The sequence below is a fragment of the Vigna unguiculata genome, chromosome 7 (assembly GCF_004118075.2).
Source record: "Vigna unguiculata cultivar IT97K-499-35 chromosome 7, ASM411807v1, whole genome shotgun sequence".
In the NCBI taxonomy this organism is placed as follows: Eukaryota; Viridiplantae; Streptophyta; class Magnoliopsida; order Fabales; family Fabaceae; genus Vigna; species Vigna unguiculata.
The window spans coordinates 18165448-18237536 of NC_040285.1; the positions used below are offsets into that span (position 1 = coordinate 18165448).

General features: G+C 35.8%; 7 protein-coding genes and 1 long non-coding RNA gene across 12 annotated transcripts in view; 2 read left to right on the forward strand and 6 right to left on the reverse strand.

The window, feature by feature from the left end:
- Positions 1-3380: 3380 nt before the first annotated feature.
- Positions 3381-3761, forward strand: LOC114191245 (uncharacterized mitochondrial protein AtMg00810-like). Its single transcript, XM_028080418.1, has one exon. It carries the CDS (start codon positions 3381-3383, stop codon positions 3759-3761), a length of 381 nt encoding a protein of 126 aa, XP_027936219.1.
- A 14525-nt stretch (positions 3762-18286) lies between these two features.
- LOC114192336 (serine/threonine-protein kinase 19) lies at positions 18287-26341 on the reverse strand. 4 transcript variants are annotated; one of them, XR_003606096.1, is made up of 9 exons: positions 26130-26341; positions 25973-26046; positions 25771-25851; positions 25530-25622; positions 24880-24999; positions 23045-23116; positions 20756-20833; positions 18614-19162; positions 18287-18533 (listed from the first exon to the last, which is right to left on the reverse strand). XR_003606096.1 is itself a non-coding variant. In XM_028082029.1 (9 exons), exons 1-9 carry the CDS (start codon positions 26212-26214, stop codon positions 18706-18708), a joined length of 711 nt encoding a protein of 236 aa, XP_027937830.1. In that variant the 5' UTR covers positions 26215-26341; the 3' UTR covers positions 18287-18705. The 4 variants fall into 4 exon arrangements, 3 of the variants coding, with proteins under 3 accessions (XP_027937830.1, XP_027937829.1, XP_027937831.1); XM_028082029.1 differs by having other exon boundaries at positions 18287-18714; positions 19064-19162; XM_028082028.1 differs by having other exon boundaries at positions 18287-19162.
- Positions 26342-29141: 2800 nt separating this feature from the next.
- LOC114191246 (protein FAR1-RELATED SEQUENCE 5-like) lies at positions 29142-30018 on the reverse strand. Its single transcript, XM_028080419.1, has 2 exons — positions 29199-30018; positions 29142-29152 (listed from the first exon to the last, which is right to left on the reverse strand). Exons 1-2 carry the CDS (start codon positions 30016-30018, stop codon positions 29142-29144), a joined length of 831 nt encoding a protein of 276 aa, XP_027936220.1.
- A 4999-nt stretch (positions 30019-35017) lies between these two features.
- LOC114189771 lies at positions 35018-35923 on the reverse strand. Its single transcript, XM_028078457.1, has 2 exons — positions 35729-35923; positions 35018-35632 (listed from the first exon to the last, which is right to left on the reverse strand). Exons 1-2 carry the CDS (start codon positions 35837-35839, stop codon positions 35117-35119), a joined length of 627 nt encoding a protein of 208 aa, XP_027934258.1. The 5' UTR covers positions 35840-35923; the 3' UTR covers positions 35018-35116.
- A 45-nt stretch (positions 35924-35968) lies between these two features.
- Positions 35969-38218, reverse strand: LOC114189738. The gene is made up of 4 exons (XR_003605726.1): positions 37828-38218; positions 37624-37691; positions 36668-36749; positions 35969-36583 (listed from the first exon to the last, which is right to left on the reverse strand). It is a non-coding gene; the product is annotated as an uncharacterized LOC114189738 (long non-coding RNA).
- A 3266-nt stretch (positions 38219-41484) lies between these two features.
- LOC114191247 lies at positions 41485-43779 on the reverse strand. Its single transcript, XM_028080420.1, has 5 exons — positions 43628-43779; positions 43399-43534; positions 43189-43296; positions 42250-42357; positions 41485-41541 (listed from the first exon to the last, which is right to left on the reverse strand). The coding sequence occupies exons 1-5, from the start codon at positions 43777-43779 to the stop codon at positions 41485-41487; spliced, it is 561 nt and encodes a 186-aa protein (XP_027936221.1).
- Positions 43780-44207: 428 nt separating this feature from the next.
- LOC114191249 lies at positions 44208-46184 on the reverse strand. Its single transcript, XM_028080421.1, has 4 exons — positions 45939-46184; positions 45476-45893; positions 44845-45166; positions 44208-44427 (listed from the first exon to the last, which is right to left on the reverse strand). The coding sequence occupies exons 1-4, from the start codon at positions 46182-46184 to the stop codon at positions 44208-44210; spliced, it is 1206 nt and encodes a 401-aa protein (XP_027936222.1).
- Positions 46185-68362: 22178 nt separating this feature from the next.
- The window catches only part of LOC114191829 (probable methyltransferase PMT3), a 4385-nt gene continuing 658 nt past the window's right edge, over positions 68363-72089 (forward strand). The window contains exons 1-8 of one of the 2 annotated variants that reach the window (XM_028081245.1): positions 68363-68814; positions 69075-69152; positions 69272-69462; positions 69534-69698; positions 69807-69989; positions 70080-70674; positions 71098-71210; positions 71625-71845. In XM_028081245.1, the coding sequence (XP_027937046.1) occupies positions 69280-69462; positions 69534-69698; positions 69807-69989; positions 70080-70674; positions 71098-71210; positions 71625-71845 (1460 nt within the window). In that variant the 5' untranslated portion in view covers positions 68363-68814; positions 69075-69152; positions 69272-69279. The remainder of the gene's footprint in view (positions 68815-69074; positions 69153-69271; positions 69463-69533; positions 69699-69806; positions 69990-70079; positions 70675-71097; positions 71211-71624; positions 71846-72089) is intronic. The other variant, XM_028081246.1, reaches the window with a different exon arrangement.

Here is a 72089-nt window from a genome sequence, read left to right on the forward strand (position 1 = left end):
AGCAGATTTCTAACTATGTGCTCTATTGTGGCAGTCGGTGGAACCACGACTTTTGATGTCCCTCCGAGCCTTCAAAACATGCCACTCATTTTGGAAGAGAGCTCAAAATATCTATGCAAATGATATCCAGCGCCTCTATGATTCGGCGAACAAGTTGGCATCTCTAAAAATGACTAACCATGATATGATCTCGTTCATGAATAACACTCAATCTGCTGTGGAAAAAGCTTAACAGTGGAAACAAGCAGATTTCTAACTATGTGCTCTATTGTGGTAGTCGGTAGAACCACGACTTTTGATGCCCCTCCGAGCCTTCAAAACATGCCACTCATTTTGGAAGGGAGCTCAAAATATCTATGCAAATGATATCCAGCGCCTCTATGATTCAGCAAACAAGTTGGCATCTCTAAAAATGACTAACCATGATATGATCTCGTTCATGAATAACGCTCAATCTGCTGTGGAAGAACTTCGAATGTTCTTGGAAGTCGATTCTCTAGATGAAATGAAGAAAAAGCTTGACAAGTACTATATGGTGATGATCCTCTGCATTATACATCTAGACTTTAATCATATCAGAGATCAACTTTTGACCTCTCACGAGGTTCCTTCAATGGACACTTTGATCTCCCGCATGATACGTGTTCCAACTCCTCAAATTCTAGAAACTTTTACTGTAGTGGAACCATCTGTCATGGTCGCCACCCGAGGAAGAGGAGGATGTGGAACTAGAGGAGGTGGACGTGGAAGTCGCGGGCGTCCTTAGTGCACATATTGTAAAAGGATGGGTCATACGCAGGAAAACTACTACACCTTACATGATTTTCCTGCCAAAACAGCCAATGTCTCCCAGGCAGATACTACTGACTCCAAGTTCACTGAGGACGAGTATCAAGAGTACCTACGACTCAAGTCCAACAGCTTGGCACAGTCATCTTAAGCTCCAAGTACATCAACTGCTTGCATCTCTCAATCCATGGAAGGTCACAATTCATGGGTAATTGACTCTAGTGCTTTTGACCACATTTTTGGTAATACCTCCTTGTTCCCAACCATTTCATTTCAAGAAAAATCTCATTTTATAACCCTTGCAAATGGTTCTAAAACATCCTCAAAGGGAGTCGGTCAAGCCATCCTATGTCCCTCCTTAAATCTAAAATTTGTCATTTTTGTCCCTAATTGTCCTTTCAATTTAATTTCCTTAAGTCAGTTAACCAAAACATTGAATTGCTTTGTAACCTTCAATAACAAATCTTTTGTTATACAGGAACGTGGCTCGGGGAGACAAATTGGAGAAGGATATGAAGCGGGCAGATTATACCATTTTGGATCTCGTCCACGAGTGTCATGTGTTGCAGCTCCCAATCCTAAAATGTTACATGATCGGCTTGGCCACCCTCACCTGTCCCAGCTAAAGAAAATGTTTCCTGATGGGCAACTAGGAAAACATGTTAGATCTACCTTTCCTAAAAGGTCTTAATCAACGTGTAATTCTAGTTTTTTTGTCATCCATTCCGATATCTAGGGATCTAGTCGTGTCTCATCTTTTGGCTTTAGGTATTTTGTTACTTTCATTGATGAATATTCGAGATGTACTTGGGTTTATCTTATGAAATAACGTTTTAAATTGTTATCCATCTTCACATCCTTTTTGAATGAAATCAAGAATCAATTTGGTCAAGTAATCAAAATCATAAGAAGTGACAATGCCAAAGAGTACTTTTCATCTACTTTTTCTAACGTTTTGAGTTCCCATGGTATCCTACATCAGTCTACTTGTCCTCATATGCCACAACAAAATGGTATAGCAGAAAGAAAAAATAGACACTTGGTTGAAATTGTTCGTACCCTTTTGCTTAGTACCAATGTTCATGTCCATCACTGGGGAGATGACATCTTAACTGCAGGTTTTCTCATTAATCGGATGTCATCTTCCTCTCTCAATCATAAGGTCCTTTTCTCCATTTTGTTTCCAGATAATCTTCTCTTTCACACTTCTCCTAGAATTTTTGGTTGTGTATGTTTTGTTCATGACACATCTCCAAGATTAGACAAGCTTTATGCTCGTTCTCTCAAATGTGTTTTCTTGGGCTATTCACTACTTCAAAAAGGGTATCGATGTTACTCTCCCGAAACCAAGAAATATTACATGCTTGCCAATATTACATTCTTTGAACAGACCCCTTACTTCTCTCCATCTATTCAAGATGTTCATGTCATACAGCAGGTCCTTCCTATTCCCGTGGCTGAGTACAATATTTCCAATGTCTATGTCAATCCAAGTCTTGATCAAAGTCCTCCTAAGCCATCATCTCCACATATTGATTCTCTCCAACATAGGACGCTAACGAATAGTCCAGTTTTCCAGGAACATGGTGAATCCCCTACTTCAGATTCTTCTCCCTCGTCTCTTGATACCACGATCCTGGTGAAGGTGATTCAGGTTGGCCCATTGCTCTCAGAAAAGGTACTCGTTCCTCTCGAAATCCACATCCCATTTATAATTTTCTTAGCTATCACAAATTATCGCCTTCTTATTGTTCACTTTTATCCTCAGTGTCCTCTGTTGTTATTCCCAAAAATGTGAATGAAGCACTTGATCATCTTGGATGACGACAAGCCATGATTGCAAAGATGCAGGCTCTTGAAAGCAGTCATACTTGGGAGCTCGTGCCCCTTCCATCGGGCAAGAAGGTTGTTGGTTGTCGATGGGTGTATGTAATTAAAGTTGGCCTGATGGTCATGTTGATCGGCTCAAAGCCTGATTAGTTGCAAAAGGGTACACTCAAGTTTATGGCCTTGATTATTGTGACACTTTCTCTCTCGTGGCCAAGATGACTACTATTCGCCTCTTCTTTGCAATGACAGCAATTTGTCATTGGCCGCTTCATCAATTGCATATCAAAAATGCATTCCTTCATGGTGATCTTGAGGACGAAGTTTACATTGAGCAACCTCCTGGTTTGTTCTCAGGGGGAGTCGGGGTACGCTATGCAAATTGCATCGCTCTTTATATGGCCTCAAACAATCACCACGAGCTTGGTTTGGAAAATTCAGCTCCATTGTTCAGAAATTTGGGTTAAGACGTAGTGAGGCAGATCACTCAGTCTTTTACAAACATACCTCTCTTGGGAAATGTCTTTACCAAATAGTATATGTTGATGATATTGTCATTACAGGAAATGATACTGCTAGAATATCTCAACTTAAGAAGCACTTATGTAGACATTTTCAAACCAAGGATCTTGGAAGCCTCAAATACTTCTTGGACATTGAAGTAGCTCAGTCAAAAGATGAAGTTGTAATCTCTCAAAGGAATATGCTCTTGATATATTACAAGAAACAGGCATGATTGACTGCAGACCAGTAGACAATCCTATATGGGCCCAAATCAGAAGTTAACAACAGAAGAAGGCGAATTATTCTCTAATCCAGAGAGATATAAGAGGCTTGTTGGAAAGTTAATTTATCTCACTATTATGAGGCCTGATCTATCTTTTGCAGTTGGAGTTGTTAGTCAGTTTATGCAGACTCCATGTCTTGGACATTGGAATGCCATCATCCGTATTTTAAGGTACCTCAAGAAGGCTCCAGGACAAGGTTTGCTATATGAAGATAAAGGAAATGTTCAAATCTCTGGGTACTATGATGCTGATTGGGCAGGCTCCCCTATTGACAGACGCTCTACTATGGGATATTGTGTCCTCCTTGGAGGAAATGTTATCTCTTGGAAAAGTAAAAAGCAAAATGTAGTGGCCTGATCCACCACTAAAGTTGAATATCGGGCAATGGCGTCTCTCACGTGTGAACTCATATGGGTAAAACAATTTCTTCGAGAGCGTAACTTCTGTGAAATTCAAACCATAAAGATGTACTGTGACAACCAGGCTGCTCTCGACATTGTATCAAATCCAGTGTTTCATGAGAGGACTAAACACATAGAAATTGACTGCCACTTTGTTCGAGAAAAATTGATGACCAAGGAAATTTGTACTGAGTTTGTTGGGTCAAATGACCAACTTGCAAATGTGTTGACCAAGTCATTAAGGGGACCTCGGATTAAGTTCATTTGTTCCAAGCTTGGTTCATACAATTTGTATGCTCCAGCTTGATGGGGAGTGTTAGAATTATTACTTCTATTTTATATCATTAACCCTATGTATAAGGTGTAGTGTGGGAAACCTCTACTGTTGTATCTAATTATGCACCTAGGGTCCTAGTGCAGTATCTTAGTCTTCCATGTACTTGTATAAGTTTTCATTATAAATAGAAGAAAGTGAAAGTAGTCCTATAAGCCCGCTACTCATATATTTTCAGTCTCAATCTCAAATGTATCAAAAGGTATCCTAATGCTCAGCTGTGTCAAAAAGATAATGCACAAGTTCTAAAATGATGCTAGCCTACATGCAATCACACACAACAAAAGATTGAAAGCTCAAGACTCACTATGCAAAAATTTTGACAAAACTGGTTCTAGAAATTATTCATCAAAAAATCTAAGCATTTCAACCTACTCTACCTCATTGTAGCAAGTTAACAATTCCTTTTCTCAGCTTTAGACTTCAAACTCAACCGAACAAAAAAAAATTCTAGCATTTTTATTTACAAACTGAAAATTTTCAAAAAATGGGACAGAAGATAGTAAACAACAGCAAAAATAGAGACAGATAAACAAGAACAGAAATACATAAACATAAAAGCATAAAATCAGACAAACAGGAACAAACTAGGAGAACAAAAACACAAGTGCAAATAAGGTGTTGCCTAACTAAATCTCCTAATAAAAGAGATTTAATAAAATGGCGTCATTCCAAAGAAATGGCGACTTGAGCTTTAGTTTGCATAATTGAGTCTTGCATCCTTATGTATAAGTTCATGTTTTTCTCTTTTTTAGAATCCTTCAAACTTGAGAACACTACCTTGTGTCCAAAGAGTTTATCATTCATAGTGACTATGAGTCGCTTAAATACTTGAAGGACCAACACAAGTTGAATAAAAGGCATGTTAAGTGGATGGAAATTTTGAAACAATTTTCCAATGTGATTAAGTACAAGAAGGGCAAAAGTAATGTGCTGGTTGACACCTTATCTAGAAGGCACACCTTATTTTCAAAATTAGGAGCCCAAATTCTTGGATTTGATCATATTCCAAAAATGTATGTTGAAGATTCTGAGTTTTCCTCTACTTATGTTGAGTGTATGAAAGAACCTCAAGGAAGTTTCTATATGAATGAGGGGTATTTGTTGTTTAAAAAAGGAAATATTTGTATTCCTCGAATTTCACAAAGAAAACTTCTTGTGCAAGAAACACATGAAGGAGGATTGATGGGTCACTTTGGGGTAGAAAAAACCCTGAGTCTTTTGACAGAAAAATTCTTTTGGCCCCATATTAGGAAGGTTGTTCAAAGGCATTGAAATAGATGTGTCTCATTTTTGCAATCCAAGTCTAAGACAATGCCTTAAGGATTATATACACTCTTTCCTATTGCTTCAACCCCATAGGAAGATATAAGTATGGATTTTATCTTAGGACTCCCAAGAACACAAAGGGGTTTTGATTTCATTTTCGTGGTAGTGGATCGTTTTAGTAAGATGGCACATTTTATACCCTACCACAAAGTGGATAATGTTAGCAACATTGCTAGGCTTTTCTTTAAAGATGTGGTCAAGCTTCATGGTTTACCCCACACCACAGTATGATAAAGACACTAAGTTCCACTTTATGTCACCCACAAACTGATGGGCAAACTGAAGTTGTTAATAGGTATTTGTCTACTATGATAACGACAATTTTAAAAGGTAACCACAAATCTTGGGATGATATGTCTTCCCCATAGTGAGTTTGCCTATGATAGAGTAGTTCATAGAACTACTAAGACCTATCCATTTTAGGTTGTTTATGACTTTAATCCTCCCATTCCTATATATTTGCTACCACTTCTTACATCTTTTGATTTTATTCATAAAGAAGGGGTGGAAAAAATTCATTTTGTCAAGAAAATGCATGAGAGAATTAAAAGACAAATCCAACAACAAACAGAGAGGTATGTTAAGTACAATAATAAGGGGAAGAGTGAAATGATTTTTGGAGAAGGGGATTGGGTATGGCTACACCTTAGAAAATATAGATTTCCTAAGCAAAGGAAGTCTAAACTTAGCCCTCAAGGTGATAGCCCCTTTAAAGTGTTGAAAAGAGTTAATGGCAATGCTTATAGGATAAAGTTGTCTGAGGAATATGATGTGCATGCCACCTTTAATATTGCTGATTTAATACATTTTGCAAGTGGTACTGATGATGAGGTAAAGACTACAGATTTGAGGACAAATCCTTCTCGAGAAGGAGGGGATGATGAGATACCTTTAGCCAGGGGACCTACAACAAGAGCTATGACGAGGAAGATACAAAAAGAATAGGTCTTAATTGAACATGCAAGGCCCAAGATGAACTTCACATGGCCCAAGGAAGATGTGAAAACCTAGCCTGACTCTTTACTTGTAAATGGTAAATTAGGATTTATTTTTTGGCTTTGTATTTTGGGCCCAATAGAATAGAGTTTTCTTTGGGCCATGTACTGGACCTCAAAAGAAATTGGGTTTATAAGTAATTTGGACTGAAAAGGGAATTGGGCCTTAAAATGGGCTTTAATTGAAGCACATAAGCTAGAGAGATCTAGAAGCTTCAAAGCTTACTCTCCAAGGCTCCAAGTTAGCGCCCCATGACAAGGCGAGTGTGATTGCTTAGGTGTCAAGTCACACCTCCCAATACTCCTTTTTGGCTCCAAAATTCAACTTTCTAGACTCATTTTTCTCTCATCTTTTTGGAGACTCCTTGGTCACATTTTAGCCCATAAATAGAATACTTATGACATGTATTTTTAACTTGAAATTTAGTAAAGAATTGCTGCCAAAATGTGTGCACATTTTCTCTCCCTTGAGCTCATTTTAGAGTAGCCTCCTTACTAGTCTACTCTAGCTTCTTTCTTGAGAGTTGATCTCACCTCTCTTAAGAAACCTTTGACCTACACCAAACCAAACACTTCAAGCCTCTTTCCTTCATGCTTTCGCGTCCAACATCATCCATGGAGCCTCCCTTCTTCACGCATGCTTCCATGGAACCAAGAAGAAGTCATCATTACCAGGACGTAGAATAGCACATTCTAAATTCAAAATTTCAATCCCCACACTAGAGCACTCGGTTTGCAGCACAACAATATTGACTAGCAGAATTGAAAAAGTTGATGAAATCGATGAATATGTCTTGGCCTTGATACCCAGCATGACTACATGCATTATTAATATATTATACCTATACACGGTACATTTTACTAATAACCCATCCAATATCATACCAACTATACCTATACATGCCAAATCATAGTATTAAGCTAATGTTTGGAACACCAATTGTGCTTTTAAGAAATTTGGACCAAGCATAGGATTTGTCTAACGGAAGTAGGTAAAAAGTAAGAACATACAAATCATATTACATAGGATTAATGAAACATGTTCATATATGCATAACTTGATTACAAGATTAATAAGCTGCATATATTCCAATCAATTTTCAAATTCTATGACAAGTTCAAGCTTTGCTATCATAATGCACTATTACATTTCTCTTTTATATAGTTAATTGTAATGTATTGTAATTTTTATAATATAAGAGAATAATAAAGATATAATTTTCAAATGATCAACCAGGTCGTCAACAATGAACAAAGGAGAATTTTTCTTTTGTATGGTTATAAAGGAACAAGGAAAACATTTATGTGGAAGACATTTTTTTTAGCTATACAATCTCAAGGTAAAATTTTGTTCACACTACATCAAGTGGGGAAACATCTCTCTTGTAACTCGGGCGTAGAATAACACATTCTAAATTCAAGATTCCAATTCCATCTTAGAGCACTCAATTTGCAACAGAACAATATTGACCAGCAAAACTAAAACAGTTGGTTAAATCGATGAATACATCTTGGCCTCGATAACCAAAAACATTACATGCATTATTAATATATTATACTTATCCTCACTCAATTTTATTAGTAACCCACGCAAAATCAAAGTAATTATACCGATATATGCTAAATCATAATATTAAGCTAAAGATTAGGGCACCAATTATTCTTTTAAGAAATTTGAATCAAGCATAGGATTTGTGTAATGGAAGTAGATAAATATTAAAAACCTGCAAATCATATCACACACCATTCTTAAAACATGCTCATATATACATAACTTAATTACATCATTAATGAGTCGTATATTCCGATCAATTTTCAAATTCTATGACAAGTTCAAGCTTTTGCTATCATAATGCATTGTTACATTATTCTTTTATAGAGTTAATTATAATGAATTCTAAATTTTATAATATTAGAGAATAATAAAGATATAATTTTCAAAAGATTAACTAGACCGTCCACAGTGAAGAAAGGAGTATATTCCTTTTGTATGGATATGAAGAAACAAGGAAAACATTTATGTGGAAGACACTATTCTTAACTATACGATCTCAAGATAAAATTTTACTCATACTACATCAAATGGGACAACATCTCTCTTGTAACCGGGACGTAGAATAACACATTCTAAATTAAAGACTACAATCCCCACACTAAAGCACTAAGTTTGCAACAAAACAATATTGACCAGTAAAATTGAAATAGTTGATGAAATCGATGAATGTCTCTTAGCCTCGATTCCTGACAAGACTACATGCATTATTAATATATTATACCTATACACGCTCAATTTTATTAGTAACCCAAGCAAAATCAAACCAATTATACTTATACATTGAAATCATAATATTAAGATTAAGACGCCAATTATGCTTTTAAAAAATTTGGATCAAGCATATGATTTGTGTAACAGAAGTAGATATATATTAAGAACATGCGAATCATATCACACGGGATTCTAAAAACATGTTTATATATGCATAACTTGATTACAAGATTATTGAGCTACATATATTCCAATCAATTTTCAAATTCTATGACAAGTTCAAGCTTTTGCTATCATAATGCATTGTTATATTTCTCTTTTATATAGTTAATTGTAATTTAATCTAATTCTTATAATATAAGAGAATAATAAAGATATATTTTTCGAAAGATCAACTGGACTATCAACAATGAACAAAGGGAGTATATTTCGTTATATGGTTATGAAGGAATAAGGAAACCATTTATGTGGAAGACAATATTTTCTGCTATATCATCTCAAGGAAAAAATTCACACTTACATTAATTGGAAAACCACCTCTCTTATTACTAGGACGTAGAATAACACCTTCTAAATTACAAATGCCAACCTGACACTAAAGCATTCATTTTGCAACATCAAAGATGGAAGTTACCATGCATATCTATTAAAATTGGCTTACCTAATCATCTGGGATAAAGCACCAATGACCACAAATATTTTCTTGATACATTAAATATAACTTTGAATGATATAATGAATGGCAAAAAAAAACTTATTCAACATTTTTGTGGCACAGAGATAGTCTTCGAGGTTATTTCAAACAGATTATTCGTGTTATTCCTCAAGGTAGCATATATGATACTTTCCATAGAACAATAAAAGCATATTGCTTATAGGATCATTGTCAAGTATTGTCTTTGACAACAAACATGCATTTGTTTTATCATGGATTACAAAGTTCTACTATTGTAAACACTCAGAAAGTTTCAAACTTGATAATTAGAATTTGCGATCGTACACTAAGTGAATCTAACGATGGTTTATTTGAGATAGAAATTCCACCAAAATATTTAATCCTGAATTTAGCGATCTTATCACAGCCATATTCAAAAGGACATATTTCGCTTTAATGGAAAACTAAAAATATGGAATGTTTTTGCAAACCAAAAAAATATTGCTAAACAAAATTGAAACAGTTGATGAAATTGATGAATACATATTGGCCTCGATTTCTAGCAAGACTACATGCACTATTACTATATTATACTTATACACATTCAATTTTACCAACAACCCATGCCAAATCATACCAATTATACCTATACATGCCAAATCATAGTATTAAGCTAATGATTGGGGCACCAATTGTGCTTTTAAGAAATTTTTATCAAGCACAGAATTTGTGTAACAAAAGTAGATAAATAGTAAAAACCTAAAAATTCATATTATTAGGATTCTTGAAACCTAAAATATCATCGTCAGAGCAACCATTTTGATTGTTGACTACACGGTTTTGATAGCCTCTTCCAGGCGACCACAGTGTCAGTGTCATTGACGACACCTTCGTCGGAGCTTCCACACACCCATAAGCGCCTCCACAACATCTCAAATTTGTTGTTGTTTCAGTTGTGCGTGGTGGTGCATCCAGCCTCTTCTCCGGTGCGATCACCGTCGATGACCTCACCTCGATCTCGTCTACCGGGATTTGTTCTTGGTTCCTTAATCGGAGCACTTCTAATTTTGAGGGTTTCTCTCTCTTTTCCTCCATGGCGTCTTCCGCTTCTTTTTTCGCTTCTTCCGCTTTTGTCGCTTCTACCTCCAATATGTATGACTCATTAGCTTTTACCACCAATGTCAATGTGCATTTGCCCATTGATAAGTTAGATGACAAGAATTATGCCACTTGGGCATCTGACGTTAAACTTTGGCTTGAGAGTAATGGATATCTTGATCATCTTACTTTTCAAGTAACTGATATTGCTCCCTGTGATTTTCCCCATTGAAAGAGAATTAATGTTCACTTATGCATGATTCTCAAGAATACCATTCAATCTTATTTTAAACCAATCTTTCATGCCTACGACACATGTTATGAAGTCTGGAAACATGTCAAATTATTATACACCAATGACACTCAACGTCTATGTGGTGTTTGTCACGACCTTTTTAAAGTTGTTGCTCCTCGCACGCAAGACTTATTATTTGGGTAAGAAGAATTCACTTTTTCATGAATTTAATGAAGTATTACCTCCTACCTCTACCCGTACTGAAGAAATCGAGAAATGGTTAAGGTTCTTCATGGTTTTGACTTTACACGAACTTGCTAACAAATATTCTCATGTCCGTGATCAGATTTTGGGTTCTCCTATTACACCCAATTTTACTTCTACTTGTTCTACCCTTTAGTGTGTGCCTTGTCAACCTTCCAATGATACACCTGTCATTGCCAATGATTCCTCTACTTTAGCATCTCAACATGATGACCGCAACCGCTCTCGCAAACAAGAAAAATGGCGTCACAAGTGTGATCATTATGGTAAGTTTGGCCACAAAATTGATTGGTGTTATGCCTTACATGGTCGTCCTCCTCAATCTGCTATTATTGCTCAAACTTATCCTCCTTCAAAACCATCTATTATTGAAACAACTCGCACTCTTTTAATTCATGTGAGGTTCCTTAATCTTTTTGGAGTGATGTTATTCTTACTGCATGTTATCTTATTAATCATATGTCTTCTTCAGTTTTAGATAATAAAATACATCATTCCATTTTATTTCTTTATGAACCTTTTCATCCCATACCTTTAAAGGTTTTTGAGTCTACATGCTTTCTGCATAATTTTAGTCTTGGTCTTGATAAATTGTCTTCTTAATAACACAAATGTGTCTTTTTAAGGTTCACAAGATCAGAAAAAGGATACAAGTGTTTCTCTCCTTCTCTTAACTGTTATTTTGTTTCTGCAAATGTCGCCTTCAAGGAGTATTCTTTTTACTTTAAAAGTCATTCTCATTCCACTAAGTTTCCTTCTAATACCATCAATATTCCTAGTACTATCAATATTATTGTGACCTGTGATCTTTCCAAGTGTGCCTTTTACATCGTTAGTTTCTTCTCCACCACCACTTCAGGTTTATATTTTATGTCATCATCCTTAACAACCATCGAGTGACTCAACTCAAGTGTCAACTACTGTGTCTCCTTTGGATATGACAACTAAGTCTCCCCTTCCACCACATGGCATTCCAATTGTTCTCAGAAAAGGTATTTGTTCTACATGTAATCTCTCTCCTCGTTATATTGCTTTAAGTTACCATACATTGTCTTCACTTTTTTATACATGTCTTTGGTCTATTTCTTTTATGACCATTTCAAAATTTGTTCGTGATGCCTTAGCCCATCCTGGTTGGCATCAAGTCATGCTCGATGAACAAAGTGTTCTTCATAATAGTGAAACTTGGGAGCTTATCCCATTATCATCTAGAAAATTTGTTGTTGGTTGCATGTGAATTTTTGCTATCAAAGTTGAACCGGATGGTACTTTTGGTCGTCTCAAAACATGTCATGTGGCCAAAGATTACACCCAAATCTTTGGGTTGGAATATGGTGATACTTTTTCTCCCGTGACAAAGGTGGCTTATATTCGTTTATTTATTGTCATGGTAACTCTTCAACAATGGTCTCTTAATCAACTAGATGTTAAAAATGCATTCCTTAATGGTGATTTGCAAGAAGAGATTTATATGGAGCAACCTCCTTGATTTGTTGTTCAAGAGGAGTCTTCTAAGTTAGTATGTCATCTTTGCAAATCTTTATAAATCTTTATATAGCCTAAAACAATCTTTTAGGGTCTGGTTTGAAAATTTTAGCAATGTTATTCAACAATTTGGTATGACTCAATGTAAGGCAGATTATTCAATCTTTTATCGTCACTCAAGTGTTGGATGTGTCTACTTAATAGTATATGTTGATGACATAGTTCTTATAGATAGTGATAATCATGACATCTCTCAAATGAAACAACATCTTTATGATCATTTTCAAACCAAAGATCTTGGAAAACTCATATATTTCTTAGGTATTTAGGTGACACAGTCCAACAAAGATGGTATTGTTATTTCTCAAATATTTATATGGCCTAAAATAGTCTCTTAGGGCCTAGTTTGGAAAATTTAACAATATTGTTCAACAATTTGGTATGACTCGGTGTGAAACAGATCATTCAGTCTTTTATCGTCACTCAAGTGTTGAATTTGTCTACTTGATAGTATATGTTGATGACAGTTCTCACAAATAGTGATAATCATGGCATCTCTCAAATGAAACATCTTTATTAACATTTTTAGACCAAAGATCTTGAAAAACTCATATATTTCTTATGTATTTGAGGTGGCATAGTCCAACAAAGATGGTATTGTTATTTCTCAAATCTTTATATGGCCTAAAATAGTCTCTTAGGACATGGTTTGGAAAATTTAGCAATGTTGTTCAACAATTTGGTATGACTTGGTGTGAGGCAGGTCATTTAGTCTTTTATTGTCACTCAAGTGTTGAATGTGTCTACTTGATAATATATGTTGATGACATAGTTCTTAGAGACAGTGATAACTATGGCATCTCTTATATGAAACAACATTTTTGTGATCATTTTCAAACCAAAGTTCTTGGAAAACTTAAATATTTCTTAGGTATTAAGGTGACACAGTCCAACAAAGATGGTATTATTATTTCTCAAAGAAAGTATGCACTGGATATTTTGAAGGAAACCGGGTTGATGAATTCAAAATCTGTTGACAGACTTGGGGATCTCAATACTAAACTTCTACCAAATCAAGGGAGCCTATGTTAGATCCCAAACAATATAAAGGATTAGATGGAAAATTGAATTATTTTACAGTTACTCGTCCTAACATTTCCTTTGCAATTAGTGTTGTAAGCCAATTTCTTAATTCCCCATGCGAAGATCAATGGAGTGCAGTCATTCGTATATTAAAGTACATTAAAGGATATGCTAGAAAAGGTTGTTATATGGTTCTAATAACCATAAAAGAGTTGTTTATTATTCAGTTGCTGATTGGATAAGATCTCCTTTCGATAGAAGATCCACATCTGGAGATTGTGTCTTCATTGGTGGTAACTTGATCTCTTCAAAAAGCAAAAAACAAAGTGGTGTGGTAAGATCTAGTGCAGAAGCAAAATATAGAACTATGGCTTCAACCACTTTTGAGTTTGTTTGGCTTAAGCAATTGCTTAAAGAGTTACAATTTGGAGATGTTCACCAAATGACACTTATATGTAACAATCAAGCTACTCTTCATGTCAGTTCTAATTTTGTCTTTCATGACAAGACTAAACACATTGAGAATGACTATCATTTCATTCAAGAAAAGATTGTATCTCGAGATATCAAGTTTGAGTTTGTTAACTTAACTGGTTGGTTACCAGATATTTTCACTAAATCTTTACAAAGACCAATAATTGACTATATTTCTAACAAACTTAGTACATACAATTCTAACTTTAGGGTAAGTGTTAATATATCATAAGATATCTTATCTTTATCTTATTTTCAGTTTTTATTGTTATTATTCTTTATTCTTCATGTGTATTTAGAGCTTAACTCATTTTTTGTAATAATACAATCCTAATGTGTATATTCTACACAAGGGAGATTAATCTCATACCTGAATTCACTTTTTTAATAGCTATCATATTGCATTGTTACATTTCTCTTTTATATAGTTAATTGTAGTGTATTCTAATTCTAATGAGAGAATAATAAATATATATTTTTCAAAAGGTCAACCAGACTGTCAATAATGAATAACTTATGAGTATGAAGGAACACAAAAAACATTTATGTGGAAGACACTATTTTTAGATATACGATCTCAAGGTAAAATTTTGTTCACACTACATCAAGTAGGACAACACGGACAACATCTCTCTTGCTACCAGGACAAAGAATAGCACATTTTAAATTCAAGATTCCAATCCCTGAACACTCAACAAAACAATATTGACCAGCAAAACTGAAACTGAAACAGTTGATGAAAACGAAGAATATGTCTTGGCCTCGATACCTAGCAAGACTAAACGCATTATTATTATATTATACCAATACACAACTCAATGTTTCTAACCCATGCAAAATCATACCAATTATACTTATACATGCAAAATCATAGTAGTAAGCTAACGATTAAGGCACTAATTGTTCTTTTAAGAAATATGGATCAAGCACAGGATTTGCATAACAAAAGCAGATGAATAGTAATATATGATTCTTGAAACATGTTCATATATGCATAACTTGATTACAAGATTAATGAGTTGCACATATTCCAATCAATTTTCAAAATCTAGGACAAGTTCAAACTTTTGCTATCATATTACATTCTTACATTTCTCTTTTAAATAGATAATTGTAATGTATTTTAATTCTTATAGTATAAGATAATAATAATGATATATTTTTTAAAAGACCAACCAGGCTGTCAACATTGAACGATGGAGTATATTCCTTTTGTATGGTTAAGAAGGAACAAGGAAAACATTTATGTGCAAAACATTATTTTCAGCTATACAATATCAACGTAAAATTTTGTTCACACTACATCAAGTGGGACAACATCTTTCTTGTTACCAGGACGTAAAATAACACATTCTAAATTCAAGATTCCAATCCCCAAAATAGAACACTCAATTTGCAACAAAACAATATTGACCAATAGAATAGAAAGAGTTGATGAAATCGAGGAATACATCTTAGCCTCAATACCCAGCAAGACTACATGCATTATTAATATATTATACTTATACACGCTCTATTTTACTAATAGCCCATGCAAAATGATACCAATTATACCTACACATACCAAATCATTGTATTAAGCTAATGATTGGGGCATCAATTATGCTTTTAAGAAATTTGCATCAACATAGGATTTGTGTAATGGAACTAGATAAATAGTAAGAACCTGCAAATCATATCACAACATTCTTGAAACATGTTCATATGAGCATAACTTGATCACAAGATTAATAATTCACATGACAACTTCAACCTTTTGCTATCATAATGCATTGTTATATTTCTCTTTTATATAATAATTGTAATGTATTCTAATTCTTATAATATAAGAGAATAATAAAGATATATTTCAAAAGATCAACTACACTCTTAACAATCAACAAGGGGGTATATTCCTTTATATGGTTATATTAACAATCAACAAGAGAGTATATTCCTTTATATGGTCATAGAGGAATAGGTAAACATTTATGTGCAAGACAATATTTTCAACTATATGATCTCAAGGTAAAATTTTGTTCACCATTACATTAAGTGGAATAGCACCTCTCTTAATCCCAGAACGTAGAATAGCTCATTCTAAATTCAAAATGTCAATCCTCACACTAGAGCGCTCAATTTGCAGCATCGAGCAAAGAAGTGACCATGCATGTTTATTAAAATTGGCTTACCTAATCAAATGGGATAAAGGATCAATGATCACAAATATTGTATTGATACATTAGATTTAACTTTAAATGACAATGACTAGCAACAAAAAATATAATTCAACTTTTTTGTGGCATATTGATAGAGTTAGAAGGTTATTTCAAACATATTATTCATGTTATTCCTCAAGGTAGCATTTGTGATACTTTTCATAAAACAATAAATGCATCATGCTTATATTCCAATCAATTTTCAAATTCTATGACAACTTAAGGCTTTTGTTATCATAATGCAATATTACATTTTTCTTTTATATAGTTAATTGTAATGTATTATAATTCATATAAGAGCATAATACAAATATTTTTCAAAAGATCAACCAAACTATAAACAATGAACAAAGGAGTATATTCCGCTTGAATGGTTATGAAGAAACAAGGAAAACATTCATCTGGAAGACACTATTTTCTACTATACGATCTCAAGGTAAAATTTTGATCACAGTACATCAAATGGGACACCATCTCTCTTTTTACCAGGACGTAGAATAACACATTCTAAATTTAAGATTTAAATACCCAAACTAGAGCACTGATTTTGCAACAGAATAACATTGACCAACAAATTGAAACAATTGATGAAATCAATGAATACGTCTACACATTGATACCCAACAAGACGACATGCATTATTAATATAGTATACCATACCTATATACACTCAATTTTACTAATAACCCATGCTAAATCATACCAATTATACCTACACATGCCAAATCATAGATTTAATTTGGGACACCAATTATGTTTTTAAGAAATTTGGATCAAGCACAAGGCTTGTGTAATGAAAATAGATCAATAGTAACAAAACTTGTAAATCATATTATCAATGCAAAAGACTATTAATGGGAGCACAAATGGAATTGAAATTTATATACCATTTATGACTTTGTCACTGTGACAATCCCATCACCATTTAAACTAATCAAAAGACAATTTTCCTTTATGTTATCTTATGCTATAATGATAAAAAAATCTTAGGAACAATCTTTAACATCAGTGGGTGTGCATTTACCAACACCAATTTTTAGTCATGGTCAATTGTATATTCAAGTTTCTATAGTCTAGAGTATGTCTAGATTAAAAATCTTAATTCATGATCGTGAAAAAACACCTCTAAAGTTTACATATACAATGTAGTTTTCAAAGAAGTTTTGCAAAATGTATAGGTTTTATGCATCTAAACAAATTTGTCCTCATTATAGGAATTAATATTTCATAACCCTTAATAATGTATTTAATTAAGTACTTGATTTAAGTATTGCGGTTACACCATTCCACATTTGAATGAGTTTGGTACTTTACTCAGGTAGAGATTGTAAGGGACAACAAAACAATTATCAAATGGAATATCATTATCTTCAAAACGGTTGTAGTATGGAATTTTTTAGGATAAAACTTGGAACATGATCCTTTTTCATCCAAGAAGATGATTTGTTTCTTAATCCAAATGCCCCATGAATCATATGTTCCTTTACACAATGATACAATTGTGGTTGTTTTCTAGGACATGATTTTTCAGTTGAGATAACCCTACCAATGTCATCTAGGTTTAGGTGTTTGCTAGAAAGATGCAAAAATATTAGGACATGCACATGTTGTAGACCACATTTTTCATTTTTGGAAATCAATAGTATACATGTCCACAAGGGAAAAGAATTTCAATATTAGAATAAGAAATCATCTTCATTATTTCCATATATTCAATTATAACGACAAGATGTACATGCAATAACTCTGCCTAGTAGATTGTTTCTTTGACAAGTCTATTAGAAGTTCATCAAGTTTGATTCTGAAAACCTAGGCAAGTATATTTGGACAGTTTGAAGGAGTTAATTTGAGATTAATCAATAATCTTGTTATTTCTGACCATTTAGGATTTCAAGTGAAAGTTAGGAAAAGATCTAGGAATCCAACATGGCCACAAATAATCATTCCATCAAAGTATAGTTTGTCCATTTTGTATAATGTTACTTGCTTGAGGAAGGTTATTGTACTTATCAATCCTGAGCTTGGACTAATTGTTTCAAATGAAGGATAGCCTCTTGGATTGATAAAAATGAAAATTTGCACCTATTGGATTTAAAATAACAAACAGGTAAGTTTCCCACTTGTAATTTAGAAATTGTATAGCTTATGCTACGTACAAAATATGATAGGAGTCTTTTCTTCTTTGAAAAGAGTGAATCATACCAATTAACAATGGCAAAAAATTCAAAATAGAAAGAAACTATGAAAAAACCAAACCTAGTCACTTAGTACCAACAAGGAGTTCCCTGAAATGTACATGAACATGTGTTCTTCTGTTCATCATGAGGTAAACAGTTAAGGGAAGAACCACATCATAGATGGAAATATTAAGACAAGGAGAAAGGAGACTTACACCAACATCAATTGGTCCGAGTTCGTAGTTGATAGAAGTAATTTCCAAGTGACTAAGCTAGCTTTCTTGATTAAATAGGATAAAACAGCTGGTCATGTCACCTATATAGTTGTCTCACTATTAAAAGCATTTGAAGTGATATAAGCCACTACATGTTCAAAGCACCACTTCTCGAAATGAACAAAACGAGTAGATAAATAATTTGAAGTTTGTTTGCAACAAACAAACTTGGTTTGGAAGGTAAATCACAAATTCTAAGACTTCTCAAACGTGATTTTCTAAAAGGAGAAAATGTCTTGGACAATAAAAGTGATGATGAAAGCAAACAAATGCATGCATGTAGGACTTCCTGGATCTCTAATCTTTTGAGACTCTAATGATTAAACCAGTTGGAGTCTGGTCAGTTCTGAGATGACCTGAACCAATCAAATCACGAAGATGAAATCTCACATCAAGTGGAGACATTCGAAGACGCTTCTTTTCCAAAGAGGACAACATCATCTCCTTATACCTACGACGGCTGAGAAGAGAAATAATTTCCTTTCTTCCCTAGACAACAAAGTAAAAACAATTTCATTATTACCTCTAAAAATGTTTACTAATTATCAAAATATATGTAAATATTATTAAACTGTCAAGAATCCTTTGGTGGTCAAAATAAGATTGGATACAAAGTAGCGCAAGAGCATTATATGACAAAAGCAAGATAAATGCTAATTTTATCCGATGCTTGATGTACATCATGATGAAAGTCAAATAATAATAATAATGTTATATTAGTGATAGCACTGATAATTTTGAAAAGAATAATATTAACAAAATGATAATAAATAACGGTGACAGCGACGAGGACAAGGAAATGACAATAACAGTAGCAATGAAGCTCATGATTGTTGTAACAATGATGGTAGTAAAGACGATAATAAAAACATAAGTGGTGGCATTAATAATGGCTGCATACTATGAAGATGGTATTAATGGTAAAGCCACGTTAATGATGGTTGCTATGATGACGATAGTAGTGATAATTGTAGAGGCGATGATGACAACAACTCTGGTAGGAGTGATGGTGGCAAGTGATGTTGGCAATAGCAACAAACAGTAATGAGTTGACACAAAACAATAATGACAGGCGATGATGATGATCTTAATGTTTGTAATGGATCCAGGTGGTGGGAGAGGACGAGGGAGGTCAACTTTTGTATCTTGTAGTCTTCTAACCTAGCTTCGCCCTCATAATAATAAGAAATATATTACACTAATTAAGATATAATAGACAATAGAAAAGAACACCATCGTATACCAAACCTTTGTTTACAAGTAGATAGAATGGTTATTCTATCATATCCAGACCAGAAAAATGAAATCTCAAGGATTTAGACATCTCTTGTTTTATTAAAGATGAAATATTAGCAGTTCCAAAGGACTACAACCCAAAGAAAAGACTCAACCCACACAAAATTATCCCTCAACTCGACATCACTTGTTTTATTAAAGATGAAATATTTGCAGTTCCTGAGGGCTACCCAAATCACACTCCAAGACAAAGAAATTACTCAATCCACACAGAATTATCCCTCAACTGCTCTAGAATAAATATCTGATGCAATAAACTTCAAAGCTGCACTTAGCCATGCCTAAAACGGTGCTTAACAGCTCGAGTTCAACCTAATGGATCATTTACTTGATAACCTTTCAAATGCATGTCCTATGAAAATTTTAGTTTAGTGGGAAGGGCGGTCAATTTAGGGAGAGGCTAGGTAATCTCGAGATATGTGGTGAGGTTTATCTAGCAATGTTACGATGTGTCTAATACAAATATGTCTTCCAGTCAAGAGTGATCGTAAACCTAGCACATGATATGCGCTAAAAATCACATTATGCATCCACTGCACTTTAAAAGTTGATAAAAAGTTACAAAAATCCGTTAACTTGCTATTTGGTATATACGTTATAACTTGCCAAGCCAAATGCAAGCCTTCAACCCAAAACCCAGCCCTCAAATTTAGTGGATTAACCTCAAATAGCAGTAATACCTCAGTTGAAGTACCCATATTATGCCCTAAATCAAACATGAACATACATCACGCAAAAGTTTCAAGCAGCCAGGGATTGCACATGGAAAAGATTAAATGCATATACCTGAACAATACCCTTGAGAAGTGAGCCAATGTTTGGAATTGCAAACCAATACATGTTTGGATCAATAAGTTGCCTAGTCTGAAAAGATTGCAGCAGAATTATTATGCATAAATATTCAACCAAAAGACTGTATACTATGTGACATTAGGAAGAAGTTTTAGGAGGTTATCTTATCATGTAAGCACACAAGATGAAAATGGAGAGTATTTGATTATGCCTATAAATATCAAGAAAAGCACTGAAATATTATTTCCAGTGTAACACCAGGTCTATATGCAACCTTGGTCATCAAATACTATGCCAGATTTATGGTATCAAATCAAGTCCAATTACAATTTATTTATAAAGAAATAAGTAAATCTTGACTAATCAATTCTTATAACGAGAAAGGAAGGAAGATGATTAAGAACATGTTGCACATGTAACAATACCTGTGACAGTGGTTTATAACCCTCCACAAGCCTTTTTTAGCTTATTTTAGGTTTGATTTTTCATTTGGCCCTTGTTTTCGTCCAAAAATTTCAAATTGGTCCTCTAGTTTTTTATTAATCTCAATTTAGTCCCGATTTGTGAAAATTGATACAATTTAGTCCTGATTTCTTAAAAATTGATATAATTTAGTTCTTTTGGTTAAATTTCTTGAAACGGATCAAGAATTTTTCATCAAAATTGACACTAGAATTATATTAATTACACCAACAAAACAATCCTTATTAACAGCTTCACTTTTGATAAAAAATCGTTGATTCGTTTCAAGAAATTTAATAGAAAGTACCAACTTGCATCAATTTTTACAAATTGAGACCAAATTGAGACTAAAAAAACATGAGGACCAACTTGATATTTTTGAACGAAAACAGGGACCAAATGAGTAATTAAACCCTTATTTTAATAAGCTTCTAGATAAAGTTTTTTAAAATAATCTTATTAAATTAAGCCCCTAAAACGTAAAAGCTCTCTTGTGTTTAGCTCTTATTATATACATGAATTAAGTTGTTTTGTTTTCCCCAAAGACACTCAATTGGTACATGCATTCTAGATAAAATCAGATATATAAAGGGAATAATTAACACGGGAATAATTAACACAAAACTACTAGAAAATCACATAAAGTATATTCATATAATCAAGAGTTTGTATACAACCAAAATTAGCAGGATAAAACCGTGATTTGTTTAATCTAAGGGGTGTTTGTCATGTCTTTTCACATATTAAAGTTATAGAAAGGCTACGAGATTCTCAATGATCAACAAATCTCGGAAAACACAGAACATAACATATTTAAAAGATTTTCAATGATATCTACCTAAATAAAAAATCATGCAGGAAAAGGGCCAGGGTTTTAGAATATGTAATAAAAGATGAAACAGGTAGCTGAGAAGTCAATACAATCTTCTTTTCTTGTCCTTATGAAAGACAATATGAAAATAAATAAGCATATTATTAGGCAAAAGAAGTTGCAAAGATTACTATTTTAATTGGCAAGTAAAGAAATAGGTTGGATGAAAATATGTTTGTAAAGTGAAAACAGATGAAAAATAAACTGGAAAATAGAAGTATTTGGTTGAAGAGAAATAAAAAATAGATGGGGAAAGAGATAGAGAAATGAGTAGAAATAGGTGAGAAATAGAACAGTGGGTCCACCATATTTTTTAAACTGCTTCTCTTCTCTTTCACCCGCATCGAATATGACATCTTACTATCCACATTCATCCTTTCCATCCTTAAAACCAAACATTTACAAGATAACCGTTGCTTCATACTTTTCAGAAATCTGAATGCTATTTGATGTTGCTTTTGTCAGCCAAGTCAACAAAAATATTATGAAGTTTAACCATTGACAGCAAGCTTTGTTGCAAAAGTATACTACAATCACAAACCCAACTGTTAATCATGGCAACTCAGTGCACAAAGCTACCACTTAATGGGATTCCTGGAGGGTAGTAGATGTATGCAGTCTTACCCACATATGCAAGGACACCATTTTCAGGATTTGACTTTGCTACTTTGGGTAACAAAGTTGCAACCCTAGGACTGAACTGAGACTCTTAAAATCTCAAATGTTAATCCCTAAGAAAAAAACCCAAGCATTCACATTTTATATTTTCACAAGCTATGATAAGAAAAGACACAAGTATTAATTTATAAAATATAACAATACTGTGATTGCCTCTTTTAGTTGTCATTAAAGGTTTAATGCTCTGTTTATAATCATTAACTTTTTGTGATGATTATAAACACAAAAATGCCTGAATAATAAAGCAATGCTTTATACTCCACTTTACTCACAAGGACGCCTGCGTTAATTAGAACAGAGATGTGACTCTCCTTCACCTTTCCCCCGAGTGACAAGAGTGAGCACTGCATCAAAAAAACCATCCTCAGCACAGAAAACCATTTAGTGTGTCCTGGGATAATATAAATATTGACCAACATTTTTGTTTTAAATAAAATTATCAGACCACAAGATTACAGCTAGTAAAAAGGAATAATATGTTCCAATATTAGTATTTAATATTAATCACTATAAATGTGGGCATGCCAATGATAGATTTGGAATAGTTAATAAAAGGACTGAAAGGAGGAATAACTAAAATAAAAGTTATAACCTCTGCATCTGTATTCTTTTCTTTTATAACTGTCATGTAACTGACTATTTTAAAATAGTTGAGGATTAGGAGGAAAAAGGGGTTGTTAGTATTCTAGGACCTAAGTGGTTGTAGGAGAGCGAGGATCTCTCGAAGTCCCTCAATTGTATTCTAGAACATTGTCTTCTACTCTTTGGCAGAAAGAGTGTTGTGTGAGTAATATCAGGCATATTTTGTTCTTATTTGTTCGATATTAGTATTACTAGTTGAACCTATCAATCAGGTTCTCAAATTATGCATTTGTATTCTCCATATTGAAAGTCTCACATTCACTAGAGATAAGGCGAGTTTATAATATATAATGGGTACAAACCTCATGTTATAAGCCGATTTTGTAGAATTGAATTAGGCTTAAAGTCTACTTCTTAATATGGTATCATAGTCATTATTAGATCATATTCTATCCCAGCAAGATTTGTTGTTTGTTGGGCATATTGTTCAACCCGCTCTTAAACCGCTATCAGACCACTCATTAATGTCAAGTCTCACGCACGAGATATATATACCACGACGTGAGGGGGAGTGTTGGAAATCCCACAACAACTAGATATAAGGTGAGTTGATAGTATATAAAGTGGGTGCAAACATCACCTTACAAACCAGTTTTGTTGGGTTGAGTTAGGGTTAAAGTTCAATTCTAAAAGGTTTCTTATATGATTCCAATAACCATACAAGAGTTGTTTGCTATTCAAATGTTGATAGACAGAATCTCCTTCTGATAGAATATCTACTTTCGGGTATTGTGTCTCCATTGGTGGTAACTTAATTTCTTGGAAGAGCAAGAAACAAAGTGTTGTGGCAAGATCTAGTGAACTTGTTTAACTTAAGCAATTGCTTAAAGAGTTACAGTTTGGAGGTGTCACTCAAATTATATATATGACAATCAGACTGCTTTTATATCAGTTCTTATCCCGTCTTTCACGAGAGAACCAAATACATTGAGATTGATTGCCATTTCATTCAAGAGAAGATTGTATCTGGAGACATCAAGACTGAGTTCGTTAGCTCAAATGATTAGTTAGCAGATATTTTCACTAAGTCTTCAAGGGGACCAAAAATTGATTATATTTGTAACAAACTTGGTACATACAATTATATGTACCAGCTTGAAGGGGGAGTGTTAGATATATTGTCTTTTACGTTAATTAGGGAAACATATCGTCTATGTTTATTAGGAAAACATAAGCATTGTTTGATATAGCTAGATATTGTTGATATTATTTGTAACAATATCTTTTATTTACCGTATTTATGTTTGGTTGCCATATATACTTGGATCACTCTTTATTATAAATATATTCACCCTATGTGATTTTTTACACAAGGGAGAATAATCCTAAACCTACTTTTCATTATATTCAATACTCCCAAATAAGGGCATTTTGTCAAGTTATAAACTTCTTTGTTGAGTAGACGGTTAAATAGTAGAAATTGAAAGGATTAATCAAAATATGTTGATTTGAGTATTTCACTCACAAGCTCATGATGTTCAATACCCGTTTCAAGCTTTGAATCTAGAACATGAGTCTTCAACCACCCAAAAACTTCATATTCCTCTACTTTCTTTCCTTCCATTCTTTTCACAACACGATCTATCTATGCATCAATAGTTAGACAAGGTAAAGAAATCAGTTTATCAACAATTAAGCATAATTCAGTCAGTAGATACACATTGGTCGTTGATAAGAAAAAGCACCAACGAAATTTAATCTTTTTACTTGGAAAGGGAAAAAAACTTTCTAAAATAAGGAAACGTCTCTCATTATAGAACAGTTTGCCATTATGGCCAAATAAAACATCCCTGAGACTAAATTATACACATAAATTTACATATATACAAAGACGGATTAGTTTACACTTCACACAAATGTAAGTTGTAACCACACATCATCACTAAATATCACTTTATTGGATAGTTTGTCCCAGGACCTGTTGTTAATACCATATATGCTTTTCAAAAAAATAAAAATAAGCACACATGACATATTTTATCAAGAAATGGTTATAACTCAACAATAGGATACATAAAAACCACATTCTCAATATAAAGTTGTTGAATGACATAAAAGTGCCAACTCTCACAACAGTGTAAACTGGGGGAAGAGGGTTTCAAACAGGAAACCAACCTGGTTCAGGTAGTCATCCAAAAACATTACGGCATGATCATCCTGTCCTGTATTTAATTTGAAAAGACGCAAAACTTTGTCCCTCCTCAGAGACTGCACCACAAGTAAATTAATTAGTATTATCACATTAATCCAACAGAAATCCTTCGCATAAATTAGCAATAACGTAAGAGAGGAGGAAACAGTATTGAGTTGCGAATTACATTTACCAAACTAAGTCTAAATTCCTCAACAAACAGACCTCTAATTCCCTATCCACTTGCGTTCTGTCCTTCACACTGCTATACAATTGTGACTTCAATATAAAAGGCTCAACCGAACCCTAGAAACAAGTACACCATACCACTATTAAAATCCAGATTGAATAACTAATTCGTTAAACGATCGGAGAATGCAATTAAAATTAAAATTCTGAACTCGCAAGTAGTTAACGGTAACCTAACCTTGTGAATGTGGGGAAACTGCGCTCGCATGATTCGAAGAGCAACCAAGGTATCGTTGAACGTAAGATCGTCCTCTGCTAATTGTGGTTAAGATTAGTCCAATCTACAAAGCGATTCAAAAAACATAACATATAGATAGGAGAGGGGCATTGCGTACCGAGTGAGGATGTATTTCCGGCGTCGGAATCTTCATCTCGACGGCGTTTCGTACCTTTCGATGAAGATTCTGGAAAGTTCTCCATGGACTGCGCGTGCTTGCAAATTCCTATTTGCACACCACTCGTAATCGGTGTCAGATTGATTTCAAAAAAATATATTACACTCCGTTAATAATATAACTTTCTAACTTATTTTATACTTCAGATGTTCTGTTAGAAAAGTGATATAGTGCCAACAAATTTTTGACATCTCTTACATGGCAGGCTGTGACATATGTTTTTAATTTTCTATTTTAAATTGTGTGAATGCACGCCACCTATTTATTTTATTTTGTATTAGGGAAAATGATTGTTTAACAAAGTGAATGTTACAAATTTTTTGACAAAGTGAAGTGGCATGTATTAAAATGATTTTTTTTGAGTTAAAAAATGGAAACCGCACGTGTGAGAGAGAATTGAAGAATAGGGACGTGGGTTCAAAAAATAGATTGTCTTTCACATAACTGTTCCCGCGCATTGGAGTTCATTTTTTGCCCTTCTTAAACCTTTTCTTCCCCTTCCCCATGGTGATACAGAACCATTCTCCTGCACATTTCCATTGCTTAAAATTTCCGCTACATTCACCCAAACCCATTATCGTTGCACATCGAATCCCACCTACACGAAAACAGTTCGTCCACCTACACGAAAGCAGTTCGTCCCGACGGTGGTAGACGAAATCACAGCGGAACGTTCCCGATGGTGGTTGACGGAGAGCATTGAAGTTGCAGGTTAGCATTTTCGATTATAAATCAATTTGGGGTTTAGGGTTTTGATTGGAAACCATTTCTGCTTGGAGTGGAATGTATTTTTGGGGTTTAGGGTTTTCATCCGAAACTGACGTGCTCCTTGTGATATCTATGACAGCTTCGTGCCATTGCCGGAGGTGAGACGAAAATTGAAGTGTCGACGGTGTCATCCCACAAGTGTTTTGTTATCATCATGATCAATAGCATTGTTATTACATTAAGGTCTTTGTTTTGCTTTCCCTTGCGACGTTGATTTTTGGTTTTGCTTGATTCTCTTCGTCTCCTTAACTTTTCGATTCGGTAGAAAAATGAAAATGGGATTCTTAGGATTTTTCTTTCTTGAGAGAATTGTAGTTTCAGGGTTTTCTCAGTTTGCAAGGGATTGTGAGTGTGGTTGATCGATGTGTTGATGTTGAGGACCTATGAAATTGGAAGAGGGACAATAGTTAGTCTTAACAGAAAATCTTCATTTCAAATTAATTTTGGAAGATTACATTGCAAATAGTGGAGACAAACATGTGTTGGCCAATGTATATTTGGTTTAGCTTATTTTGAAGTAATTACTTCAGCAAATTTGCGTTGAAACAAACACACCATAAGTCTTGGCATAAACATATGATTATTACTCGAGAATACGAATGAAGTGGCATTGGGGTCAAATACAAAAGGCCCTTAATCACGGGGAGCATCCTTAAGGTATCCGTTTTCAGTTAATTAGATAGATAGTTTGTTGTTTATAGTGCAATGGTTCATGAATGTGCTAGTCATAATCCTTTTAATGGAATATTGAAAGTAGTTTTGCTATTAAGGTTTGAATATTGAATGTTTAGTTGATTCGGGACAGTATAAAACTATGATACAGGAAGCTAATGTTATTGCTGTGGAAATGCTTTTACAGTTAGTTAATGAACTTTTGTACCAGTAAGGGATTTTGCATGGAGGATCTCACACCCAAATCTGGACTATTATAGTGTTTTTAAGGTACTTGAAAGAAGTAGTTGGATTCTTTATTTTAGTGCAACAGTTGTTACTTTTGAAAATACATGTTCCCTCTCAGGTGTAGGAATCCTACAATGGTATACTAGAACCTGAAGAATGTGTAAGATAAAAAACTACGTACATTACTGGAAGAACAATGCTATTTTTTATGGGTTTTATTAAGGAAAAAACTTCAATGCAATTTCTTACGTGTTTATGGTACTGTTGTCCAATCAGAGTTGGAGTTTGACATTGCAATATCCATAATAGAGGTTTGTATTAAAGATCTGTTGAAGCTAGGAGGTGAAACTTTAATTTTAATTGGAGAAAAACAAAAAGTGTACCTCAGGAAATTCATCTTAGTTTTGCCCTTTTCATAACTCCTCAATCCGACATGCATGAGTTTTATCCTTTTGGTTATGATGAAAGTTTAGTAAGCTGCAATTGATGTTGCTGGCTAGCAGCATGGAAATTGACCTTGACTCTGTGTGTTCTTCTTAAGTCTCATTTAATTAATGAAGTAATAAATAAATTCATAATTAGTAGAGTGACACAGTAATGGTTTTCTTGCACCATTAACCATGGTTTTCTGAAATAATTTGTGTGGGTTGTTGATGTTGTTACAGGTAGAATTTTGGTTCATTCATCATCAGTTCAGAAGAATTTAAGTAGGTGTGCACATTTCTTTGTTACGTCGCAATGGTTAAGCGAAAGCTGCCAAACCAGGATGAAAAGAAGGTAAGTTTGATATTCTTACGAAATTTTTGTTAACAAATATTTGAATTCAAAATAATATTTTGTTTTATTATATGTTTCTTAATAGATTCGGGTTCGTGATTTTGTTAAAACACAATATATTGTTCACCTGAACTGTGTACTAAAAGATATACATCGTTCAAAGGTAGAAGGTACACCTTTCAAATGGTGTTTGCAAATGGATAGACCTCTGAATATCTCAAAACCTCTGCTGATGGAGATGCTAAGGAGATGGGTTCCAGAATTTAAAGGTTTTCGTGTAATACAACACATAGTCCCACTTAGGTGTGTTGATGTTTGCATGTGCTTAGGATTGAGTATAGTAGGTGATGAAGTCAAACAATCGACAGCTGCATCTTATATCATGACTCCCAGTATCAAAATAAACTTCATAAAACTTGTTAGCACAATGACCATTCCACATAACCTCCTCCAATATTTTGTACTTTGATTGCACAACATTATTGTTCACATCTTTCACAAAACAATTCATCCTACATCTGAATTCATTTTGAACTTCATCAAATTTAGCATGGGTATACTCACTTTGGAATTGTCTTTCTATGGGTGATTGAGAACCACAAGGTATTGTTGTATTCAAGGATGCAAAGTCAGCTTCGTACTCTTTTTCGGCCTTTTGTCGTAAGGCATTGTCGTATTGCATGACAAATTGTTCAAGTGTGGTACTTGAATTAATGAAGCCATCAAAAAATGCATTCATCCCCTCACTTCGTTGTGTTGAGGACATTCCAGCCCAAAAATCATTCTTCAAGTAACATGGTACCCATCTTTCTCTCTCTTCGAACAACGAGGATAACCAATCACTTTTTTCTAATGCATGTGTGTTGATAAATTCAGCCCACCTAGACTCAAATGCTTCACCATCAATGGAGTCGTACACCAACTGCTTAAATGCTTCTTTTATGGCATTGTAGTTGCCATACCCAACCAACTTCTCTGGTATTTTTTTCATGATGTGCCAAAGGCACCACCGATGTCGAGTACTTGGAAACACACATTGTACTGCATTTTGCATTGCCTTACATTGGTCAGTAACTATACCATTTGGTGCCTTATTTGACATGCACTTCAGCCACACATTAAAGAGCCAAACAAAAGTACTTGTGTCTTCCTTAGACAGTAATCCACATCCTAATAAAATTGATTGACCGTGGTGGTTAATCCCCACAAACGGTGCAAAGGGCATGTCATATTTGTTTGTTAGGTAAGTTGTATCGAAGGACATAACGTCTCCAAAATCATGACATGCGGAGTGACTCCTTGCATCTGTCCAAAAAATGTTACGGATATGATCTTCGGAGTCCAAGTCAATCTCATAAAAGAAATTACTATTTAGTTCTCTCATGCGGGAAAAGTGATTTAGCAATGCTTGGCCGTCCCCATTTTTTCCAAGAGCACGCCTCTTCCTAAGTAGTTTCTAACGTCACGCTCAACAAAGTCCAGGTTCTCATAACCGCCTGCATAAAAAACCAACGATCGAAAACTCTTGTTGATGCGCACTCCCGCCTCGTCATTTATGTCAAGGGTTCTCTTTGCATGCATATTGATGATTCTATTACCTCTAATTAGCCTTGACTTTCTTGGGCTAATATCATGACTGTGTTCGTCCACCAAAGTTTTAATGCACCATTTTCCTTCTCTTTTAAGTGCAGTCATTTGAGCAGGACAATTCTTCCTTTAGGTATGTAGTGTCTTCTTTTCTAGAGGGATTGCGAACACATATTTTCCTTCCCGCGAGCACACTAACTTCAAATACGAAATGTTCCCATCCAGATCCTTTTGTGAAGTTCTTATCCTCACCCCAAAACCTTTTCGAATAGCATAGTCCTTGTAAATTTTTTTGACCTCGTCCTCTGTTTCGAACCACATCCCAATAGTGGGGTCCCTATGTTGGTCTAAGTCAGCACCTTCATTATTACAACTATTGGGTACCAACGTCATAGTGGTTGCTTGACTTTGGTCGTCCCCGTACAAGGAAATGTCATTTAGTCCCAACGTATGGGTGGCTTCCACATTTTCCATGGTCATACTTATTGAAAATGTCGTTGGTCACACATAAATTTCCTGTGCATTAAAAAATAATGAAAAAATAATAATAAAAATAAGCTTGTTACTGGACATTTATTGTTACCACAACTATATAGGCCAATACCCACACATTGGAAACTAGAAGAACCATATCTTAACGGGTGTCTTTATGAATCAACTTTACATCTTTCGCAAAACCCTATGGTTGTTGAACTGTAGATTAAAGACTATATTTTTAGGTATGTTGTCCAACTATCACAGATGGACTGCATTGTATTAAATGCTTCATTTAATATAGCAATGAATGGTGTACTTACCTCCTCTATGAAGCACCTCGGAGGTTAAAGAATGTTGGGTGAGATAATGAATGAAGTAAGCGCGAACTCACTGTTGCATAATAACTGGGAGAAGAAATGCTATGTTGGTTGCATCCGTGCACATTCAATGACCCAATGAACCACCACGGAGGTTGAAGAAAGTTGGGTAAGGTAATGATGAAAGTTGGCGCCAACTCACTGTTCCGTAATAAATGGGAGATGAAATGCTATGTTGGTTGCATCCGTTTGCATTCAATGACCCAGCTGGGTGGATGGGACATGAATAGTTATTACAATGCAATAGTACGTTTCAGTCATATGAAAGCTTGATGAGAAAGTAAGTATTAGGGTAAATTGGGAATTTTGTCCATAGGCAATTAAAGTGATTTAAATAGAGTTCCCCTTCATCAAATCTTAAAGTGAAGAAAAGTATATGACTTAAGTAATCTTTCACCGTCAAAGAGGTAGGAACTTCTGCCTTCAAATCTTGCTATTGCGATGTCGGTATAACATTGCAACAAAAAATCAAGCTTTTTATTATCTTATTCTACGTAACATTTTATTAACATAATGACTTTTTTTTTCATTTAAATCCAGGTGCGCAATTGGAACCTTGGGAGGGATTGGATATTGATGACTCCAACATGGAAACAATTTTCAAAAAGTGCAACTCAAATATAGATCTTATTCCTGGTCCAGCTGGTAATGTGCAAGCAGTTTTATTAAACAGGGAATCAAGTGAAGCCAAAAACACACAAGAATTTGTGAAGGACAGGTGGAAATGAGCGAAAATGTTTATCAAGCGTCACGGTATAAACATCATACGAGTTTGTTTGACTTTATAATTGAAATGAAATTATTTTTTAAACTCCGATGCAGGTTTGGGTGGTGATGGTGACATGCAATTCTTAAGCAAACTAGATGCCAAACTACATACCCGAAAGTCGTTGGATGAGGATAGGTTGGCTTTTCTGGCATGCATTATCAAAGACTGCAAGCACAACAGATTGGGTGATATGACAATCACAATCAAGGTTAGTGGTTATGCCTTCGTACTTGAAATGCAAAAGTATTTCAAATATAAATACTGAAGTAGTCTAATTTTTATGTAGGATCAATTTGGAACCGCGAAGGCTAGTGTCCATAAGAAAGTTGTACAAGATGGACAATTTGGTCCAAACATTGGTATTGGCTCAGTGATGCTATTACAAGATGTACTTTCCTATTTCTAAGTCCTTTATAACAAAAGAGAAATTGAAATATTTATTGTCTATCAAAACTTAACTTGTTCAAATTCAACTTAAATAGGTTGTATTTTTTCGGGCAAGTTCCACAACTCATTACCTTAACATAACAATAAGGAACATGGTGAAGGTAATACGAAATGTATAAAATAAGTCATATCTTATTATGTACTAAATAAATTCACTAACATATTATTTCATACATGAATAGGTATTCAAGTTCGACATATGCCCCCCAACTGAGGATCTAGTGAAGGCATTTGTTACCCTACTAAGCAACAGGCATGGAGAAGAAGTGAACGTCGAAGCGATCTTGAAAAAACTAAAACCTTCATTACATGAAGTACCTTCAACTGATCTTGGGCAAACATCAAATGCAAAATCATCGAACGATGACAATTGATAACTTATGTTTGTTTTCGTGTCTGAATGTTTTAACATAATACCATGTTTGTTTAATGTATACATGTTTAGGATTTCAACTTTTAATTAAATGGCAAACACTAAGTACTTATATGGCAAACTCAGTTAGTCATATTGAACAACATGTTTTCGTTATTTCAGTGCGTTATTGGATCTATGCATGTTGTGGGCTGCAAATAAATAACTGGATTTTGTTTTGTCTTATGACGTTCTGGCATGCTCATAATGTTTAAAAATAAGTTCCTCAAAAAAATGGAAGGATGTTTCAATGCCTAACAATGAAAACAAGGATGCAAGTTTAAATGTCAATCACTGAATTTATATATGGCAAACGCAGTGAACTGTTTTGCACAACAGGTTTTGATTGACTGGTGGGAACTTCATTTGCATTTTCTTTTCACTAAACTTTTTTATTCAAAAATCAGTATAACTTTCTTGGTGTCACCAATATATGGCAAACACAAAAAGTTCTAAAATAATTTGGTTGGACCAAAGCTGCAACTTTAAATGACAATCCCTAACTACCTATATGGGAAAACTCTGTAAAGAGGTTTGCACAACAAGTTTTGACGGACAGGTTGGAACTTTATTTGTATTTTCTTTTCACTAAACTCTCTTAATAAAAAACCACTAAAACTTTTTTGGTGTGACCTACATAAATGGAAAGCACATAAAGTTCGAAAATAGTTTGGTGTCATAAAGGATGCAGTTTTAAATGGCAATCAGGAACTACTTAAATGGCAAACGCTGTTAAATGTTTTGCACAACAGGTTTTCACGGATAGGTGAGAACTTCATTTGCATTTTCTTTTCACTAAACTCTCTTAATAAAAAACCAGTAAAACATTTTTTTTGTGACCTACCTAAATGGAAAGCACAAAAAGTTCCAAAATAGTTTGGTGTCATAAAGGATGCAGCTTTAAATGGCAATCAGGAACTACTTAAATGGCAAACGCTGTTAAATGTTTTGCACAACAGGTTTTCACGGACAGGTGGGAACTTTATTTGCATTTTCTTTTCACTAAACTCTCTTAATAAAAAACCAGTAAAACTTTTTTGGTGTGACCTACATAAATGGAAAGTACATAAAGTTCGAAAATAGTTTGGTGTCATAAAGGATGCAACTTTAAATGGCAATCAGGAACTACTTAAATGGCAAATGCTGTTAAATATTTTGCACAACAGGTTTTCACGGACAGGTGGGAACTTCATTTGCATTTTCTTTTCACTAAACTCTCTTAATAAAAAACCAGTAAAACTTTTTTGGTGTGACCTACATAAATGGAAAGCACATAAAATTCCAAAATAGTTCGGCGTCATAAAGGATGCAGCTTTAAATGGCAATCAGGAACTACTTAAATGGGAAACGCTATTAAATGTTTTGCACAACAGGTTTTCACAGATAGGTGGAAACTTTATTTGCATTTTCTTTTCAGTAAACTCTCTTAATAAAAAAATAGTAAAACTTTTTTGGTGTGACCTACATAAATGGAAAACACATAAACTTCCAAAATAGTTTGGTGTCATAAAGGATGCAGCTTTAAATGGCAATCAGGAACTACTTAAATGGCAAACGCTGTTAAATGTTTTGCACAACAGATTTTCACAGACGGGTGGGAACTTTATTTGCATTTTCTTTTCAGTTAACTCTCTTAATAAAAAAACAGTAAAACTTTTTTGGTGTGACCTACATAAATGGAAAACACATAAACTTCCAAAATAGTTTGGTGTCAGAAAGGATGCAGCTTTAAATGGCAATCAGGAACTACTTAAATGGCAAACGCTGTTAAATGTTTTGCACTACAGGTTTTCACGGACAGGTGGGAACTTTATTTGCATTTTCTATTCACTAAACTCTCTTAATAAAAAACCAGTAAAAATTTTTTGGTGTGACCTACATAAATGGAAAGCACATAAAGTTCGAAAATAATTTGCGAAGACCAAGGCTGCAACTTTAAATGGCAATGACAAAGTACTTAAATGGCAAACGCTGTAAAGGGTTTTGCACAAATTGTCCTTAGACAGGTGCCCATTTGAATTGGAACAAAATTTAACCACGGATACATGCCTAACTTTCTTATCCAAATATTAGTGCATAATTTAAGTGCCTGGGTATGTCCTTTACACATTTTGGAAAAAAAAAATTCAAATTTTAATTGGAGATTAAAGTGGTAGACATTGACAACTTAAATGGCAAATACAGTTACTGTTTATGGACCAATACAGATGTACATATTTGTGACACATCAAACCTGATAAATGACACTAATTTGGTCAACACAAAGTATCTATCTTATACATAGTAAGCACTTCAACATAATATTGTAGCAAAAGCTCTAAATGATGTCCGATAACAAGGTCTTGCAATGTCATAATAACATAAATACATCAACTATTTTCTCCACAAATTTCAAAAAAACAAGTACACACATCTATTTACGAAACTTTCGTCTCTGATATGTGGCAAATAGGGTTCGAATTCTTGCACTCTTCAAACGTAATCGTGGTTGATGCTTCATTCGATCATACATATTGCTTTCTTCATATTCATTTGTGTCTTCATTATCAAACTCTGCTGCTTTTTGAACTTCCTCATCATGGTCCATGTCTTTACCAAAAACGGAATAACTGTGTTGAGCACTGCAACAACCGTTGACATCCGCAACACCATCGCCAATTATGTCATCAAAATACTCATGACTTGGATGGGAACACCCTCCAGATCCCTCATTAAATTCACCTGTCCTATCGATAATATGCCTTTTCAATTCCTTCAATTGAGCTTCTAGTTCATCAATGAGCTGTTCTTGTTGATCTACCGCAAGTTCTAACCCATCGTTGTTTGTCACGTCTGTCTTCTCAGAAAAACCACGACCAAAGGCTTCAAAAGCTTCTCTAACAATTACATAACCAAACTCTTCTGGTGAGGCAACTACATCAAAAACAACCTGCATACCATTCCAAAATGAAGCCATAAATCAGTGCATGCAATAAATAAACCATGTAATAATTACAAAAATAAAAATAACTAAATTGAAAATTACCAAATTCTTATTGAAACTTCGACTGATGACAAAATCGCCCACTTTCACATTCATCCAATGCAAAACACGTGGGAATTTGGTTGACAAACATCGACCCTTTTGGGACCACATAAGCAGATGGTCATAAGCCCATAACTACAAAACATATGAATGAAGAACATTTGTCGATCAACAACAAATACTACAACATCATTCAAGTCAAGTAAACACTAAATCAAAAATTCATACCTGTAGCAAATAAACACATCTATCTACATGGAAGTGTCTTTTAGTTCCACCTCTCTTAAACAAGAAAGAAGCACGACATATGCTCCCAACCAAGTATTCATACACAACAACACCCCAATTCAAATTTCCAAGACCTTCAATATCATCTACCCGCTTAAACAGAATTGGGAAAACCCTACCAATACGATTTGGCAACAAAAATTCACAAATGCCCAACAATATATAAACTCTACAAAAGTCAGGTATAGAAATTTCTTTCCTATTTCGCATTAGGAAGTCATACAACATGCTTAAGTCGACGTTCTTACTTTGAAACATTTTCCTACAATTACTCTCCACTTCGATTTCGTTTAAATTGAATTTTGGACCAACCACCCTAAGACCAAGACCTACACAAACATCCAATAAAGTAAATCGAACTGATTGGGATCTAATTTGAAAACATCCACTCTTGTCATCCCATCTAGAACATAATTTACTAAGAAGGTTTCTAGACAATTTCGTAGGCTCCTTCAACATTGTTAACCATCCGAAACATGTCCCTTCAATAAATAATTTTTGCTCTGCTGTTAACTGGTTGTTAATAGATGCAAGATATTTTGTTCCACAAGAATGCCTCAAATGTATCTGCAAAGAAAATTAAACAACTACACTAATGGGACTTATTAAAATGTCAAACACAAATCAAATGTATGGTAACGTTATTCATACCTTATTTTCAATGGAGTCATTACCTTGTTGCATATCCATACTTAGTAGAGTTATCAACAAACACTCACCAACGCCCTAAAACCTAAAAATGACCACACAGAAAATCAATCATAAAAACCAAAAAAGCACATCACCAAAACGGATAAAACACATAACACCACATGATCAAATAAAGTAATCAAACTAATAAAACAAGGAACAAAGTATTAAACAACAAATTGGAACTGTTTATGTGGCAAACACATTGCAACTTTTAGAATTCAAATAATATAAAAAATATGAAAAATTTTAACCAAATTATTATCACAATAGAATGTGCTTGGAAATAGAGTTCCAATCTAAATTCTTAAATGGTGTTAACTAGGTTCATGTTATTCACCATTGACACTAGTAGCGAAGTGATACAAAATTTGCAAGGGGAGTTTTCAAAAGTTCCAATATTCTTACAGAATCATAACTACAGAATTTAATCTCATTTTTTGTCATAAAACATATGTAGCATATATGATTCAGGTAAAACTTTGATTCATAGGTTCATTCAACAAAATAATATGAAATCAATTACTAACATACAAATTAACATGAGTTGAGAATAAAAAGAAACAACGTCACAATGTAAAGATATAATAACAACTGTAACCAAATCAAAATGAAAAGATGAAGAATATGACAAATGGATAATACATCACGTAAACATGGACCAAAATATTAAACACCAAATTGTAACTGTTTATGTGGCAAATGCATTGCAACTTTTAGTATGCAAATAATATAAAGCTTCCAACTAATAGAATTCATTCAACGAGTGTGTAAGACTAAGCCATCCAATCATACTTTCATCAAACACCACAACACAACAAACCATTTCAAATCAAATAGGGGATTCACAAAGAACAAAACTCAAAATAAAGGAGGCTAGATTCAAATGACACTCACAAAAGCAAAATTGAAATAACCTGCAAATAAGTCAGCTCCGTAAACACCACACTTCAATTTTCATCTCACCTCCAGCAATGGCACGAAGCTGTCATAGATATCATAAGGAGCACGTCAGTTTCGGATGAAAACCCTAAACCCCAAAAATACATTCCACTCCAAGCAGAAATGGTTTCCAATCAAAACCCTAAACCCCAAATTGATTTATAATCGAAAATGCTAACCTGCAACTTCAATGCTCTCCGTCAACCACCGTCGGGAACGTTCCACTGTGATTTCGTCTACCACCGTCGGGACGAACTGCTTTCGTGTAGGTGGGATTCGATGTGCAACGATAATGGGTTTGGGTGAATGCAGCGGAAATTTTAAGCAATGGAAATGTGCAGGAGAATGGTTCTGTATCACCGTGGAGAAGGGGAAGAAAAGGTTTAAGAGGGGCCAAAAATGAACTCCAACGCGCGAGAACAGTTATGTGAAAGACAATCTATTTTTTGAACCCACGTCCCTATTCTTCAATTCTCTCTCACACGTGCAGTTTCCATTTTTTAACTCAAAAAAATCATTTTAATACATGCCACGTCACTTTGTCAAAAAGTTTGTAACATTCACTTTGTTAAACAATCGTTTTCCTTTGTATTAGCGTACAGATGTCGTCGTGCACTTATTTTTTAAATATGAATGATAATAGTATTTAATATATTAAGTTAATATATAAAATAAATTTATATTTATTAAAAATAAAGTGAAATAAATGGAGAAATTAATTGTTAATGAATAAAAAAAAGATAAACAGTTTTATAGAAAATAAGTAAAAATAACCATTAATTTTGAAAAAATTTAATAAATAATTATATTGTAAATGGTAGAATTGGTATTATGAAATGTGAACACAAAAGAGGGAATCATCTTTATATATTGTTATAAATATTAAAATAGTGAACGTATCTATCTATCTATATATATAAAGGAATTCCCTCTTTTGTGTCCACATTTCATAATTCCAACTTTACCCTTTATAATTTAATTATTTATTAAATTTTAAAAAATTCATGGTTACTTTTACAAGTTTTTATAAAATTATTTATTTATCTCCTTTTTCTTTTTTTCACTTACTATTCATCAACAGTTATTTTTCTCTTATTTTCTCCGTACATTTTATTTTATTTTTTATAAATATACTTTTATTTTGTTTATTAACTTAATAACATTACAATATCATCAATTATTAATATAATTCAAAAAATGCATACACACATGCGCGATAGCGCTTGTGTTTACAAATATTGTTATATTAAGTTATATTATTGCAAATATTGTTATTAATATAATTAGTAAATTTAAGTGATGCAATAATAATTTTAATTTTAAATATAATAAATAGAACTGATATCATAATATAATATAGTTAATTGATTTTATGAAATAATTATAATATAATTGTTATTATTTTAAATTTTTTTAGAATAATAATATAATTGTTATTATATTTATTTAATAATTAAAAATACTAATAATATTATTAATATAAATTATAAAAATTTTAAAAGATTAAAACTCTATTTAGCAAAAATATTTAGTATAACAACATTTTCTATAATTAAAAAAGTGTAAGGCCCAATATTGTTTTTCTCATATTGTCTTTGTATGCTTACTATATTTTGGATGAGCTGATATGTTAAAGGCATGAAATGCATAATGTGCATGTATGGGATTGGTTCATGGATTGAATATGATAAGTTGGTATGGAACTGATATGAGATATGGAATAATTCATGGGTGAGACATGATAAATTTTGGTATGGTATTGGCATGAGATATAATTCTATATTCATGAATTTGGGAAGGATGTGTTGTTATTGATTCAACATGGAATATGAATGAAGAATGGTTAATAAGGTTGGCATGGGATCTATATTTGTATTAAATATTACTTGATTGATTGAGTATGATTGGTATGTGGTCAGCACATAATTCCATGAGCCTCTAAGTGAGACCTCATGGTGGTGCTTTAGTGGTCGGGATGTAATTCCATGACCCCTATTAGTGGGAGTTCATGGTGGTGCCCCATCTATGTAATTTAGTAAGGATTCAAGGTAAGATTGCATCCTAACGCTTTAAGGAGTCAGTTAGTCTCACATAGAGCAGACTAACTCTTGTGGTGAGAGTAGCAGGAGGCCTGAAATTTATTAAGGGTTAATCTTGTGTGGGGGGATTGAGACATTGTAACACTTAGCTCGGAGGTGAGCAGCTCGGGGGTGAGCAGAGAAATCCACCACAGGTGCAAGCATCCGCTGAATCCGACTAAATTATACGTATCCGGATGAGTCAAGTCTGAGTCTTAGTGTATTGTTTGAGAAGTCATAACATGTTTGGATGACATATACTGCTTGGGCTGTGAAATAACATGTGACTGCATGATAGACTGTTTTATACTCTAACTTACCTTTCTATTGTTTGTTGTATGTTCTGTGTGTGTGGTTTTCTCTTTTTACGGTGATCATCAACTTATTGATGTGAGCATATGCGAGAAACACCCCTGGTCCACAGGGAGGTGATGGTTTCGCTGTGTAGCCCACATGGGCTGGATTCTATTGTTTTGGGCCTTATTTTAGGGCTATGGCCCATGTATTGGCTGTCCTTTAAATGTCCATTTTATTACTGTTGAATTTTTGTATCTGGTTTAGTTTGGCATCGTTGTGTGCCTTGGATAATGGTAAGGAGTTATGTTTAAACTCCAAGACTGCGCTACTATATTATTTTGGTGTGACGCTTCCTTTAATTACGTTTATTAATTAAATGGAGTGTTACAAAAAGCACACTTATAATAATAACACCATTATGAATAGTAATAATAATAATAATAATGATACCAATAATAATAATAATATTTATGCTATAAATATTAATATTAATTGTAACGTGAAGGCTAATGTCAACTATAATAATCTATAATTATATATAACGATATACATTAACAACAAAACAAATAAAAATGACAAATAATTAAATTACGATCTTGTAGTAAATTAATTTAAGATGTGTGTCTAACTATAAAAAAAAAAATAATAATAATAACACCATTATAATAATATCTCGTAGTGATAATTGTAAGGCCTAGTTATTTTCCGTTTGGTTTATTTTATGGGTTGTCCAATTCTTGGGCCTAAGGGGAGTTGGCCCAATTCATTTTCTGACCTAAAGCGCTCAAAACCCTAAGTTAAGCTCACTTTCGTAAAAACAGATTTTCCTTCTCTTAGAGCTGCTGCCACCTCTGCTAGGGTTCCAGAGCGCACCTTCCGTTCGCATTCTGCTTGACTCCGTTCTTGACCCACGTAAGTGTTTCCAATCCATGCTCCTAAAATCCCTGGTCCCCTCATTATGTCGACCTTTAAAGACGTTACCTTTCACATTTCCAGATCCAACCCATTCCAACTCATCATAATCCATCCATGGACATAGAATCCAACACATCTCATTATCATGCCTCTTTAATAAAAACCGCCTCATTTATTTCACATGCCAAGTCCATACCAAACCCGTCATCCACATTTCATGAATCATGCCAAGCATACATAACATTCCATTATATACATGTTTCTCATCATACCATTCATTTCCAAACCAATACTAATCATCTAAGAACAACCGAGCATCCAAACAGCACACTGTCTCGCCTAGCCCCTCGCTTAGGCTGAAGGGTCTTGCTCAGGCGAGTCCCTCTTCGCCTAGGCGAGGGCTCAAGAAAGGGGCAGGAGCACACGCGGGATCTCGCTTAGGCGAGACCCCTCTCGCCTTGGCGAGGTACTCGCTCGCTCAAAAATCGAGTTGGTCGCCTGGGCGACCTTTCGCGCAAAAAGGTTCTAGGCGAGTCCCTGTTCATCTCACCTAGGCGAGACTGGCTCGCTTGGGCGAGAGTAACAGGCCTCGCCACTGTTCTCCTGCAACAGTCGTACTCAGCAAACCAAAACAACATACCAAACGCATTTTAAGCACACAGAGCCACAAATCAGTCAAAGACCCTCAGTACAACAGTGAAATAGCAGTAAAAGAATGAAATACACGAGTGGGTTCTAGCTTCCCTACCTGGAACGAGCTAGTTTAAAGTGTCCTGACACCGAACAGCGGAGTACCACAGCTCTAGGAGGAGATCACAGAGCTGGAAAAACGAACAAGGAGTGTTTACTATTGAAGCTCTAACACTACACACGAAAAATAGGACCAGAGATTTTAGGAGCATGGATTGGAAACACTTACGTGGGTCAAGAACGGAGTCAAGCGGAATGCGAACGGAAGGTGCGCTCTAGAACCCTAGCAGAGGCGGCAGCAGGTCTAAGAGAAGGGAAATCTGTTTTTACGAAAGTGAGCTCAACTTAGGGTTTTGGGCGCTTTAGGTCAGAAAATGAATTGGGCCAGCTCCCCTTAGGCCCAAGAATTGGACAACCCATAAAATAAACCAAACGGAAAATAACTGGGCCTTACATTCCCTCCAACAACAAAAATTTTTGACCCCGAAAATGAAACTTATCAGGTAAAAAGATGTGGATGTGATTTTCTCATGTCCTCCTTTAACTCCCAAGTCGAGTCACCCGTCCTCCGATCCCAGATGACTTTAACAAGACTAATGTCTTTCCTCGACGTTCCTCAACCTTGCTATCCTCAAGAGCTATGGGTAGTACTTCCACGGTGAGGTCTTCCCTGATCTGTATATCCTCCGCTTCCAACACATGGGCCAAATCGAATACATACTTCCTCAGCTGTGACACATGGAACACCGGATGAAGGTTCGCCAACTGCGGGGGTAAAGCTATCTCATAAGCCACCAGTCCAATCCTTCTCGTGATTTGATATGGGCCAAGGAATTTAGGGGAGAGTTTCCTTGAGCGGAGAGCCCTTCCCACACCAGTGGTTCGGGTCACCCTCAAGAATACATGATCATCGGCTGTGAACTCCAAGGGCCTCCTCCTACGGTCTGCATAGGCCTTCTGCCTACTCTGAGAGGCATGCATCCTATCTCTCACCATCCTCACCTTCTCGGTGGTCTGCTCTAACAATTCTGGTCCAACCAACACCGCTTCCCCATCCTGATACCAGCAAAGAGGAGTCCTACACCTCTTGCCATAAAGAGCCTCGTATGGCGCCATGCCAATGCTCGCATGAAAACTGTTGTTGTAGGTGAACTCTATCAAAGGAAATACCTCATCCCAAGCACCCAGATGATCCAATATGCAAGTCCTCAACAAATCCTCTAACGACTGGATCGTCCTCTCAGACTGGCCATCGGTCTGAGGGTGATAAGCTGAACTCATGGTGAGCTTGCTACCCATCGCACCCTATAGTGTCTGCCAAAACCGAGACGTGAACCGTGGGTCTCTGTCGGAAACTATGCTCGAAGGCACTCCATGAAGCCTCACTATCTCTTTAATGTATAGTTGGGCCAACTTGGCCATTGACATTCTCAAGTTCATCGCCAATAAGTGGGCACTCTTGGTCAACCGATCCACTATCACCCAGATGGTGTCATGTCCCCTAAAAGTCCGTGGCAAATGGGTCACAAAATCCATGGAGATGCTGTCCCATTTCCACACTAGTATTTCCAAAGGCTGTAGGATTCCCCCGGGTCTCTGGTGTTCCACCTTCGCCTTCTGACAAGTCAGACAAGCTGATACAAACTGTGCCACATCCTTCTTCATTCCCTGCCACCAAAAGTTTTCCTTGAGATCCTGGTACATCTTAGTCATGCCAGGCTGCAGACTAAGACGACTCTTATGTCCTTCCTCAAGAATTAACCGTTTTACCTCCGCATCATCGGGTATACATACTCTGCCCCGAAACCTCAGTATGCCATCATCACTCAAAGCAAAGTCTCTAGCTTCCTCTGATCCAAGTTGTTCTCTAACCCTGTCCAGACTAGCATCCAACAACTGCCTCTCCCTGATCGAGTCCAAGAAGTTACTAGATATAGTAAGGGTACTACACCTAATGGACTCGAACCCCAACTCCACCTGTATCCTCATGTCTCTGAACTCCTCTAGTAGTTCTACCTCTTTTATCATTAGATGTGCCGTATGTACCGTCTTCCTACTCAAAGCATCTGCCACCACATTTGCCTTCCCCGAGTGATATAAGAGCTCGAAGTCGTAATCCTTCAGGAACTCCATCCACCTCCTCTGCCTCATGTTCAACTCCTTATGGTCAAACAAGTACTTGAGGCTCTTATGATCGCTGAACACACGGAACTGAGCACCATAGAGATAGTGCCTCAAGATCTTCAAGGCAAATACTATCGCCGCCAACTCTAGATCATGAGTGGGGTAGTTACGCTCATGCACCTTAAGCTGTCGTGAAGCATACGCCACTGCCTTCTTTTCTTGCATCAAGACACAACCAAGCCCGAGATGAGACGCGTCGCAATAGACTTCAAACAGTTTCCCCACATTCGGTATTACCAATATAGGAGCACTCGTCAATCTTCTCTTTAGCTCTTGAAAGCTCTCCTCACACTTGTCCGTCCAAGTGAAAGGTTGGTCCTTTCGGGTAAGCAAAGTAAGAGGCGCCACTATCTTGGAAAATCCCTCTATGAATCTCCTATAGTAGCCCGCTAACCCTACAAAGCTCCTGATCTCTGTGGCCAACTAGGACTCTCCCACTTTACCACTGCCTCGACCTTTGCTGGGTCTACTGCAATCCCCTGGGCGGATATCACATGTCCCAAAAACTGAACTTCCCCCATCCAAAACTCGCACTTGGATAACTTGGCGTACAATTGTTTCTCTCTCAAAACACCAAGCACCAACCTCAGGTGTTCCGCATGCTCCTCTTGAGTCCTGGAATAGATAAGGATGTCGTCTATGAAGACTACGACAAACTTATCTAGGAAAGGCCGGAAGATCCTGTTCATGTAATCCATGAACACCGCCGGAGCGTTGGTCACACCAAAAGGCATAACCACATACTCGTAGTGGCCATACCTGGACCTGAAGGCCGTCTTCTGTACATCATCAGCCTTTACTAAAATCTGGTGGTACCCCGATCGTAGATCTATCTTCGAGAACACTGACGACCCATGCAACTGATCCATCAAGTCATTAATCCTCGGGAGCGGATACTTGTTCTTGATCGTCATCTTGTTTAATTGCCTGTAGTCCACACACAGACATGAACTTCCATCCTTCTTCTTCATCAATAACACTGGCGCTTCCCAAGGCGAGGTGTTGGGTCGGATGAACTGTTTCTCCATCAACTCTTCTATCTGTTTCTTGAGTTCCACTAATTCTGCCGGAGCCATACGATATGGAGCCATCGAGACTGGACCTGTTCTTAGGACTAGGTCAATAGAGAACTCCACCTCTCTACTGGGAGGTAACCCAGGCACTTCATCCGGGAACACGTCCTCAAACTCCTGTACCACAGGTATAACTGATGGTCCTTCTCTCTCCTCTACCTCCATACGAGCGAAGATTATGAAGCATTGCGCGCCACTCTGAATCTCTCTCGCCACCCCCTCAGGAGACACCAACTCCAACTCCTCTGAGTCAGGAAACAACAACCTCTTCTCACGACAGTCTATTAGAATGCGATTGGCAGAGAGCCAATCCATCCCTAAGATCACCTCCAACTCCTGCAGGGGCAGGCAAATTAGATTTACTTTGTACCTGCGTCCCTCTACCTCTACTGGAAGCCTAGCACACAAGGATGACGTCCTGACCAAACCCGACGTCGGGGTAGATACTGCAAGTTCACACTGCAGCTCGCGCACCGGCAGACCCAGACGCTCCACACAAGCAATTGACACAAAAGAGTGTGTCGCTCCAGAATCAAACAGTACACACAAGGATTAACCCGCTATTATGCATCAACCCATAACAAGATTACCTGAGCCTGCGGCCTCTGCTCCGGTCATGGCATACACTATGCCCGTCGCCTGAGGCCTGTTGCCTCTATCTCTCCGTTGGTGCTGATGAGAAGCCTGAACTGGAGGGCGTGCTGCTGCCTTAGCAAGGGTGGGACAATCCTTCCCAAAGTGGCCCTCCTTACCACAGTTTTTGCATCTGCGGTAGCCCTCCATGCGTGGGCAAGCGCTCCTCAGGTGAGGACCTTCACATATATAGCACTGGACTCGACCTTGCTGAGGGGGAAGAGCCCTAGACCCCTGATGCTGATGGTGAGGTCTGTCGTACGGTCTCCTCCTCTCGTCATGTCTGGGCTTGGACCCAGATGGCCCACCAATCCTCTGAGGCTGTTGAGGCCGCTGACCCTCTACCTCATTCTTCATATTCTTCATTACTCTGGCCTTCTCTACCAGAGCAGCAAAATCCTTGATGGACAAGGGTGCCACCATCAAGCGAATGTCGCCGCGGAGTCCATTCTCAAACTTGCGGCATCTCCACTCCTCATCGAGTGGCAAGGTGTAGAAACGGCTGAGATGCATAAACTTCTCAGTATAATCAGCTACTGACTTCTCTCCCTGTGTGAGCTGGAGGAATTCCACCTCCTTGGCGTATCTGACACTGTCGGGGAAATATTCTGAGAGGAACTTCCCCCGGAAGGCCTCCCAAGTCACAGGCTTTCCTCTCTCCTCCATGATGGACTTCATGCTCATCCACTAGTGTTCAGCTTCTCCGGCCAGCATGTAGACGACAAAGGCCAACCTGTTATCTGCTGGGCACATCTTCGCATCAAAGATTCTCTGTAGATCCTTCAGCCATTGATCGGCTGCATCTGGACTGGTCTTTCCGTTGAACTTCACGAGATGGTGCTTCAGGAAGTCTTCCAGACTCCACTCCCTGACTGGTGGTCGTGGCTCAGGGCCAAACACAGGGACAGCCGCCCTGTTCTCCTCCAGCTGGTGGAGGGCCTCCATATGCTGCCGATGAGCATCCTCGGCAGCCACCCTTGCAACTTCCATCTGCTGCATCACCAATTGCTGCTGCTCGAGCGACGCTGCCTGTCGCTGCATAGATGCCTCGTGCTGCTGCATCATGGCGGTACTCTACTGCGTCATAGCAGCTACCATCGCCTCTATTGCTCTGGCGATATCCAGTGCGTCTCCCTGGAATGATTGCGGAGTCCTACGAGGAGGTGTCATAGTCCACTGGCACACAGAAAATCACTTGGTTAGGCTCGATAAAGGCAAAAATTTAACTAAGAACACTTAGAAGACACAAAGAAAGCTAAGCGGACATCCAAGTCCACAGACCTAAGGAATGACTGCTCTGATACCATAAATGTAACGCCCCATTTAATTTAAAGCGCAAAATTAAAGGAAACGTCACACAGAGATAACATTATAGCGTAGTCCTAGGGTTCTTAACACAACCCCTACAAAACCGGGCACACCACGATGCCAAAGGAAAATTAAATACAAGACTAACAAAGAGTGTAGGGTAGAAAGACATAAAGCGATACACGGGCCATAGCCTTAAAGAAAACATGAAGAAAATAACTCTAGCCCAGATGGCTAAGCAGCGAAATCACCATTCCCTTGTTGGCCACGTGAACCTCGCCCATATGCTCCCATCAATCAAATTGATGATCATCGCAAAAGAAAAAGCTACACCACAGAACATACAACAGACAACAAAAAGGGTAAGCTAGAGCCAATAACATATTCATCATACAGTCAATTATATTTTCACCATCCCATACTCATACAACAACCAAGCATGTCATAACTCTTCATCCAATACACTACGACTCGACTCGACTCATCTGGATTCGTATAACCTGGTCAGATTCAGCGGATGCTTGCACTTGTGGTGGATACCTCTGCTCACCCCCGAGCTGCTCACCCCCGAGCTATGTGTTACAATTGTTACAATGAATCAAATTTCCCTCACCACAAGGTTAGCCCTTAATGAATTTCGGGCCTCCTGCTACTCTCACCACAGGAGTCAGTCCGCTCTAGGTGAGACTAACTGACTCCTCAAAGTGTTAGGATGCAACCTTACCTTGAATCCTTACCTAGCTATACAGATGGGGCACCACCATGAACACCCACTAACAGGGGCCATGGAATTACATCCCGACCACTGAAGCGCGACCCTGACAGTCTCACCTAGAGACCCCAAGGATTTATGCACTGACACAGACCAAATACGAACATAAAAGCAAACAATATTCACGATACAAAGATCCCCTCATTATGTCGACCTTTAAAGCCGTTACCTTTCACATTTCCATATCCAACCCATTCCAACTCATCATAATCCATCCATGGACATAGAATCCAACACATCTCATTATCATGCCTCTTTAATAAAAATCGCCTCATTTATTTCACATGCCAAGTCCATACCAAACCCGTCATCCACATTTCATGAATCATGCCAAGCATACATAACATTTCATTATATACATGTTTATCATCATACCATTCATTTCCAAACCAATACTAATTATCCAAGAACAACCGAGCATCCAAACAGCACATTGTCTCGCCCAGCCCCTCACTCAGGTTGAAGGGTCTCGCTCAGGCGAGACGTGCTCGCTCAGGCGAGACGTGCTCGCTCAGGCGAGTCCCTCTTCGCCTAGGCGAGCGCTCAAGAAAGGGGCAGGAGCACACGCGGGAGCTCGCTTAGGTGAGACCCCTCTCGCTTAGGCGAGGTACTCGCTTGCTCAAAAGTCGAGCTGGTCGCCTGGGCGACCTTTCGCGCAAAAAGGTTCCAGGCGAGTCCCTATTCATCTCGCCTAGGCGAGACTGGCTCGCTTGGGCGAGAGTAACAAGGCTCGCCACTGTTCTCCTGCAATAGTCGTACTCACCAAACCAAAACAACATACCAAACGCATTTTAAGCACACAGAGCCACATATCAGTCAAAGACCCTCAGTAAAATAGTGAAACAGCAGTAAAAGAATGAAATACACGAGTGGGTTCTACCTTCCCTACCTGGAACGAGCTAGTTTAAAGTGTCCCGACACTGAATAGCGGAGTACCACAGCTCTAGGAGGAGATCACATAGTTGGAAAAACGAACAGGGAGTGTTTACTACTGAAGCTCTAACACTACACACAAAAAATAGGACCAGAGATTTTAGGAGCATGGATTGGAAACACTTACGTGGGTCAAGAACGGAGTCAAGCGGAATGCGAACGGAAGGTGCGCTCTGGAACCCTAGCAGAGGCGGCAGCAGCTCTAAGAGAAGGGAAATCTGTTTTTACGAAAGTGAGCTCAACTTAGGTTTTTGGGCGCTTTAGGTCAGAAAATGAATTGGGCCAGCTCCCCTTAGGCCCAAGAATTGGACAACCTATAAAATAAACCAAACGAAAAATAACTGGGCCTTACAATAATAATAATAATAATAATAACTACATATATAAAAAGATATACATTTGTTGTGTCCTCTTTTGTTTATAAAATTTTATCTTCTTAATTATTATTTGTTAAATTAAAATAATTATTCATACAAAAAAATATTTGTCCATTTTATCATTTTAATAATTTTAGTAACTATTTTTTAATTCAAATAATTATGCAGATATAAAAATAAATCTAACAACAAAACAAATAAAAAGTGTAAGTAATTGATATATGATCCCATAGTAAATAAATGTAAAATGTGAGTTTAACTATAATAATAATAATAATAGATAATAATAATAAAACTAAAATAATATTGTAACATCTCATTTAAATAATAACGTAATTAAATAAAATCTTACACCGGATAATATAAAGAGCAAGTTACGGAGTATAAAGTCATCCCTTACAGTTATCCAAGGTACTTAAAAGGAAATACTAAAGCTCACTACAAGGCCTACAACCCAAAAGGTGTAAGAGATAACCACTATTCAAAATAAAGCCTTAAGGGCAATACAATACACGGGCCTTCGCCCTAAAGAAAAGCCCAAAGAGACAGCACGGGTAGACTGTGCAGCAGAACCATCCCTTCTTTGTTGACCTCGAGTACCTCTCGCATATGCTCCCATCAATAAATTGATGATCATCGCAACAGTAGAAGAACAACATACAAAGGCAATCAAACAAGCAAAAAGGTAAGCTAGAGCAAAAAATATTTTACCATGCAATCATATATACTTTCACAGTCCAATATACATACATCATCCAACCTCCCAATCAATACACTAAGACTCGACTCGACTCATCCGGATACATATAATTTGGTCAGATTCAGCGGATGCTCGCACTTGTGATGGATACCTCTGCTCACCCTCGAGCTGCTCACCCCCGAGCTATGTGTTACAAGTGTTACAATGAATCAATTCCCTCACACACAAGGTTAACCCTTAATGAATTTCAGGCCTCCTGCTACTCTCACCATAGGAGTCAGTCCGCTCTAAGTGAGACTAACTGACTCCTTAGAGTGTCAAGATGCAATCCTTACCTTGAATCCTTACCAAATTATATAGATGGGGCATCACCATGGACACCCACTAATAGGGGCCATGGAATTACGTCCCAACCACTGAAGCAAGACCATGAAATCCCACCTAGAGATTTCAAGGAATTACGCATTGACCACAGACCAATCATGTTCAATCAATCAAGTAATGTTTACCATACACAATATCTCATGCCAACCTTTACAACCCATTCTCATTCATAACCAAATATTGAATCCATACCAACTCATCCTTCCCAAACAGTGAATATATATTTGTATTTCATATCAATACCATGTCTCCTTAATACCAATCATCTCATTTAAATCACATGCCAAGTTCATACCAAACCTATCATCCACAATCCATGAATCACATCACTCATGCATAATCATTTATCACATGCTTTTAATATAACAATTAGATTCAAGCGAGTAATAACCATTCAAGATCAGAGAAACAACTAGGGATGGCAATTAGGGCCTGGATAGTGAGCCTGTAGGCCCACTTGGGCTTGGCCCGCGGCCCGCACGGGCTAGCTCGCGACCCACGCGGGCCGGCCCGCAAGCCCGTATAAAATTAAAAAAAAAACTTGCACTTGTGTATATTAATTACTTCTTTTATGGACTCTTGCATTAACATTTCAAATTCTTGTATAACTGGAAAAGACAAGTATTATGTAATTTTTGATGTTGTAAAATTTAAAGAATATATTGTGTATGTCATAGTATGAATACGATGAAAATGTTGAATTATCAATTTATCATCTAATTTCCCAAAGTCTTTACTTAATTTTGTGAACTTTTTAAAGTTTCCCAATTTTTAAACATTGAAAGTTTTACCATAAAAATTAAAAAAAAAATTAAAAAAAAAAAAAAAAAAAAAAAACGGGTCAGCCCGCGGGCCAAGGAGTATGCGGGGCGGGCCAGCCCGTGTTGTGCGGGCCTTATGCGGGCCGGGCCTAAACGGGTCGGGCCAGCCCGCATTGCACCCCTAGAAACAACCAAACTATAACGATCTTGCGATAAAAACTGCTTTCACTACTGAACTTTGATTCAAGATCGAACCGGTCAAAGTCAAAAGCTATGTGTTAAGGATCAGCTGTTAAAATATCAGCTCGATCCAACGGTTAACGAAGTAGTAACTTTTATTTTATGAAAAGTGTGCAGTGTTGTCAACAACACAAATTCAGTGACCTTGAGATAAAAACTGCTCTCACTACAGAGCTCCGATTAAAGATTCGACTGGTCAAAGTCAAGAATTATGTGTTAAGGATCAGCTGTTAAAATTTCAACTCTATCCAACGGTTAACTTAATAGAAATCTTCATTTTACGAAAAGTGTGCAGTGTAGAAAAAGAGTAGCGCCACATCAATCAAACATACTTACACACCATACATTTTTATTCGACCAACAACCTCATTCAAGCATCACAACCATACAACAGACCAAAAATCGGCAAAATAACTTTAAAAACATAAACCCTAGCTTCCCTTACCTGGAAAGAGCTAGTCAAAACGACCCCGACCCTTAAACGAATGAGCAAGACAACTCCAAGAGCATATTTAAGAGCTGAAAATCTCAATACAGAGGAAGCACGAGATTATTACGAGGAACCCTAACGACAAGCATGAAGATTAAACTAAAAGAGAAGAGTATGCATCGGAAGTAACTTACGTGAGTGAAAGAAATGGGTTGAACTCAGTTAAACTTGGATGAACCCCAAACCCTATCAAAGGAACGTTACTGTTCTAAGAGAAAGTAGACTATTTTTCTGAAAGTGAGAAGAATGAAAGTGTTTCAGCTGGTTTAGGGGCTTTGGTTCCTTATGGGCCAGCCCTAGGCCCAACTTATTTGGAGCAGTCCTTTAAAATAAAGGTAGTAAAGTAAGTGGGCCTTACATTCTCCCCAACAACAAAAATTTTCGTCCTCGAAAATTCATCGATGAGATATGAAGGAGCTATGTTCTCCTTATCTCCTCTGAGAACCACCACTCAAACACGACTGATATAACGACTCCAACACCTATAGTCACTGGAAATTTTGCCTTTGTGCTAAGCGATATATGTTCAACAATGTAGATTGGTTTAGTCACTACACTTAAAATGACTTCCAACTTGCAACCTTAACACTTGAATGCTCCTTCATACTTGTCCAACTAACTTGTATCTGATATACTGACTCACCTCCCATATACTCCCCATTACCTCTTGTAGGTTGTATCAAAGTCTCAGATGACTTTACATCTCAAACTGAAGCATGTTCATTATCACTTCCCATCACCTTGTTCACTCCTTGATGCATCACTCCACTGTCTTGATCACTCATGAAAGTGCCCCTACTAAAGTTATTGAAGAAAGAAAAATTCATATGCAAAACATTGCACCTGGGTTAACACTTATTAAGTCACAAGTTGGCACGTAGTTAAGGGATCTAGTGATATGATGTTATGGATTAAATTAAGAAAATTGCATTCCTTGACTCACCAACATATATTCCCCACTAGTAATGAAGAGAATGAAGATTTAAAGAGGTTCTGTACATCTTTTCACACATGTTCAAAACGTATACCACGGGTTAACACTTATGTAGTCATGGGTAAGCCATAATACTGCATAGTGGAAGTGAAGAAGAAATATAGACACCTTTATTTTCCTTTTCCAAAACACAAAAAGAAGCAAATTAGACTCACTTGAAGGAATATGAGTATGAAGATTTAACTTTATCACATGAACTCAAGGCATGAAAGTGTTACTATTGAAGTTATCAGAGAAAGAAAAATTCATGTGCAATGCATTGCACCTAGGTTAGCATTTATTAAGTCACGGGTTGACATGTAGTAAGGGAAAAAATCCAATAATATGACTTCAACATTTTATAATTAATTCTTACTTAACATCATAAAAGACAAGTACTAATGTATCATACTCTTCAAACATTCACAATATATATATATATATATATATATATATATATATATATATATATATATATATATATATATATATTTCCAACATGACTACATTCACAAACATAGGACTGCAAAATTTAGTAATTTAAGTTTCTTCTAATTATTGGTGCTTTCTCCTCGCGTAAATAAAAAATAAAGTTCGTATGACTTGGCTCTTGAAACATCCTTGGTTAATCCTTCAATCGGTGATACAAATTATTGTTTTACGATTGGTTGATGTCTTCATGTTCAGCAAGGAAGCCACCAAGATGGCCAAACAAGTTGAGAATTCCCATAACACATCCTTTTTGCCAACTCAGTACCAAATAGTTTTTGTTGGAGCCAAATTAGATTCCACCTTGAGAACATGACTACAATTTCTATGGATTGAGATCATGAACTTGCCTTTAAGTTGAGCCTTGTTGTCAGCCATCCTCCAATTTTTTTTTTTCTTGTTTACAGGGTAGCCTCACATTCCACGACAAAAATGCCTTCGACCCCTTTTCCTTCCTCTTTCTTACTTCCAACTATAAAATCTATAAGACATTAACAAAGTATGAATAATAAACAAATTTTCCTCTCCCTTACTTCCAACTATAAAATCTATAAGACATTAACAAAGTATGAATAATAAAAAAAATTTTAGGAAAAGAATTTAACACCATATTTTATGTTTTATTGGAGAAATAACTGCAGAAAGTTGAATGAGTTCCTTTTGTCACAATTTATTTGTAATCCTATCACCTGTGGTACAAAACGCACAAACGCACAAATACAACATGGTTTTCTTCTCTATTGGGAAGCAAAACAACATCGAAAGAGATCCAAAAATAAACAACAAAAAATGTTAGGAAAAATCGTAAACCTTCACTTTGCATGGATTTCTAATCACTCACCTCGTACCCACGAAGAAAACGAACTACGAATGGCCCAAAGGCCACTTTCGAGAAGGGAGGTGGAGATGAAACAGACAACAACACCTTTCTCCCACTTTCGTCAGTAATTGAGCAACAACGTCGATGGAGATGAAACTGTAAATTTCAAACTATGGTGAACCTTCTTGCACAATCACTAGTGTAGGGAAGGGATTTGACCGCGGTTATTTTGACCTTTTGGCTCCGGTTTTACACCCGAGGCATATACTGACGAGGTAAAAAAGATCTATTTATGCCTCGGTTACGAACCGAGGCATATGCAAGGGTTACTGCCTCGGTTCTAGAGGGAACCGAGGCCTAATGGGTATCACGAATTTAAAAAAAAAAAAACTTTCTAACCCACCGTCTCTAAAGTTAGGGTTTCCTCTCACCGACTCCGGCGCCGCACACCACTTCGGCAGTCTCAGCACCATCCTCACCGCTTCAATTTAAGACGCCAAGGACCGCATCGCGTAAATCGAGTACGTCTTCTGCTCCCAGCTCTATCCTCAACTTAAATCCGACACGGCATCGAAACGGCACTGCACTGCCCAGCTCCAACGCGAGGTCGACGAGAACATGGCACTGCACAAGAACCTCGTGGAGTTGGTGCAGTCCAAGGTGTCCACTCTGAGAAATGCCAAAGAGAAACGAAACACTGCGTTTTCGAAATTGGAGGACTGCGAGAGGGAGAAGGTGAAGTTGCTCGTAAGAATCAAGGAGTTGGATGAGAAACTGAGGAGGAAGACGCGAGAAGTTGAAGAGGAAGGGGCACGAAAAACTTGGTTCTGCAACGAGACTTGCGTTCGAAAATGGAAGAGAGAAAAAAATGTTGCTACTAACGCGAAGAAGATGAACAGTGGCGCGATTTCTTTTTAACCCTAAGAAGACTTATTGTCTCGGTTGATTTTAAACCGAGGCATAAACATCTATATGCCTCGGTTACATTTCACCCGAGGCATATTCCACTCAAATATGCCTCGGTTATAGGAGACCCGAGGCATAAACATCTATCTGTCTCGGTTAGATTTGACCCGAGACATAAAAGTCTGTCACCTGTTTAAAAATATCAAAGCAGCGGAAAAAATAAAAATTTTGGGGGGGTTTATGCCTCGGTTCTATGTTCAACCGAGGCATAAAAGTTCGAAAAACTTACAAAAGTGCCACCGCATCTTCATATACCTCGTTTGCGCATGAATCGGTGCATATTGGACGCTGTAAAAAGTTTATTCTGCACTAGTGAATGAACGACACAATAGAGGATCGAAAACAAAAGCTTAGGGTGCGAACAATGAAATCTCCTTTTTGTCGTAAGCGGTTCAAGGGATTGTAGAGAAGGAATATGCAAATCGAACTCTTGCTTAGTCTCGATCCCTAATCATAAAGAATCGGCAACAAAGGCAGATAAGATAGTCTTCGACAGATAAAGAAGAAGGGTCTGGAAAAGATGAGTCTAGAATAGGTTTTTCCAGAAACCTAAAATGCCCTGATTTTGAAACTAATGTGCTTTTTTCACTCCGAAACTTGTTAGCGTGAAATTTAAAGTAAAAACTTAAAAACATATGTCACAACCTGCCACGTCAATATGTAAGAGAAGTTGTGAAAAATTTGTTGGCACTATATATTTCCTTATATAAAAAATGCAATCAGAATATATGAAGGAATTCACCAAATTAATAAACTCAAATTTAATTGTATAACTGTATTTAATCAATTTTACTGTTCATTGTAATGCTATTCGGATTTTGACCCTACATGGATTTGTTAAAATTAAATTTTATTAAATATTTATAAATGTTTATTTTATTTTATAAAAAATAATAATTGGAATTCCATAATTACTGTAATTAAAAAATTATTATTGAGTTGTTTGAAATTTAAAAGTATTATCTATGTTATTTATTATCTATAATTGTAATTTAACATTTAGTGTAATTCAATAATTATTATTAATTATTCGAAAATTTAAAAATTTATCTATATTATCTATTATCATTTATCTATAATTAGAATTTAATAACTATTGTAATTAAAAAATTATTATTAAGAGATGTTATTCTGAGCCACAACTCAAGAAATACCACGTGCTTAAACCCCTATCCTGAGCCACAACTCAACGGATACCTTCCGAGCCCAACTCAAGGAACACCAGCACCAGCAATCCTGATAACGCTGTCGTTGACGCGATCAAATTAATACTTCTAAACTATAACAACTTTAGTATTGCTAAGATAGTAGTTAAGAAAATAGAAAGGGTAAAGTAACCCAAAGTCGTCTTCCAACGAATACGGAATTGATTTTTAACAAATTAGTTCTTATAAAACTATACAAATGAGTTAGTCAAATAAAATAAAAAATATAGGGGATTAAGATAAACAAAGATAGAAATAAAATTTAAAAGATAAAAAGAAATAAAAAAAATAGTAAAGAAAATAGATTAATTCCATTGCTTTTTCAAAATAGATTCATCATCGATTATCTAAAGATTATTGCACAATTAATTATTGTTGTAGATTTCAAATTAATCAATGTAAAGTCTCAATTAATTTGTTGGTGTTCTCACTTTTAACCAAAGTACAGTCTCAATTAAAAGTGAGAACTTTTAGATTATCCACAGTAAATTCAACCAAAGTACAGTCTCAATCAAATTTTACTATGCCTAATCATGTCTATTCTTTTATCTCCTCACCAAATAAAAAGCTTAATTAATCAAAGTAAAGTCTCAATTAATTTTGGTTAGAGTAAATACCTTTAATCAAAGTAAAGTCTCAATTATTAGTAAAAACTCATTTAATCACATGAAAGTTTCTAAATAAAATCAAAGTAAAGTCTCAATTAGATTTAAAAACCCTTGTACTCATATGATCAACATGCATATAGATTTAAAATTATTACTTTTTATGTGATTCAAAGATAAAAGACATAGATGAATGAAAACCTCAACAATAATAAAAAGAACAAAGAATTATTTCATTCTAACCTCAAAATCCATAATGAAATAACAATGGAATCAACCCAAGAAGTTTAGCACTCCATGAAACACAAAATAAAATAAAGACAGAAGAATGGAGAGAGAGAGAGAGAGAGAAAGAAAACGAAATTAGGCCCCCCTAAGGGTTCCAAAACTTCGAAGTCCCGAACTTGCTTTTCTGCTTCTCCCTTAGTCTCTTTATATAGGACTTGGATCGGACTTGGACTTTATCTGTTCGGTTGCTAAAATATTTTATCTTTATTTAATTAATTAGCAACTTAATTACTGTCCAATATCCAATTCTGCCCCTCTTGTTTAACCATTTTTGCAGTTTTGACCTTGACTGCTGGCTTTGACCATTTGACCAATGTTGACCAGTTGACCAGTTTGACTGTCCAATAGCAGCCTGACACGTGACACATAGACTCTCTCCAAAATTAGGGTTTGCTCCTCCTTCCTCCTTCCTCCCTTGGTTGCGTAGCTGACGGCAAAGGCGCGATGGTGCGAGGTTCTGGTGCTGTTCCGGCGAGCGTGGTGGTTGCCATTGTTCGTTCTCGCTCACGGCTGCAGTGGTGATGATGGCGCGCTGTTGCAGATCTGTGTGGTGGTTCTGGTTTGGCAGGTGGCTGAAACAGATGCGTGATGGTTCGCGGAGGCGTAGATTCGCGAGGTTGGTGATGCGAAGGTGTTGATCGTGGATGTGTGAAGCATTGCGGAGAATGCTGGTTCGCTGCTGCAATGGAGAAGATGGACGCGCAAATGACACGCTGTTGCAGTGTGCGTTAGTGAAATGATGAAGGTGTGTTGCATGTTTGTGTGGAGATGGAGAGCGGTGCAGATCTCGCTCATGATGGCGCGGTGGTGCGGTGGCTGCTACTGCGCGGAACCTCGAAGTGCAGGTGTGATGGAGGTGTTGGTGATGGTGCTGCGACGGTGGTTGTTCACGGCGTTTGCGTGGTGGTGTCCGCAAGGTTGGATGCGTGAATGGTGCGCGATTTCCAGCATGGTGGAGCGCAACTCACGGTGCTTTGATGGTGAACGGCAGTGGCTGCCGTGGAGGGTGGTCATAGTGGCTGAAATTAAGGTTAGGGTTTCATGTGTGAGATGGAGGAGATGATGACATGGCAATGTTTAATTGGTGCATATGTTTTTGCAAGGATTAATGCCACATGTCAGCATATGGTTGGCCTGATTTCAAAGCTGGGGATTGCCACATGGCAACATCTGGTTGAATGGAGTTTAAGTGGTAGGAGGGGGTGTAAATAGACATATTAAGGAGTGCATAATAGGTTTTTGGTGAGACCCATTTAGAAAGAGGGGAGTGTATAAGTAAAAACTGGGGTGCATAAGTGATTTTTCCAAAACTTGCTAATTTCAGCCTTATTTAAAGGTGGTTTGTAACTTCAATCAATTTATATTCCCACCTTGAATGAGCTTAATCTTAATTTCAGCTGCATCAACAAACGTTAAAATATCCAAGAAATAATTTATGCAACTAAAAATCACTTTTTAAGACATTTTTATCACACAAGCTCAAACAGCCTAATTATCATAATTATCAATTAAATCACTCTTTAAGCACATAAATTCAATTAAATACCCAGAATTAAACACTGAATGAAGGCAAAAATACGCACTCATCAAATCCCACCTTTGAAGCATCACTAAAATCCATGTAGATCACGCATGTAGAAATCCAACGACCTAAGGCTGCAGTAGCAAAATTGCCTGGCGGGGGACACGTACTGCCACGCGTTGCCAGCTTCCAAACCGCTTGGCGGGTGACGCGTACCGCTAGGCGCGTAGCGCCTCTAATTCAGCCTCACTACATTTATCGCCTGACAGGAAGACCCCTACCGCCAGGTGCCCCAGTACCCGTGGCCTCTCTGTTGTAATGTTTTCGCCTGGCGGAACCTAGCTCGCTACAATGCGACGTACCAGTATTTGCACACTACTGGTTTTCCTCAGACCCTTACCCAATGTTTTCACTCATGGCGTTCATACCTCATCTTCAAAATAGTCACTTCCATCATACCATGTGTCTCATAAATTACAATTTCGTTATTTCTTAGTAAATCCATGGTACACATTTTGGCTATCCCTCTCAAATCCCTTTTTGTCCAAACTTCCTCCAACATGTTTAGCTACCTTCAACCCACAATTAATTCATCACTACACCTTATATACTTATCGATTAGCTAGCAAATTAAGGTTGGGCATACCTCTCCTACGTGCGTACAATCTTATTAACTTGTGCAACTAGTTACCTACCATAGCTTTCATAATGTTACTGCTATCCCACACCCTAGCCCCATTTTCTTTTCATAATAGCAAGTATTTTCCCAAGTAGGTTCAAGAAATCAATTTCATTTGCTCATTCATTCATCTCTATCATTTTTTTTTCAATATTACCTCAACTTCAATCCACTCCTATCTATCACCATTGACCTTGATAATATTAGTACCACATTTTCTCATCGACAAATCCCCTATAATATTCCAAACTCCTAAAATTTCTACTCCATATAATGTAGATTAATTCCCCAATCTCCACTATGCACTAAAACCCAAGAACCCAATATTCCGGTATAACTCTTGGCGGCAATCCTAGTGCCGCTAGGCGGCTAATAGCAGTTCTGGAAAATCTCCAGCATTTTCTGCACCAAGAAACCCGAAGCTCACCCTCACCTTCACTTAACCAAGTTCATCAAATCTCGCACGTTAAACAGTTCTTAGTATCATTTAACATGTAACTCGTAATCCAATTCACAATGCAATGCAATTGATTTCTAACCAAAAAATCCCATATTCGTAAGCCCTACCCCATGTTCATGCAATTTCATTCAACTTAATCATCCAATCACGCATGATTTCAACAAGACATTTTTCTCTGATTAGAATCACCCCAGCGACCCAAAATACCATAAATGAGTCGGATTGTATCACGTCGCCTGGCGGTTATTCCTTCACTCAATAAAGTACTCTCAACCACTTGAGCTAGTACTCTTCCACGTCATACAATTTAGAATTTAATGTCATAAAGGCTTACACTACCCGCATTTATTAATTAATTATTTATTTAATTAATTAAATTCTATGGGTCTTACAAAAATAATGACTCATCAGATGCACTTATGTATGATCCAAAGAGAGAGTTTTCCACAGAATTCACCATAATTTGGTGCTCAAAATGGTATGTCTTACCTCTCTCTTTGGAAAAACATAATATATAGTCAATCTGTTAACAAATTCAACATGTTGATTTTTCATTCAATCTGTTGATTTCAGTTAGCTTAAGTGAAATCATTTGATTAAAAAATAAATCAATGATTGAATACGTAACAAATAAAACTACTACAACAAATCATTCAACTTGTTGAAAATCCATTCAACAGATTAAAAGACACCAACTAGACCCTATACATTTATACAATGCGAAATGGTATATGTGACGCCCCAACTACTATATTGAATAATTATTATTTGATAAAAAGATGGAATTACTTTTTTTTTTGCACAATAAGATTTTCGTCAAGAGGATACCAACAATAACATAGCTTCATATCCAACTATATATCAATAGTTTACATCTTTGTAATTGTTCATGAAATATTACAAAAATATGTATTTGTATAATATTAAGAGTTCTACATCATAATATAAGATTATCTATATTTTAAATATCTCCTCGAGATATTAATATAAATTATCCACGAGTCAATCTTCAGAAGATCCACCAATAATATCTCGTACAACTCTCACTGAGCAGGTTCCCCTTCTACTCATGCAACATGTACATATAAAAGAAAAAATATGAAAGGAGTGAGGTCTTTATAAGCCTTAAATATCAATCTTAATAAACTCAACAAACAATACAGACACTAGGGGCCTAAAATTGGACCTACAACCACAAAGCTTGATCTCGTTTTACCATACATATGGATCCATATTCCACTTCTGATGGTCCATTATGAACATCAAAAGTTACTTTGGGAAGTGATTAGGTAGTTGAATATTTCTCATAAAACATTGTTACAATCATAATTATTTCTTTCTCGAGAATATTAGCCATTTATAGGCCCATAAAAGAGATATATACTCACTACCTAACCTTGGTGATGCCGAGCAGGTATCGAATAATCCTAAGTTTGGCCCATGAATATCCTAGTCCAGTGCACTATTCTGAATTATCCAAATATTTACCTACTTGGTAAAGCTTCCTTAGACCCCACCATGGTCCTTGCCTTTCATCTCGTAGTGTACCAAACCGTGACTTCCCAAATACAAATACTCTGACACTAGTTTAATCTCAACTTATTGAAACCAGACTTAATTGACACACTCTTGGATATTTTCAAAGGTCATAAAATGTGATGACTATCAAATCATGTCATTGTATAAATTATACACAAAGAATATAAAATAAAATAAAATATACATGTAATTTTCTTCTATCCAAGCTCACTGAATAAAATAATATTTACTTATACTTTACATTTATTTATTTATTTATTTATTTATTAATTATAAAATAATGATAAAATAAAAATCAAAGCAAGAACTTTAAATAAATAATTACATAAGGATTAGAATGTTATAAATAAATATAATAATAAAAATATAAATTAAACCGGATCAGTGCATAACTCGAAATATATAAAATGAAATAAATAAATAGAATCATTGCGTAACTAGAGATAAATTAAATGAAATAAATAAACAAGACTAGTACATAACTGGAGATTAAATAAAATAAATAAACAGGATCAGTACATAACTGAAGATAAATTAAATAAAATAAATAAACAAGACCAGTACATACCTAGAGATTAAATAAAATAAATAATTAGGACCAGTGCATAATTGGAGATAAATTAAATGCATAACTAGAGATAAAATAAATAAACAGGACCAATGCATAACTGGAGATAAATTAAATAAAATAAATGAATAGTACCTGTGCATAACTAGAGATAAAATAAAATAAATAGATAGGACGAGTACATAACTGGAGATTAAAAAAAATTAAATAAACATGACAAGGACTAATACATAATAATTGAAGATAAATTAAATAGATAAGATTAGTGCATAACTGAGGATAAATTAAATAAAATAAAGAAATAAATCAGTACATAACTAAAGATAAATTAAATAAATATAAGAGGATAGTAAATGAAAATAAGTTAAATGGAAGTAAATAAAATAATATATGATTCAAAATAAATAAGAGATTAATATAACACCCATGAGTTTATCAAGATTAATATAAACTCCCTTACCTTATTGATTGAAGGGCACACTAATAATATTTATAGAGGACTAGAATCTCTTTGAATCTTTGTTCTAAACTTTCTCTCTCTCTCTCCTCTCTTTCCCTTTCTCCTTTCTTTCTCCCTCTTTCTCCTTTCTTTTTTTCTCACATAACTTCTCTCATTCCATATATATATATATATATATATATATATATATATATATAAGTCAAGTCATGCATGTGCTCATTTTTTTTATCCAAATCATCATTGCTTTCTTTAATGAAGAGATAATATTTATCTCTTTAGGTTATCTTTTTTTCCTTTTTCTTTTCTAGTTTTTCTTCTTCTTTTTATCTTCTCTCTTTATCTTCTTATCTCTTTAGAAGATTTTTTTTAATACACACACCTATTTAATAATATTTTAATTAGGTCTAATCATGCCTTTGATTCCCATTTTGGAGTCAAAATCTCAACTTGGTACCCAAATTTTAAAAAGTCTCAAATTGGTCTCCTTTTTTGTTAAAACGTCTCAAGTTTTCCCTTTCTGTTAAGTTTGCGTTGACGTTGTTAGAGGGAGTGCCACGTGTCAGTTCCTGGATTTTTTGACTTTTTTTTGAATATTAAAAAAATCAAAAAAATTGTCACGTGTCAAGCTGTCATCGTGCCACGTAGTAGTGACAGAGTGATGTGGCAGTGACGTGACAAAGTGACGTGGTAGTGACAATGACATGTGTCACTTTTGTCATTTTCAAAATCTCAATTTGGTCCTTTATTTTAATTTTTGTCTCAATTTAGTCCCAATTTTTGTAAAAATTTGCAATTTTGTCCCTCTCTAAATTGAAATCAAATTTAATTTCTATATAAATATACAAAATTATTTCTATCAAAATTGATATTTCAAGTAAATATTTTTAACCAAATTAAGTTCATTTAATTAATATTTTACATTGAACTTTATTTAATATTGTTTTAAAGTTGTTAATAGAAAAAAAATCATAAATTAACTAGTTCATGTAACAATAAAAAACATATAAATTTAAAATTTGAAAACAATTTTAAGTAAAGTTGAATGTGAAATACAATTTTAAATAAACTTAGCTATGTTAAAAAGATACAATAAAAATATTAATTTGAATAAAAATATCAAATTTAATAAAAATATTTGTATAACATTTATATAAAAATTAATTTTCGTTTTAATTTAGAGAGAGACGAAATTAGATTATTTTTACAAAAGTAGGGACTAAATTGAGAAAAAAATTAGAAAACAGGAACCAAAGTGAGACTAAGGAAATGACACATAGTATAATACTGACACCCGACATTATCACTGCCACATCACTCTGTCACTGCCACATGGCGTGACGATAAAAAATAAAAAAAAATAAAAAAGAAAAAAATTCAAAAAATCAAAATCAAAATGAAAAAAATCAAAAAATTGATGAACTGACATGTGACACCCCATTTAACGACGTCAACCCAGAGTTAACAGAAAGGACAAACTTGAGACGTTTTAACAAAAAAGGGGACCATTTTGAGACTTTTAAAAATTTGGGTACCAAGTTGAGAATTTGACTCCAAAATAGGGACCAAAGACATAATTAAATCTTTTAATTAATATATTTTTACCTAATATTTTTTTTAATATATATACATATTTTATTAGTTTTGTTTTCTTATTGTTATTTTCAATAAGTAAAAACTACATCATGATAAAATATATTTTTAATGTTTAAACTACATCATAATAAAATACGAAAGATTAATAAAAATAGAAGATTTTCCAAGTGTTTTATTTAAAGTAAATAATGCATTTTATTAAAAGTAGGGATGTTATAGTATACATTATGAGAACCAATCTTCAAGCTTTTGTTCTTCATGTGAAACCCGGATTTAGAACACACATCAGGCTTTATCAACACGTGAATCATCAATTTTTCACTTCTTCATCAATTTAATTATGGCTCAAACATGTTCCAATGCAATGGCTTCATACATCTTCATCAAATCTTCAAGCACCAAATCAACAAGGCCATTTGTGCTAAGACAACCCACTTAAGAGCCTAGCTAGAGTTATATCCTCTTCTTCAATTATCCCTAACCCTCATCATGAACAACTCCATATTTTGCCTACATTCCTCTATAGTCATAGACCTCTATTGAAGTCTCTAGAGTTTGTCCATGAGTTTCCTATTGTAATTGGAGGGAATATATCTCCTCCTAAAGGCAAATTTCAGATCATTCCAATACTTGATGGTTGGATCATTATGGTAAATCCTATCTTAGACCAAGGAGGTCCACCAATACATGACATACCCTTGAAAACTTAGAGTAGCCAAAGGCACTTTCCTTTCTTCACTGATTTGGTGGTAAGCAAATAATTGCTCCACCTTCATTTCTCAGTCCAAATAGGCCTAAACATTATCCTTGCAATAGAAGTAACACAAGTCCACCTTAGCTTCTCTATGGGTTTGTTCCTTACTTTGCCTCCTACTGTGAGAAGGTTGTTGATAGTAATCCCTAACCTTAGCTCTTGTTGGGAGAAAGTTTTTCCACTTCTACTTCCCTTAGAATGATGCATGCTTAAAGCTCTTTGCTTTCTTTCTTCTCTTAAAGTTCTAACTTCTTCTTTTAGGCAAATTAGTTGGAGTTCTCTTTCAATATTGTTTTCTCTCCTAGCTTGGGATTCCCTTTCCCTCCATAGTTTCTATTCTTTGAGTTCCTCAAAAAATTGTTTCAAGGCATTTTTAGAACCCTCAGAGCTACTTTTACTATGTTTGGAAGCATGTCTTGACATCTTTTAATTTTAAAAGTTTTCTTAGCGTGAAAGTTTCTAGTGTTTCACAAGTTCATCCTTAAGTAAGAGAGGTGAGTCACTAAGGACTGCTTAAGTACCAAGTCTTACCTAGCCAGTGTTTACCTTGCTACTTGCTTTGCTATTTTCACAAAAAGATGTGCTCTTAAACGTAGATGTGACTCAAATAAAGCAAAAGTAAATCAAACATTTACAACAATAAAACAGACACCTAATTTGGCAAGGTTTTATAATTTGGTATCTTAAACCAAGCCACTAAAATGGGAAATTTAAATGCAACTAGTCGAATTCCTAAGGTGAGGCTTATAGCTTTGGCTAGCAAGAAACACTCACGATCTACACCAATTACTACACAAGTTCACAAGCCAAAAGATGGAAGAACACCAAAGGCTCTCCCTAAGATAACTAGTTCTTAAAGGCCTTTTACAAGAAAGCAAAAGAAAGAACAACTTTCACAAGCCAAAAGTGGATAGTTCTCGAGACCACATTCCTTGCTCTTTGGTGTTTAAACTCACTTTTTCCTCTCACTTTGAGTATTTGGTATGCTCCTTGAAAATTCCTTGGCTGGGAGCTTCACTTGAACCTCCACCCTCTAATATGCTGCCTCTTAGCAATGGTTCACATTGGAAGAGTTCTTCCTCATCATAATTTAATGCACATCGAAGAGTAACCAAGAAAATAAAGCAATAAAAGGCTTAAACATAAAAAAGCTAAACTCAAAGAGAATGGAATTAAGACAAAACGAAAAGAGTTGCCAACAATTGACAATCAAGAAACTAAAGGTAATTAACAAGGCTAGCACAAACAAAAGGAACCTATGAATGACATATAATAGATTGACAAATTAAAAACAGAAAGAAAACTTTAATAAACTACAAATAAGTTTGTCTTAATATCAAATTTGGACCTAAAACAAGTGAATTAATCCACCTTTGTGAAGGTTAATTGAAAATATACTAAAAAACCTAAAAAATACACTTTACTATGATTTATCACAATGATGTCAAGCAGGAAAAACATGAATTGATGCCTTCACTTCAATGACTTATCATTTTTTTTTATTTCTCAACATTTTTCTTTGACTTTTTTTTTGTATTTTTTGTGGAGGTCTTACACAAATTATGTTCAAAAGAAATCTGATTTTGCATTTCTCAATTAATTATGATAAATCAAAAACAATAAGTGTGTAGTCTAAACAAATTATTGGAACAAATTTGATAAATTGAAACAAATTTGCAAAACACATTAGACGAATTTATCCATACATTAATTAGACGAGACTAGCTATATATGTTAAACGATTCTGTTCATACACATATTAAATGAGTCTATTAATACATATTAGAGGACTTTAATGAAGAAAAATAAGATTGGTGACATGGAAGGTGTAGTGCACAAAGAGCCAAAATCCAAATTAGTTGCAAAGAATGGATTTGTCGCAACCAATTTGCAAATCAAGGTGACAAGGAGGAGTAATAGAAAGAGAATTATCAAATACAATGCTACAAGATTTTGTTAGTTAAGCAATTTATGGTAATTCTCTCATCTCCGAGAATTCTATTTCAACCTCTTTGTTTCTAGAAACCCTTTCTAAATATTCCCTTTCTTCATGTGCGATGGTAGGAATGTGACTTGACGTCTTGAGCATCTTCCCTATTCATTACAGATCTTGTTATGCTGAATTATAAACTAATTCCATTTTGTTGGTTGGTTGGAATATAGTGTTGTATGAAGATGTTCTCTACAATAGATAAAGTTTCACTTATATCGCCTGGTATTTTAAGATTTAAAAATCTAAGTTGTATCAATGACTCTATCCATTCTCTGATTAGACGAGTCTTATAATATACATTAAACAAGTTTGTCCATATACTGATTAGATGAAGTTAATAATACATATTAGACGAGTGTGTCCATATAATGATTAAACGAATCTAACAACATATATTAGATGAGTTTATCAATGCATTTATTAGATGAGTCTAGCAATACACATTAGACCACTCTATCCATACACTAATCTATCTTTTTAATGAGTCTACTCCTAATATTTTTGCACACATTATACAATTTTAGAAAATCTACTTTATATTTTTGCACATGTTTTATCCTTTTGTATTTTTTCAAAGTTTATTATTTATATTTTTATAGATATTGTACTATACTAGGCGATTAGGACCGATATGGCTAACTACCCGGTCCCAACCGCTAACTTATAGTTATAGCATAAAAGGAATACTAGTTAACTATGTAAAAATATTATGCATACATAGTGGTCAAGGCTGCATACGAGCAAAGGCCGCATACCCCAAACTTAGGAAATAATAGTTAAACTCCCATAATCAAATCATAAGTCTTGCTTGGGCCTTGGTTAGGCCCATACAAGCCCAAAAAAGGTCCAACGAGCTCAATAAAGGCCCAGCCCATGAACCAAGTAAACTGTGATTAATGCTCTATAAATACATGTGGACTTTAGTAATTAAAGGTACACAATTCATCAATTCTCTAATATGTGATTTGACTTTTGAGAGTTTCTGTTGACTTGATCGTCAGAGTCTTTTCCACAGGTAACCCAAAAATGTTCAATCTGCCTATACTACAAGAAGACACACCCAAGCCGAGGAGTAAAAGAGTATCCATCTCAAAGAGTTAAAGATTGGGTAAGATTTGATTTGTGCTACTTGATATTTTGTTATTGCCTCCACAGGTAGAGCTGTCAAAATGGGTTGGAACCCGTGATCCAACCCGGCTCACCATGGGTTCGGGCCAGGTTGGGTTGAAATTTTTTTACAAATTTTAATATAGATTGATTTTTGACTCAACTCATTTAAAACCCGACTCATCCGGGTTGAACCCGTGGTGAGCCGGGTTGGCTCACTAACCCGCAGATAAAAGGGTCACACAAGTGTTTTTATTTTTTTTTATTAAGTTGAGCTTTACATTTGGATCATGTTATGTTGTTTTTTTATCCAACACATAAATATTTTGTATTTTTTTATTTTGGTTTGTATTTGAATTGTATTAAAGTTTATTTAGATTTTAATTAGAATTAGAATTTAGTTTTGACTGAAAAAAATAAAAAAATATTTTTTTTAATTAAGTGAACCCGCGAGCCAATCCGTTTAACCTGCCAACCCGTGATGGGCCGGACCGGGTTCGAATTTTTTTGGCTCGCTAAAAAGTGAGCTGGATTGGGTTGGCTCACTGAATCATCAACCCGTAATGGGTCAAGCCGCATCGGGTCAGGTTATCCGTTTTGACAGCTCTATCAAGAAGAACAAATATATTAACTTTCTAAACCTATGAATTATTTTTTATATTAATTTTATTTAAAACTTAATTATAAACTAAAAAATATCTATAATTTCTTTTCTCAACTTCTAAATCTATTTTAATAAACACACAAATAAACAACAACCAGAAAAGAAATTAAAACTAATTTTTAAGAAAGATTGAAACGATGAAAGGTTTACCATTTGATAAACTCCGTTGCATGTTCCTCTCCTCCACTACTCCCAAACTTTTTATCGACCAATAATAATGAAGCAATAAATAACACCGTAAACATTTGCAGAGGTTAGATCTCACCATTTCTCGAATCTGTGATTGTGTATCACTTACGAAAATAAAATTAAAAATTTTGATTTGTAAAAAGACATTTACGACATTAAGATATTGCATTGTTCGTTATGCGATGCCCCAGTTTAACGCAACCTCTGAAGTGAAGAGACGCGGAGTCTGAGGTACAAAATGCTATCTATCTTTTTGTGTTTTTCCCTTGTCCATGTCTGTTTTCTTTCCTCAGATCCATACCCTTTATCTGAATTGCCTCCGACATTCACAAAATGATAACTTTTTCATCTCTCTGCTTCTGCCACCTCACTCTCTACTCTTTTCACGAGATGGGTTACTGAAAGCTGGCAGTTTGTCGGTGATGGCAATTCATATGCACGCCCATATCTAGAGTTTGTGCGTCTGTTCCCCTTAGATTTTGTTTTTCTCTTTTTGGAATATGTTAACTTATTCTCTTGTTATCATTAATGGGGCTCCTATTTGTTGTTTTTATGTTCGATTTAAAGATCTGCGCAGAATTTGGAAAAATGGTTTTATCCAATAGTAATGTATACTTTCCGAGGGATTGTGCTTCTGGTGTTTTCGGTTCAGTTTTTCATTCATTATGGTGCTAGTGAGTGCTGTTTCATTGGTTTCAATTTCTACTTTCTGTACAGTTATTGATTCGTGGCTCTAGTTTGCACCAGATAGGTGCTTTGTGGAACTGAGTTGGTACGGTTGAAACGGTGATTGTGGTGAGATAATTATGAGATATTGTTGTTTGATTGAAATTGAATAGTTATTTTTGCTCGTATATTATCTATTTTTTATCTGCCAGTTGAAGTTGAAACCATGGTATATTGTTGTTATGCAGTGACAAGAATGGGCAGAGGGAGAGCAGATGGGAAACCGAGAAAGCGGTTGGTCATACCTGTGATAGTTTTAGTGATTGTCGGTGCTTTCTTTTACCTGTATTCTAGGGATAGCGGTTCATCCTCTATTGAGTATGGTAGCAAATCTTTGACTTTTGGAGGAGATGAAAGTGCCATACCGAAGACCATTCCAGTGAGTTCTCTTGAATGTTAAGGTCTTGTTTGAGGATTCAAGTTATTTTACTCGTGTTCAATTTTTTTCAGGTTTGTGATGATCGTCTCTCAGAGCTAATTCCGTGTTTGGACAGAAATTTCATATACCAAACAAGGTTGAAGCTTGATCTGACTATTATGGAGCACTACGAGCGACACTGCCCGATGCCTGAGAGGCGCTATAATTGTTTGATTCCCCCTCCTCCAGGATACAAGGTGTCTCTCTTTTCTCCAGCATTGTTTCTCTTAGATATAACTAAGAGAGTTAAATAAATTGGGAAAATTTCTGTGCTTACAAGCTTTGAGTTCTGTTCTTGATAATAGATTCCAATCAAGTGGCCCAAAAGCAGAGATCAGGTATGGAGGGCAAATATACCTCATACTCATCTTGCAACTGAGAAATCTGACCAGAGATGGATGGTTGTAAAAGGTGAAAAGATAGTTTTTCCTGGTGGAGGAACTCACTTCCACTACGGTGCTGACAAATATATTGCATCAATTGCCAATGTAAGATAGTTACTGTCTGGGCCAAAACATAAAACTTTTACATGACTAGAAAAATTTATAACTTAGTATCTGTGGTTTTGATATTTACAGATGCTTAACTTTCCAAACAATATCATAAATGATGAAGGAAGACTTCGCAATGTTTTTGATGTTGGCTGTGGTGTTGCAAGCTTTGGAGGATATCTTCTTTCTTCTGATGTAATAGCAATGTCATTAGCACCAAATGATGTTCATGAAAACCAAATACAGTTTGCTTTAGAAAGAGGAATTCCCGCATATCTTGGTGTCTTGGGGACATTAAGACTTCCTTACCCTAGTAGATCTTTTGAACTTGCCCATTGTTCTCGCTGTAGAATTGATTGGCTTCAAAGAGATGGGATACTTCTTCTTGAGCTAGATAGGTTACTCAGGCCAGGAGGCTACTTTGCGTACTCATCTCCTGAAGCCTATGCTCAGGATGAAGAAGATCGAAGAATATGGAGACAAATGAGTGCTCTTGTTGGGCAGATGTGTTGGAAAATTGCTGCTAAGAAGAACCAGACTGTCATATGGGTGAAGCCTCTTACAAATGACTGCTACTTAAAAAGAGAGCCTGATACTCACCCTCCCCTCTGCAGTCCTGATGATGATCCTGATGCTGTTTGGGGAGTTAAAATGAAAGCTTGCATCTCACGTTACTCTGATCGTGAGTGATATCTTCTCCATTTCATTTAATGATTTAGTCTGTTCTCTAATCTCAACACCATGAAATAAACTGATAATAAGAATGTTCCTATAGAGTATAGACCCTTAACAGTTCAAAAAATATTTGACTATGAATAACAAGTGATGAATGAAACAACGTAGTGCTTGAGGGGCGGCTGTCTTGTGATTATGGATATAATATCCAGTAGTTGGCTAGTTAAATCAGATAGCTTTTGCTATTCTAGATGGGCCCATGTTCTTTCTGATTACATTACATTCAACACAAGTTATACAACTCATTTTTTTTCATATATTAATGTTGCATGGTTTTGTTCTTTTCCATCAACAATTTGTGGTATTGTTTCTTTACTCTTTTATCATAAGTTGAAAAGTCAATAACCATATATTCTGCTGGTCTATGCAGAGATGCACAAAGCAAGAGGATCTGGTTTGGCTCCTTGGCCAGCTCGATTGACTACTCCACCTCCTCGTCTTGCTGACTTTAACTATTCTACTGAAATGTTTGAAAAGGACATGGTAATTTAAAATCTATCCTGTTTACACTTTTAATGACTTGAATAATGAATGCAAATAACCATCAAAAGTAGAAGCAAAGGTAACAGTGAAGAAAATTGTGAGAAATACAAGACAGAAGTGGAAACCCAACATTTGCCAATTGAAAGTATAAACAAATATAACTGGGATCTCATTCTCATAAAATTTGACATGAATAAATGAAGAAACTCTCCATTTTTGTCCAAAGGAAGACAATCTAAATGTGACACCATATGAATAGTTCTCTTAATTGTGATTTCATCTTTGTCCCAGTCATGAAATTGGGTGCAATATGGCTCAAAAGAAGTCATTATTCTTGAAATCAGAATCTAAAAGCATATTAGCTTCGTAGCAACGTGTCTGATTACGTTGTTTATGACAACTAATTCTGTTCAGGAATATTGGCACCAAGAGGTTGTTAATTACTGGAAAATGCTTGGCAATAAAATTAAGCCTGAGACAATTCGGAATGTGATGGACATGAAGGCACATTTGGGCTCATTTGCTGCTGCTTTGAAGGACAAAGACGTTTGGACTATGAATGTGGTGCCAGAAAATGGACCAAACACTCTCAAGATCATATATGATAGAGGGCTGTTAGGAACGGTTCACAATTGGTATGGCTCTTATCTTTATAAAGGAATTATCTTTCTCAAGGTTATAATAACAGCAATTTCTGTTTAATCTACTGCTTCATTCTCTTCAATACCTCTGAAACTTTGCCCTTTAATCTACAAGACTTTGCTGTTATTTCTCTGAAATGCAAGGATACCCCACCATTGGAAGCACTACTTTCATATAGTTAAACCACATTCTAGTTGGAAGAAATATTACCTTCTTTTGACCATGTTTTGTGATTGA

What these genes read in the sequence shown, in the direction of transcription:
- LOC114191247 (XM_028080420.1), bottom strand. Translation starts at nt 43,779, where the DNA reads ATGAGGCAGAGGAGGTGGATGGAGTTCCTGAAGGATTACGACTTCGAG. An exon ending in GAGGTAGAACTACTAGAGGA is followed by an intron (nt 43,535 to 43,627) that starts GTTCAGAGACAT and finishes GGACTCGATCAG; the next exon opens with GGAGAGGCAGTTGTTGGATG. An exon ending in TACAGCCTTTGGAAATACTA is followed by an intron (nt 42,358 to 43,188) that starts GTGTGGAAATGG and finishes CATGTGTCACAG; the next exon opens with CTGAGGAAGTATGTATTCGA.
- LOC114191249 (XM_028080421.1), bottom strand. Translation starts at nt 46,184, where the DNA reads ATGGAGGAGAGAGGAAAGCCTGTGACTTGGGAGGCCTTCCGGGGGAAG. An exon ending in GCGGCGACATTCGCTTGATG is followed by an intron (nt 45,894 to 45,938) that starts GTGGCACCCTTG and finishes CTGGTAGAGAAG; the next exon opens with GCCAGAGTAATGAAGAATAT. An exon ending in AGCAGAGGCCGCAGGCTCAG is followed by an intron (nt 45,167 to 45,475) that starts GTAATCTTGTTA and finishes GCATTCTAATAG; the next exon opens with ACTGTCGTGAGAAGAGGTTG.
- LOC114191246 (XM_028080419.1), bottom strand. Translation starts at nt 30,018, where the DNA reads ATGAGAGAACTAAATAGTAATTTCTTTTATGAGATTGACTTGGACTCC.
- LOC114189771 (XM_028078457.1), bottom strand. Translation starts at nt 35,839, where the DNA reads ATGTGGTCCCAAAAGGGTCGATGTTTGTCAACCAAATTCCCACGTGTT. An exon ending in GAAGTTTCAATAAGAATTTG is followed by an intron (nt 35,633 to 35,728) that starts GTAATTTTCAAT and finishes AATGGTATGCAG; the next exon opens with GTTGTTTTTGATGTAGTTGC.
- LOC114191245 (XM_028080418.1), top strand. Translation starts at nt 3,381, where the DNA reads ATGGGCCCAAATCAGAAGTTAACAACAGAAGAAGGCGAATTATTCTCT.
- LOC114192336 (XM_028082028.1), bottom strand. Translation starts at nt 26,214, where the DNA reads ATGGAGAACTTTCCAGAATCTTCATCGAAAGGTACGAAACGCCGTCGA. An exon ending in CGGAAATACATCCTCACTCG is followed by an intron (nt 26,047 to 26,129) that starts GTACGCAATGCC and finishes CACAATTAGCAG; the next exon opens with AGGACGATCTTACGTTCAAC. An exon ending in GTATTGAACATCATGAGCTT is followed by an intron (nt 23,117 to 24,879) that starts GTGAGTGAAATA and finishes TTTTTGATGCAG; the next exon opens with TGCTCACTCTTGTCACTCGG.